The following is a 71,747-nucleotide window of genomic DNA, read 5'->3' on the forward strand; positions in this document are numbered from 1 at the left end:
AAAATAAAAATAGTCACCAGCCACATGAGAAGAGGCAGCAGGGCAGCACGGAGGAAAAGTGGTCCAGACTAAAGGGTAGTCAAGAGCAAAAGCCCAGCACCAGGGAGGAGCCTGGAGGCAGGGAGACCCCCCAGGCCTGGCAAGGTCAGGGTAAGAGCTGGATTTCACACTACCTGCTGGGAGGTGACGTGAACTGATAAAAATAGTCAAAGGTCCCTCTGGCCACTGTGTGGAAAATAGAACTAGGGATTGGAGCAGGGGAGGGAGTGGGGAGGAAAGAAGCCATCCAGGCTATCGCCCTGACCTCCACAAGAAATAATGACCACGGTGTGGGTAATGGTGATGGAAGGCAGCGGAAAGATGGAAAGACGGAGGTACAGTTTAGAGGGAGGTAGATTTTAGAGATAGGACTGACTTCCGTCATATTGTCGTTGTCAGACTTTAGGCAAGTGCGTGAAGGAGCATTCACACTGGGAGTCAGAGAGACAGGCGAGGAGTCCGGACAGGAGTCAGAGACTGGGGCCTGGGAGAGGTGTCCTGCTGTGCACAAATGATTTGAGTGAAGAGCTGAAAGCCTTCTAGAAGGATCGGTAGGGGTGGGGGTAAGAAGAGGCAGAGGTGTGCCAAATACTACAACCTGAACTTTGAAAGAAGCTGTGCTTCTTGCACGGTGTCATAACTCGTGAAGTGTCTGATGGGGCATTTCCTGATATGACACAGGACTGTTGCTCTCTCCAATTGTTTCAGTGTAAACACGAGGATGGGAGCCATACGCACACATTTCTAGACCAGCTCCAGAACTTGCCTGTATTTGTAACAATGATTCTGCGAAGGAAAGAATTCCAAGTTCCTAAGAAGTGACCTATAAATAAACCCTTGGAGCACAGCTTGTAGGGAAGTTACTCTGCCTTACCCCACTGAGGCAGGGGGGGCTAATTCCCTTTTCACACTTCACACTTGCCACAAATCTGCTTTTTCTTACAAATCAGTATTTCTGCTGCTTACTCATGTTCAGCTTGTGGCCAATTATGACACTCTAGGATTTATTTTCTTCTGTAGTGTTGCCCAGAAGGGTTTAAGCTGTTAGTGTTTGTGCCAATTCATAGTAGAATGGCCCAGAGGAGTCATAGCAGGAAACATTTTTAAGAGCCCTTTAAAGAGAGCCATACCTCCTTATAAGCAAAGGCTAAAGAAAGTAAATTATTTTAGAGTCAAGGGTGAAAACAATTCCGTTTTTAAAGACCTATAAATGTAACCCAAGATTTCCCAGACCTGCCAATCTGAGACACAAGAACAATAGGAATGCATATTTGGCTGGTTCTGAACCACATTTGCTCTAGGTCCCCCCTGAGACTCCCCACCCAGTATCTCTGGGTGTCTCCAGGAGGACGCTCAAAGTCTCCAGAAAGGACAGTGGTCAGGAGCTGAGACAGATGGCACTCCACTGATGACCAGGGGTATGAGCCTCAGTTTTCTCATCCGTAAAACGCAAAATGTAAAATATGAACGTAGGGATAAATCTCACCTCAAGGGGCTGTTCTAGGGACAAAACGATCTAATACCCACAAAGGATCAGAGCATGGTGTCCAGCATCTAGGAACCATTCAATAAGGAATACCTACCACTACTGCAGCCATCACATCACATGATCATCAATACCCACGCTACTCCCCCACAGCAGATCTCTCCCCCCTCCCCTGACCAAGGCATTCTTTCCAGGCCCAGCTCCAGATTACCATGCCTCAGAATCCAGTAGCAGCTCCCAAGAATCTCTGCAGTCTTCACACAAGTGGGCTCCTGGCCAGCCAGCCCCGCCAGACATGCCCAGGCTTGTCTCCCTCACTCTCAACCTCAGGCCAGACACACCAACTCAGAGGTCCAGGAACACATGGGCAGAGACACAGCACTAGCAGTCCTGCCACTCCCTGCCACTGGCTGCCCCCTCCCACAAGGCATGCTGCCTCCCAGGCCCCCAGGTCAGGAGACCACCAGCCCTGAAGAAACTGGCTCCTGTCAGGGATGGTAAATGGAGGCATGAGCCTTCCTGAGAGTCTCTGAAATTGTTACTAGGCCCTCAGAGGGGTCAAAGGTGAGAGCCAAAAATAAATCACCTACAATAAAACCCGGGAATTGGGAGAAAACAGCTGGGGGCACAAGGACACCTGGTGTGGAAGACAGAGGAGAGGTAGGGGTACACATCAGCTCCCCTCAACTCTTCCCCCGCGAAAGCCCAGTGCTGCCAACACGAAGCCAAAAAAGAAAAGCACTTGAGGCAGCATCCCCTCAAATGCCAACTCTGTCATTTGTAGAGTGACCTTTGACAAGTCTTTCACCTTCTGGGGAAGCACAATTTCCTCGTTTAAAGCCAGGAGAGCAGCCCACGCTGCACACTGCAAGGAGGCCACTGCCGTCACCTTCACCTTGACTCTGCTCAGTGGCACAGTCCTCTTCGTCTTCCCTGTGCACTTGCTGTGCGCGCTGGGGGCTGTCAGTCCTGGAGAGTGAAGGGGGGCAGAATACACTACCCCAAAATAGGCCACTTGGAGTAAGGATTTTCAGCTGATAGCAACTGAGCTCTCTGCACTCCTGCTATTTGCCCAGAATCAGTGCATACATTTACAAGAGATCCCTTATCAGCCCAGAGAAGGCACCAGAGGAAGCTGCACAAACTTCACCAACCAGCCCTTATCTTCTTCCATTAATTTCCCCGAGATATTTGCCTTCCCAAGTTCCCCACCCTTGGAAGGCTACAACCCTTTTCCTTTGTCTCATCACTTTTCTACAAGTGTATTGTTCTTTTGTTAAGATGCTCTAGAAGCCCAGGTTCTGTGCACCCCTTCGGGTTACTCATCACTGAGTGCTCCCATGTGCATGTGCAATGTGTGATAACCTTGCGTCTTTTCTTTTGTTAATCTGTCCTTCGTCAAGCTAATTTGCAGGGCCCCAGTCAATGCACCTATGGCGCGCAGAAGAAAAAGAATAATTCCGCCCCCCCTACAAAAGCAAAGCTGGTGGTGGCCGGAGAAGTGTCGCTCTTGAGGGAAGAAGAGGCTTCATCGCTCCCAGGGGTGTGCACTTGTAGTGCAGGCCAGGACCACAGGGGAAGCCCAGAGCATAGGTAGGCCCTTAACTCAGGAAGAGGAAGAGGGGACCTCCTGGAAGGGACACGTGACCTCCTTGAAGGACAAGCTGGGAGTGCAGGCGTAGAAGATAAAAGACCTTCCAGGAAGGGAACTGGAGGCGGGAAGGGAGCTATAAATGCAGGGTTTCTCTTGCGGGAAGGAGTTGTGAAGTGAGTGGAGAGGCGAGAAGCCAGAGGGCCTGGTGTGAGTGGGAAGGGAACTCTGGCTGGAGCCCACGGGACTAGGGAGTACCCTGTCCAGGCCAGGAACAACAAGCCCCATGTGCTTCAGGACACAGGTCACACTGATGTCCCTGCAGGGAATGGAACCAGGTGGCAGGGACTGGTTGGGAGACCACCGCGTAAGTCTGCAGAGAACAGGGGCCAGAGCAAGGTAGCTACGACAGAAAGAGATGAGAGGGGAAACGGAGAGAAGCCACCGGCTCAGGTCCCGCAGGGAGGTCAGGCTGCAGTGAGGAGCAATTTGACAGACCCGCGGGTCTCCTTATTCCCACCGCACCTGGTGGCTTCCACGCCTTGCTTCCTTGAACAAGACCAGCCTGTGACTAGCAAAACTCTGCAAACAACCCCGCGGTGGGTCAGTGGTGCCCTGACTGCAAGATAGAATCGTCTAGGGAGCTTTTAAAATGCCAGTGCCTGAGCCAGTCTCCAGACCCATGAAATCAGAATTTCTGGGGGTACTTCTGTTCTCCCAGAACAGTTTCTTGTCCCCCTTCACTGGACAGTTTCCTACCTACCTGTCAACTTAGCTGAAACCTGCTTCCTGTGCAAGGACGTTCAGACTCCCCCTGGCCCTATGCTGTTCTTGCCTGTGGATGCCTCTGTGCCCCCAACTCTCAGTCCCTCAGGGGTGAGACTTCGGCTTATGTATCCTTTATCTGACCCAGAGTAGACACTAGATACACACTTATTGGATGAAAAAAGGGAATGAGGGGCGCCTGGGTGGCGCAGTCGGTTAAGCATCTGACTTCAGCCAGGTCACGATCTCGCGGTCCGAGAGTTCAAGCCCCGCGTCAGGCTCTGGGCTGATGGCTCAGAGCCTGGAGCCTGTTTCCGATTCTGTGTCTCCCTCTCTCTCTGACCCTCCCCCGTTCATGCTCTGTCTCTCTCTGTCCCAAAAATAAATAAACGTTGAAAAAAAATTAAAAAAAAAAAAAAAGAAAAAAGGGAATGAGTGGATCTTTTTGATAAGCTGCCTCTTCCTAGACCTCTACCTCCTCATTAAGGATGGGGACTAACCCAAAACCAAGATCTGGGTTCAGTTTTTCAGGTGTTCAGGTAGAGTGTTTGAACAGAGGTCAAGAATTGGTGAAATGAGGGACCAGGAGTAGTGAACAGCCTGGATGACTGTCTCTTTCCCCTCTCATGCAGAAGTAAAGCCAGGAGAAGGAAGCTGTCTCTTTTCTCCAGGTCACGCAGGGCCATTGGCATACCCCTTGAGCCAAAATGCCACCCCTGCCCCACTGCCAGCCTTCATGTCCCTGTGGAAGGGTGGACAAGGTCTTCCTTGAGAAAACCAGAGGAGTAGGTCTTGCAAGACGAGCCTTCTAGGGAAATCCTTCATCTATAACTTCCCTGAAGGTCTGAGGGACCCACATCTGGGGGCAGGGACTGTATAGTTATCTTTGACCCTCAGCACCAGCTGGTAACTGGGCCCCACAGCTCCCAGGGCATCTAACATCCTGATGCCACTAGGAGATACAAAATGTAAAGACAATCCCAATCAATGAGCTCAGCACCTCAGGGGAGAATGAAGCAGACAGACATTCAAGATGAGGTTTTGGGGTTGATTCTCAGGGAGCCCCTGCTATTCCCTGTGGCCTCCTGGAAGTCGAGCCAACAACTGACCTCACCAGGTTCGAATTCAGATCTCCTTTCTGTCCCCTCCCCCACCGAAAACACCCCCGCTCTGTTACTTCCCCATTTCTATAAACAACCACACCATCCCCCCAGCCAGAGCTGCATTCCGCTCCGTGTATGATTGATTCCTCCAGGCCGCCCGCACACCTCTCCACCCGTGCCCTCCCCACTGCTCACAGGGTGGCCTCACAGCGTGGCCTCCCACCATGGCCCCACCACTGTCCCTTCCTGCTCAGCTCCCCTCCGACCACTGCCAGCATAGCCCTGACCATGTGATTCCCTTCATCAAAACTTTTACCGGAACCCACCCCCTAGAGAAAGAATCACAACCCCCATGGTGCCTTCAAGACTCCACAAAATGGCTCCAGCTTGCCTCCCGGGCTGGATCTCCTTCCAGTCGCCTGGTCACGTTCCGCAATCCGCACCAATCCCCACACGGGCCCTGTGCATCGGTGCCTGCTATTTTTTCCATTCAGAAGAAGCATCACCCTTCCAAATGTCAAAGTGCTGCTCAGTTTTCAAGGCCATTTCAAAGGCCCTCCACGAGGCCAACCCTGACCCTGCCTTGCACTGTACTCCCATCAGGTCTGGCCAGCAGCACAGCTCAGTGGAGAACCCCAGGCCTCTGTGGCCCAGTTTGAATGGTAGCTTTGCCCTCTACTAGCTGGCTGATGGTGGGACAGTCTCCCTGGGCCATGATTTCCTCGCCTTCCTGGTTGCCTGTGAGGACTAACTGGGCAGCACTTTACCAGTGCTCGATAAATCACAGTTGATACAAAGTTGCCTCTGTTCCTTCTTCAAGTGGCTCCACTGAGCCAGCCGAGAGCCCCCATGCAGACACACCTGAATGTGAACGGACATCTCCAGTCAAGCCCTGCTTGTTTCCAGCTGTCCATCAGCTGCATCTGGTGCCCTCTTTGCTGGGGGGTTGCTAAGCTACAGCCTGACCTTCTTCAAGGCACAGGAGCCCCTCTGGCCGTGAGCACATCCCCCATTGCCCACCCTGCTCCTCAAGGCTCCTCAATGAGCCCTTGAGAGCCCAGCAGCACCAGTGCCATGACGTGCACGTCCACGTGGGGGTACTCCCCACCACGAGAGCTGCAAAGTGCTTCCCAGAGCCTCCAACCAACCCATGATCTTCAAGTGACTTTAACAGAGGGGAAAATCCCATGTTGATTGGTGTTAAATGGACCAATCTGCACTAAATCAACCACATTGGCGGTATGCATTCTCCCGGCCCTCGGTCATGATTTCATTCGGTGCAGCTTTCCTGCTTCAAAGAAGGTTAACAGTGACTTAGTCCTACTTTCCAGATGGGACCAGAAGACAGACACCGACAAGGCCTGATGCAGAGAACAAGGCAGATTTCCAGGAGAGCAAGATGTGAACACACATCTCAGGGCCAGGGGCCAGGGAGGGGGGCAGCACTGCCGTGAAGAACCCCAGGAGAGCCAGCAAGCTGAGTTCTGAGAGAGGTCCAGGAATGGAGGCTGACAGAAGAAGTGCCAGGGGGAAGGATGCTTCCAACCCAAGGCCAATTTGTCCTGCCCCCAGCAGAGAACACAGACCACCTTCTGTGTCCTTCCTGACTTCCCAAATACAGGCCCCGAAAAGCACAAAGCACACTTACCACTATTTGTGTCTGCTTTACTCATGCCTGGTGGCCTGCATGGAGGAGAAGGGATATTCTGCCACCTGCCCGGGGCCAACTCCCTCCAAGCCACTATAAATTCCCATCTGTGAAATTCTTTAAAGTCCATTCCTGAATGGCCTCAGAAACGCACACTTTTACTCCCCAAGTGAACCACATCAAAGAGCATTCAACACAAGTTTTCTTCCCAGCCCTAGAGACCAACCATCACATTCCTTTCTGAAAGCCTTCTGCTGGTGGCAGTTCTGACGGGGACCCAGCCTTGGCAGCTGCTGGGCAGGGCTGGGCTGGACCCCGGGGCTACTCTGACCCGAGAGCCAGGCTGCTCTGTCAGCCGCCCCCCCTCACCTACAGCTGGCCAGGGAAGGGCCGCCAGCCCACACGCTCTCACTTCCTCTTTCCTAGAACAGAAATAGGGCAGCAACTTCACACATCTGACATGGAGAGATTTTTATACACCTTTTCCTACTCCTGGACTTCGTTCTTCTCTGTATACTTTATACCCTCTTCCGCACCACTCACATTTTTCTCTCCACACACACAGCTCACTCTCACCCTCTCTCTCTGTCTCTCACCTCTTCCCCTTTTAGCTTACCTACCAAGACCCTTGCACACTGCACCTGTTCTGAGCTTTCTTCCTTCCCTTGTGAGCCTGCCCCCTTTCACGCCCAGACCCCTCTGTCCCTTCTTCCTGAGTCCCAAGCCCAGAGTGCCCTCCACCTCATTCCCAGGCCCCATGTCCTCTACCTCCAGCTTCTCCTCAGTTTAGAAGAGAGCTGGCCAGAGAAATCTGTCTCCTCCGCCTTTGCCCCTCCTCCCCCAACCCTCCCCACCCCCCCCCCCCCCCCCCCCGGCACACAAAAGAGGACAGAGGCACCAGATGGCCTGGTGCTAGCTGAGGGGCTCAGGGAGGCTGCCACCCCACAGAGGCCCCTGCTGGGCCTTCGAGCTAGTCCAAGCTGCTGCCCGGCCCAGCCGCCCAGCTGGTAGAGGAGTGGGGCATTGGGCCAGCCTCCTCAGTACACGGCCAGCTCCCCCTGCCAACTCCCCCTGCCCAGTCTGCCCCTGGGCCAGTCCAAGGGGAGGGGGGCATGCGCACCAGCTGAAAAGCAGAAACTGTCACCGCGTGTCAGAGCTTCAAGCACCAGGGGCCGGGACCAGTGGCCTGTGGGGACACTGGCTTTCTCTGGAGGAAGAGTGCCTGGCAGTCTGCTCTTTCTAGGGGACAGGCTGTGCCAAGGAGGGGCCTCAGCAATGGGTGAGTGGGCCACAGAGAAACTAACTGTCCCTCAACTCCCCGCTCAAAAAAAGGTTTGATAATGTAGTGAATAGTGTTAATGGCTACCCTTTATTCAGTGGCTAGGTGAGCCAGGCACTATGCTGGGTCATTTACTGTACTATCCCTAATCCTTTAATAGTCCTGCAGGTAAGTATTGGGATCCCCATTTTACAGACAAGGAAACTGAGGCGCAGAGTTCAATGACTTGCATCACAGCCAGAAAGGCATTTAACACAGATTAAAGCTTCTAAGTCAGATTCCTTAAAGCTTGCTAAGGTCACGTTCCAAAGGTGGGTATCTACTCTCTCTTGTTGCTCCAAATGTCCCTTGAAGGGCTTTAGGGAAGCCACACGGTGCGAGGCAGAAGCTCCCAATGCTGGCTGGCCACTGCAAGAGACTGAGGGACTTTTTAAAATATCAAGATCCCCAAGCCCCTCCTCTGAAGGTTCTCACATATACCTACCCTCTCCAGGTGACACTTGTGTAAGAGCAGGGGCTGTGGCGTCCGTGAACTCAGGCTCCCATTACCAGTCACGTGACTTTGGGAAATGATGCTTTTATCTCTCAGAGCCTGAGTTTCCTAGTATTGAAAAAAAAAAAAATGGAGATAATAATGTTTATTTCACCGTGTTATGAGTAGCGTATGGTGCTTGGCAAGATGCCAGGCATACCGTAAGTGAACAGCTAATGTCAGCTCCCTTCCACTTCCCTATAGAAACCTGAGGTTCCAGAGTCCAGACTTCAGAAGGCTAAAGAGAAAGGGGCGTAGCCCACGAATACTGCTCCTGTTACACTGACCTTTGAAGATTCATGCCTGAGTAAAGGTCCATGCACCCTGACCCAGGGTCAGCCGGCTCCCACAGAGCTGCAGGACAGACTCGACCACAAGCCAACATGGGATAGGTGATTTCCAGGGGTGGGACATCGGCTCTCAGAACTTCCATGGAAAGTGCTCGAAACTGGCCTACTCCACCCATGAAAGATCAAAACCCAGCCTTGCTTAGACTTTCTAGAAACCTGTCAATCCATCAAACCTTTCCCTAGGCTACCTTCCTTCATGCACCAAGGGACATATGTCCAGAATCGCCTTTACCAGCTGCCCCTGGGGACAGTGACAGGCTTACCCCCAGGCCCAAGCCCTTCTGCCTTGTCCAGCTGCCATCAGCCCCTCAACCAGCCCAGGGTGCCTTCTAACCCCACCCAAAACCCACTCCTCCATTTTGGAAAGGAATGAGCCCCAAATGCACCCTTTACTGCCAACACAGAGTGAGCTTTGACTTACCTTAAGGGTGAGACAGCCCCCTGAACCTGGATGACAATCTTGCCTTTTCACCCTTGTAGTGGAGAAGATGTGGGTTCCAGGAAAGCCCTGACCATTGTCAGAACCTGGGTGGAGGCTCCATCACACAGGCACCCTGTCGGGCACACTCATCTTCTTCCTCTCCCCACCTGAGAAACGCCGACGCAGGTGCCATTGTCTTCATCTTACAGATGCGCCGACCGAGAAGTTAGGCGGCTCATACAAGCTCCCACAGTTGGTGGATGGTGGCCTGAGATTCAATTCTGAGTCCCAGATCAGAGCATTTTCTACTCTACCCTCGTCCACCTCCCTACACTCTATCTTGAATGTATTTCTTCCTCTCCCTCTTTCCTGCGCCCAATGGACTCACCTGGGTCACTATAATAGCCTCCCAGCGGGTTTCCTTGTTCCCATTCTTGGGGCCTAAAGTCTGTTTTCCCCAACAGCCAGGGTCCTTTTCAAGAAGTGATCGTGTTATTCCCGTACTGCGTGTAAACTAAAACCTAACTCCTTACTATGGCATATAAGGTGTCAGGTGATGTGGCCCTCTGCCTCCCTCTCCCTGCTCACCTGGCACCTCACTCCCCCTCAGTGACTGCATTCCAGCCTTGCTGGCCTCCTTTCCACTCCTAGAGGTTCTCCTGAGGTCTTTGCACATGTTTCTTCTCTCCAGTTTTCACTCTGCGTAGCATCCTGTTTTATTTGCCTCATAGCACTTACAACTATCTGAAACTGTATTATTTATCTGCTTCTCGGTGCTTTGTTTTGTCGTGTTTTGGGGTTTTTTTGGTTTGGCGGGGGGCGGGGAGGGGCGGGCTGTCTGCCTCCACTGCAATCCCTTCCCACAACGTGAGCTTCACAAGATAATTTAGTCATGTACCCGACTGCGTGCCTCATGCCTGGAATAGCACCTGGCCAAAAGTAGGTGCTCAATCATCACTGGTTAGGCAAATAGATGAATGCTAAGGAGACCTCAGAGATGTGGGGCTGACAGGGCAGCCGGGACAGTTGCCCCTGCAATAGAGAAATGGCCCTGCAGAATTCCAGGCAGCCAGGTGAGAACATACATCGAGTCTGAAACTTAAAGACATAAAGACATCACATAAAGCCAGCCAATTGTCTGGCCAAGGAAGCAGGACTATTTGGAAACTAGGACGTAAAGAAAGGAGAATAGAAATGCTAGTTTTGTGCTGGTTGCTGTGATTTTTTAAGGCCACTCAAGGGGGTTTCTGCAGTGGATCAACATAAGCAAACATGAAACTTCTAGAAAATAGAGGAACTTGGTGAAGGAGAGAACTAAATGTTGTGGGCTAAAATGAAGAGGCTCCCAGAGCTTGACCACACATGTGTGAGCTCACATGATCCTCAGAGAGGCTTCCTCCAGAAGAAAACAAAAGAAAAAGGAGGGGGAGCAGGAGGGGCAGGGGGAGGAGGGGGAGGGAGAGGAAGAAAGAGGGGGAGGAGGAAGAAAGAAAGGGGGAGGAGGAGTAGAGGAAGGGGGAGGATGAGAAGGGGAGGGGGATGAGAGAAAGATGAGGAGGAAGAGGGGAGGAGGAGGTGAAGGGGGAAGAGGAATGGAAAGAGGGGACAGAAAGGGGGAGGGGGGTTAGGAGGAAGAGGGGGAGGAGGAGGAGAGGGGGAAGAAGATGAGAAAGGGAGGGGGATGAGGAGAAAGACAAGGAGGAAGAGGGGAGGAGGGGGAGGAGGAGGCAGTGAAGGATTCAGAGAAGGGGGAGGAGGATGAAAAGGATGAGGAGGAGGAAGGGAGGAGGAGTAGAGGAGAAGGGGAGGAGAAGGGGAGGAGGAATGGGAAGAAGGAGGGGGAGGAAGGGGAAGAGGGGAGGAGGAGGAAGAAGAGGGGAGGAGGAAGAGGAGGAGGAAGAGGGGAGGAGGGAAAGAAAGAGGAGTAGCGGAAGGAGAAGGAGGAGGAACAGCAATCACAAACAAGGCAGCCTAGTGACCACAAAGCAGGAGTAGCCAGTTTCCAGATGACCTTCACAGCGAAGGTCATGTGGGGAAGTCACAGCACCCTGACTTGAGAGGGTGGCCAGTGCAGTCAGGGGAAGAGGCGGAAGGGGAAGAGCAAGGTAGCTCCACCGCGAAATGTTCCAGTCCCTCCCTGTCCAGCTCCCCAGAGAGCCCGAGCTCTTCCTGCTCTGAAACCTGGGCCTGGAGGCACAGCTCCCGCCACAGACCATGTCTCTGGGGCTCTTCGGTGCCTCGGGATGATGTGGCATATCTCTCCGAAGCATCACTTTTACTTGGTTACTTGGTGGGAGGCAATGTCTTGATTAAACATATAGGGACTTTTAATAGATGCAAGATGTATCTGGATTTTTAAGATGAAATGGGAGTATTTCAGAGATTTTGCACCTGCAGTTGTCTTTACCAACAGCCCAAGAGGCATTCACCGTCTCCCGTTGTTCACAGGTACCACTAGGATAGTGTAATGGGTATATGTGAGGGCTCTGGCACCTGACTCCCTGAATTTGAGTCCAGACTCTGCCTGTATGACCCTGAACAAGTTATTCAACTGCTGTGTGCCTCAGTTTCCCCATCTGTGATAACGAGCCAGTATTAATAGCACTTGCCTCATAGAACACATGCGTAAAGGACACATAATAAGCACTAGGAAAGTGTTGGCTATTTTATTGTTCCCAGTGGGAAAGCCAAGAAGTGCCATGACAGATGTCACAGCCCTCGACCATCAGATCCACGCCACCTTGAGCTACCTTCTCTCCCCAACGAGAGCACTGGTAACAGTGTCTGGCTCTCAGGCATGACTGATGAGGTACAGGCACCTGCAGCTTTCTCCCAGCCCCCTCCAGGGAGGTGGGAATGAAGGCTCTGTGGAGATCCCCCCTCAGGGCTCTGCCAACTCTACAGACATCCCTTACCTGGAAGGAGCTTCCTGGCTACTTACCATCACTATCTTCCCCTTTCTCACCAACTCCTGCATATCCTCAGGGCCAAGGCTGGGACTAAAGGAAAGCAAAGTAGATGTTCAGGGCACAAAATTTAAGGAGGCTCTCACTCTCAGAGTTGTGCAAGTGGTCAGGGCTCAGTTCAGACATCTCCTCCTCCAAGAAGCCCTCCCTGAAACTCATCCATCCAAGTCTCTTTTTTTTTCAAAAATTTTTTAATGTTTATTTATTTTTGAGAGAGAGAGAGAGAGAGAGAGCATGAGTGGGGTGGGGCAGAGAGAGAGGGAGACACAGAATCTGAAGCAGGCTCCAAGCTCTGAGCTGTCAGCACAGAGCCCAACGTGGGGCTCAAACTCACAAACTGTGAGATCATGACCTGAGCCGAAGCCAGACGCTTAACTGACTGAGCCACCCAGGCGCCCCATCATCCATCCAAGTCTTCTTGGACGTCCCTGATGGCTCTTACCTCCAGTCAAACTTCATTGTAACTGCCTGTTGACCTGTCTGGCTCCCCACTGGGCATAAACTCCAGAAAGTCCAGGGCACATCATCCATTTTCCTCCTGTAGAGCCTCATGCTTTGCTGAGAACAGGGAAGGAGCCCAAAAAATGGTGAATAAATGTTGAATGACTCATTCTACAGGAGACCCAGCAGCCTGTGCTAATCACCCAGGTGGGGTGATGAGATGGAAAAAGAAGTGAGGAGGGAAGGAAGGGCGAAGGGGAGAGGGGAGGGAGCACTTGGATGGCTTATGGTAGAAATGCCCTTGACCCGAGGGACACACACCCAAGAAAGAGCAAAGTGCTCCCTTTTCCTCCTTCCTGACAAAACATAGCACGGTATTCTAGAACCCACTCAATCATTCCTTCATCCGTGCAGCAATCAATCCCGTACAGAACACCCAAGCATTCCACCCAAGGTGAGAGACACAGGTGGATGGGCACGCCCTCCTCCAAGTCTCCCAGAAGGCCACCATGGGCCCAGCTGTTTGTGCTTCTCACCATGCTGATTACAGGGCCCCCAGGCATGGGCCCCATGTGGCTGATGCTGGCATACTGAGTCACAGTGATCTCACTGTAGGGCTTGTGCTTCAGGAGAGGCACAGTGAGGGGCAATGAAAACAGACAAAAAAGACCAGGAGGTTGAGTTAAGGCACTTTGGGCACCGCTGATCCTCACATCCCTGGTCCCCTATCCCCTGTTCCTTCCCTTGTAAAGTCCTGAGAGGCCCCAAAATGGCCCAAAGAGAATCCCCACACTGGAAAACCTGCCTCCAAAATGGAGGGGACAGAGGAGGCATCGAAATAGCAGAGAATTTGTCTGGGTTTGAACCACCAGTGTGGCAGGTAAGTGCTGAGTGACTATGGTTGTACTGTTTGGAATCTCTTGTGCCCCAGTCCTGGCATTGTTGATGACATGCTATGACACAGTCCACAGTGGGCTTCAACAAATGCTGACTCTCTTCCCTTGAATAATGAACTATATAATTTTTCCATCTAGCTTCGTAAAATTTCTTTTCGTAATTCGTATGTTGCAGTGTCTTGCCCACTTAAAAAAAAAACAAACGATTTTCTAAGGCTGTCCGTTTGTCAATAATTATCAGAATCATCAAGCACCGGATCATTCCACTTCTGCTCAGCACAGACCCAAGTTCCATTCTGGGGACAGGTGGCACAAGGGAGGGGTAACCACCCTTGTGTACCTGGGGTGTCCGGACATGCTAACAAAAAGAGGGGAGGCCTGGGTTAGGTTGAAAGACATAAATGCGAGCAGGAAGGTGAATGGAGATGGCTGAGGTGAAGGCCAGTCCACGAAAGACCAGCTTGAGTGAGATCTGTGGTGGGAAGCATGTGGCACCCTGGGGGCCAGCAGCAAGGGTGAAGAGTTAAGAGATGTGGCAACTACAATAATCAAGGCCCAGGGGCACCTGGGGGGCTCAGTTGGTTAAGCTTCCAACCTCAGCTCAGGTCATGATCTCGTGGTTTGTGAGTTCAAGTCCCACGTCAGGCTCTGTGCTGACAGCTCAGAGCCCGGAGCCTGCTTCGGATTCTGTGCCTCCCTCTCTCTCTGCCCCTCCCCTGCTCGCACTCTGTCTCTCAAAAAAGTTAATTAAAAAAAAAATAATCAAGGTCCAGTACAAAAGGGTCTCTTTTTTTTAAAGTTTATTTATGTATTTACTTTTGAGGGAGAGAGTGAGCGGGGGAGGGGCAGAGAGCGAGGGAGACAGAATCCCAAGCAGGCTCTATGCTGTCAGTGCAGAGCCCACCGCGGAGCCCGAACCCAAGAACCGTGAGATCATGACCTGAGCTGAAATTAAGAGTCTGATGCTCAATGCACTAAGCCACCCAGGTGCCCCCAAAGGACCTTTTATTCAAAATAATGGGTTTTTGTTTATCCTGGAGGTCAAAGAGAGGCACCCTCCAGCAAAAGGTCAGGTGGGAGATGGTGGAGAAGGCTCCAGGCGAGGCCACTGTGGTGACCAGGCTGATCAATTCTTAGAGCCTGCATTAGGACCATACCATGGTCAGGAATAGAAAAGAAGAAACGGGGGCGCCTGGGTGGCTCAGTCGGTTAAGCGTCCGACTTCAGCTCAGGTCACGATCTAGTAGTTCAGGAGTTCAAGCCCCGCTTCAGGCTCTGTGCTGACAGCTCAGAGCCTGGAGCCTGCTTTGGGTTCTGTGTCTCCCTCTCTCTCTGACCCTCCCCCGTTCATGCTCTGTCTCTGTCTCAAAAATAAATAAACATTAAAAAAATTTTTTTAAAAAAGAAAAGAGGAAATGGATTCAAGTGATATTTGGTTGGTAAGAACAACAAATATAGAAAGTATGGATGAGAGAAAGGGAGGCATCTAAGATAACTCCACATTTCAGGTGGCTAGACCAATGGCCATTTACTTACACAGGGAACCCAGAAGGAGTCAATTATAGTGAACTTGGCTTTATATAAAATGAACTTGAAAGGGGCACCTCGGTGGCTCAGTCAGTTAAGTGCCCAACTCTTGATCTCGGCTCAGGTCACAATCTCATGGTTTGTGAGTTCAAGCCCCTCGTCGGGCTCTGCACTGACAGCACAGAGCCTGATTGGGATTCTGTCTCTCCCTCTCTCTGCCCCTCCCCTGCTTGTTCTCTCTCTGTCTCACTCTCTCAAAATAAATAAATTTTCAAAATGATAATGAAAAAAAATAATAAAATAAAATAAAATAAAATAAAATAAAATAAAATAACATAACATAGTTTGAAATACTTAAAGGTAGCACTTGCAAGCAGCACAGGGTTCAGTGCTGAGGCCAGTGAGTAGATCCTATGTACTCCCTCTCCTTCAAGGCTCTGTTTCTCATCTGTCAAATGAGGCTGATGCCTACATCATAGAATTACTGAGCGAATATACACTAAATAAGATAGACTTGGGAAAGCACCCAGCCCCATAGCTGGCACATAGTGCCATGAATTCCACGAATATTTATTGAACCTGGAAGTGATCATGACCATCAATGTTTCTTTGTTGGAATACCATCACCATGAATGTGTGGGCAACTTGTTCTTTTCATCATGGTCTCTTCAGGGCACCTTAGGCTAGGGGGAAAGGACTGTGGTCAAGGTTGCCAGGTGACCAGCTACTGAACTGGGAGCTCTTCATGCCCACCTCCTCAGCTCCCACCCACACGAGGGATATGCCTTTCGTCTTCCCACTCCTCCCCAGCCTCGCTGCCCCAACGGGATTCCAGAGAAAAGGAGGTACTCTCCAGCCTGACTCAGGCAAACAGTGCTGGTTTCTGACACGCAGGCCCTGAGGCAAGTCTTGCTGTGGGAAGATAAACAGGTTTTTATTACCTCCACCTTAGGACAAAGCCTCAACCTCTGGCTGCTGTAAGAGGCTCATTCCCAGGAAGAAAAATGACCTCCAGCTGCAGTAGGTGCATGCGACACCTCCCTGGCTGGACTGTGAGCTCCTTGAAGGTAGGAACTGGGTCCCTCGGGTCCCCATTTCCTCCTAGCACCTAAGCATCATGTCCACCTGAGTTCATGGCCAAGGGAGGTTTCTTGATTTTCAATTCCTTTGTGTTTGGTTTCTGCTTCTGAGCCAGGGTCTTCCGCTTAAAGTGAGCAGACGTGCTCCTCAAAACTCAACAGAAAAATGTCATTCATGCAGAGTCAAGGTTAACAGGGTCCAGGGCCAACAGTTCCTGCTGTTTCCTCTTGCCCCAGCCTATGGTGCTGAGGGGCTCCGGAGTAGATTCCCAAGTCATGCCTGCGACAATGCATTAGGTCCTTCAGTAGATAAATTCAGTTCACCAGCCACCAAATGATACCACCTTGAGCAGGAAATTGAGGCAGCTCCAAGAACTTTCTGCTCCCCCCTGGTCTCAAACACGGGTCTTTGGAGCACTGGAGTAGAGCACAAGACATAGGGCCTGCTACCTGACACTCCCATGGGGACTTGGCACTAGAAACAAGCCAATGAACACAAACCCACCTTCCTCCCCTGTGTCTTCTCCTTGCTGGGTCACCCTTGTATCCTCTGTAGCCAGTATAAAGCAGACAACTATGGGCTGATTCCCCAACTACCTATGGCCATAACACATGCTGAGCCCCATAACAGCAGTTCTGGTGTTTCAGCAAAAGGGCTGCTCCAAGACTAGCCTCCCCTCCCCTGTGGTCCCCCAGGGCTGGCAGGGCAGCCTCATTCAGTGACCAGCCCCGTCTATCTTTGCATTTGGACCAGCCTCTGATCTACCACCCACCCGCCCCCCAGCTACCCCGCAGGTTGAGCAGTGATCCAAGGTCTCCACTTGGAGAACAGTCCATTTAGATTGCAGAGATTTTGGAGGCCTGGGGACATTTTCCTAAATGAAATCCACTCCCACCCCCCACCCCCCACTTCCAGCACAGACTCCTGGTTGCCTAGCAACTGGAGAATGAGCTCTGGGAAATCTGGAGCTGACTCCACAGCCCCCTGTGCCGTGATGAGCTCGGTGTGGCCCACCTAGGGGAGGGAATGTGCTGCAGCTGATAATTATCAGGGGTAACAACCATAATCCCAGACCTGCTATTATTACTGTGTTTACCAAGGAGCAATTGCTACAGAAGCTCACACCACTGGCCTTTCCCAGGCCCTCACCCTTCCCGCCCAGTGCTGACTAAGGGAGTAGAAATAGCCCCAGGCTGTTCCCAGGAGTAGAAGCCACAGCCTCAAAGTGCCCCAGGGTGTTCTGACACCGGTTCTACCACTTAAGCTGCTCCCCAAAGCTGTGAGTGGCCCCCAAAGAAGCCAGAGGAAGGATGTGAGCGAGGTTCTGGGCACACACCCTTGACCTGCGTGGGGGCAGGGAGCGTCCAGAGCTGAGAGAACCAGAGATGATGTTTGGGATCCAGGGAGGCTGGTCTTGTTAAGGGAATGCTGGGCTCTCTTTTTCCTTCCAGAAGCTGGTGGCCTGCTGTCTGCCCTCCTTTCTGAGTGGTCCACTCAAGGCCAGCTAAGGATGAGGAAGAGACGTGCAGTTGGGAATGTGAAGCCTGCCCTCCACCCCTTATTCCCTAACGCTTCTTGTCTCTTCTCCAGCTTTGTTACCTGTGGTGGGGAAGAGTAAGAGAGAATTCCGTCCAATGTCATGATCCCAACGAGGAAGCAGTACAGAGGTCTGTACAGCCAGCCCACTTGCTTCTCTCTTGGGCACCCCCCTATTTATGATCCACCAACCTAAGCTTCACTGCTGGGAAAAAAACACCCTGACCTGCAGCAAATTTTCTGAGAATGACGTGTCACCCTTCCAGAAGGACCTCCAAGTCTGCCTTCTGTGTGAGTGCACCCTCCATGCCCTTGGTCGTCCATCCTGGCTCTAGCAATCATATCCTGGTGGGTCCCACCCTTTTCCTTTGGTTTCTTTCCCCCATGAGGCAAAGACCTGAACATCCTAGAGCCTACCTGGGAAGGAAGACCATGAGGACCAACAAATCAAAGTCCTGGAATCTTAGACTGTTAAATTTTGGCATGGCATTAAATCTAACCTAATTTAATATTCCCATTTTATAGGTGAGGAAACTGAGGCCCAGAAAGGGAAAGTGGCTGTCCCATGATCACACTGCCGGTTAGTGGCAATATCGAAACTGGAGTCCAAACTTCCAGACTTCTATGCAATTGTTCTTTCCAACCTGCCCCTCAATTCTGTTTGCACTTGGGGTTCAGATCACAGAAACATAAATTTTAAACAAGCAAACAAAAATCTAGCATTGTAGGATTATATATACCAAACACTTTGAACTTAAAAAAATAAAAACATTGATCCGGGCCTTATCCTATCCTCAAAGCATTATTTTCAGGTAAATGAAGTTGATGGTGTTACTCTCATTGTATAGATTGGGAAATTGAGGCCAGAAAGAGTCGCCCTAAGTCACAACAAAGATGTGTTGTGGGAAGAAGTGCTCGTGTTTCCTGACTATCCAGTGCTCCTTCCATTGTACTCCATGGCTCCGTAAATTTAGCATTGTCACCCAAGTAACCAAACTAACCAAATGAAACTGTCATGGGGCCCCTTCCAGAGAAGACTGGCCACACAGCTGGAACAGCCATGGCATTTTAATGCTGAGCTAACATGGTTCCTCATGCAAGTCACTGGTTCCCTGAACCTCCTTCTTGAGGTGAAGCCATTTTTCCCTCTCTCCCTGTTTCTCCAAGCCCTCGGGAAAGAGCACTTCCACCTGATTCCCACTCCCCGTTGAGAAATGAGAACCGAGAACCGAACCGGCAGTGAGAAGTGCCCGTTCAGCACTGCTGGATGCCTCTGGTGCTGCTGTCAGTGGGTGGTGGCCTCCGGTGCCTTTTGCAAGCTGTGGGATGCTTACCAGGAAGCCCAGCTGGTTAGGGCAGTGACCTGCCCCTGCGTTGGCCTCCCTGCTCTGGACAAGAGTTTCTCTGCTCAGACTCTTGTAGACACTGTGATAAGGCAGTGGTTCTCAGACTTCAGAAAGCATCAAAATCACTCGGGGAGGCTGGATAAGCACAGAGTGCTGAGCCCCATCCTGAGAGTTTCTGATTCAGTAGGTCTGGGGTGAGCCTGTGAATCTGCATTTCAAGTTCCCAAGGGATTCTGCTGCTGCTGACGCAGAAGTCACACTTTGAGAACCACTGAGATAAAGGACATGACCCATACAATCTGCCGTCAACTACACGGGTCTGGAGTGTAGGGAAGATCGGAGAGCATGGAAAGAAGGGTCGGGACTGGGAAGGAGTCTGACTGAGGACCAGCCACCTGCATTGAAATTCAGCATGTGCAAGTGGTGTTCGCATGTGTGACTATTTAAATGCTCATCCCCAGATGAATGTAGCAATTTGGGATGGGAGCCTGAGATGAAAGGCCCTGGCAACTCAGATGATGATTCTCTCACTGCTTTCTCTCCCCCTTCTCTCCTGCACACTCAGCTGCTTAGCTCCAGAGAAGGTCCCCCGAGCTCTGACCCCCTGGTGCCTCACAGGCAGCATGGGGCAGGGGGGAAGGGTGCAAAGCCACAGGTGTCTAAGTGCACCTGTCTACACAGCATAGAGACCTCAGGGCGGGGTGCACTGAGGAGCTCAGAGAGTAATGACTGGTGATTTATGGGCCAGATGGGAACAGGACCCAGATGGATGGCTGAAGAGGGAGATGCCTGGTAGGAACAGAGAGAAGGCGGGGGCAGCCCAGCCCATCCACTGCTGTCATCTGCTGGTGACTGCCCCTCTCCCCTCCTGGGCTCCTTCAGAGGGCCCAGCCAAGGCCAGATGTCTGCCAGATTTCTAAAAGGGCAGGAATCTACCCCCTTGGGAGGTGGAAGGGGGCAGGGTGGCTCTGGGAGAAGGGGCCACCTCTGTGGTGGAGTTCAGACATTCATCCTGGCCCCAACCTCCTGTCTCCCCTGCTCCCTTGGGGTCAGGAAGCCTGGGAGAAGAGAGAAAGATAATCTCTCTGCAAATGGGTGAGCGTGGATTCTCAGAGCACAAGATGCCAAAGAGGGTGGGAAGCAGGGGCCTTACAGCTCAAAGTAGTGACTAAATGCCAAGAAAGCTGACCCAGCCCTCCTGAGTCATTTCCCAAAGAGCTTCCCAGTAGCCAATGGGCCTACTGTGCCCAGAGCCTGCTTTACCTATAGGCAGAGGAGGCATATGGTGTATAATCTAAGGGGGAGACAGGCAGATTACCTCCCCCAGGTCTCCCTCCAGGTCTCTGTCCCATCACCAACAGTAGGCCAGAAATTAGCGTTCATTGCTTTGGGACTTAAGTTATTTCAGAGGGGAAGAATGGGGGGGGTGGCGGCGGGAACATAAAAACCCAGATTCTTCTTTGAGGCAAAAGAATGCCATCTGGGAGAGAGTATGGGGTTGATAAGAAAGCAAGTGAGGGCAGAAAGAGAACTTGAGAAGTCCCTACCCTGCCCTGCCCCACCATGAGGAGGCCCTGCACATGTGGCCTAATACTTGTACCAGAGGAGCATCTCAGACATGCCGCCCCTGGCCCCGTGAGCAATATGTTTGGCCACCTCCCTGCCTCCACACCCTTGACTCTTTCCACCTCCCACCTGTCAGGCATGTTGCAAGACTTCCTTGACCAATGTTTACATAATGCTCCAAAGAATGACCCAGTTGCCAAACACCTGAGTCATCTGGCCTAGTCACCCTTTGCTTATCTGGTCTGGCCCTCCCACCAGAGTGGAGATCACACTCAGCAACATTTTTCACAGGGCCTCACCAACCAGGAGGCCAAGCAGGCTTCCTAGACCTGCCTTTGTACAAAGACAGGTGGTAGGAAGAGAAAGAAACCTTTAGTGAGTCCCTAATATACAAGCCACTGGAGCAGACACTCTTGCATATATTACGTTATCAAATGTCACAGAACTTGTGAGGCTCTGTGATACTCATTTTCCAGCTGAGGCAACAGAAGCAGAGAGGTTAAATGGTTTGACCCAAAGACAGAGCTAGTGAGCAGCAGAGCCAGGAGTGGAACCCAGTTGTCTTTACCTAGGTCTCCCCAAAAGCAGAGCCTGAGGGGCACCTGGCTGGCTGAGTCGGTAGAGCGTGAGACCCTTGATCTCAGAGTCATGAGTTCTAGTCTGACGTTGGTGATAGACTTTACTTTAAAAAAGTGGTTTTTGTTTTGTTTTGTTTTAATTACAAAAGGCAGAGCCTGAGACAAAGGCTTATATGCAAGTAGTGCATTTGGGTATGTGACCCAAGAAGGCAGAAACAGGGAAGGAGAGAGAGCCAATACAGGAGAAGCTGTTCCTAAGGGCTGGCTGGTTGCCAGTCCTATGGGGGCCATCTGAGAGTACTTGGAAACACATCTCAAAATCATTCAAGAGGAAAAGTGGGGGAGAGCATTTATCCATTGTCCACCATTCTCCATTGACCGAGAGTTGCCCCACAACATTAGCTCCTCTGTATCCTCTTTTTTAAGCAGGTTCCACACTCACAAACCTGAAATCAAGGGCCACACACTCTAGCATCCGTGCCAGCCAGGTGCCCCAGCTCCTCTGTATACTTGTACATACACAAGCCTGGGAGTCATGCACGGAACTAGTCCCAGCAGCAGAGAGGCTGGAAGTAGATTCTTCACAGTGCAGCCTTGAAGCGGTACCTAAGGGTGATGGTTCTGGAGACAAGCCCCACCACAGCCCCACATCATCCTACGTATGATGAGTAACTTACACAGGGTCACCAGGGCACCCAGGGGAAGAGCCAAAATGTGAATCACAGTGCGTGACTTCCAACTCTTCATTCAACAAATATTTATTACAGGCCCCCTATGTGCCAGACCCTGGGGTTCGGCAGGAACAAGAAAGGCAAGATCCTTGTGCTTATGGGGCATAAATTCTGAGGACACAGACGGTTAGCAACTAAACAAATAAACAAGTGCTGATTGTATATCAGGCACTGTGCTGAGCACTGGGAAATCCCAGAAGAAATTGGTTTCTTGTCAGGGAGTCAGAGGAGCAAAGTACCATCATCTAATTTGGTAGCCTCTATGATTAGGGTATGCATATTCTCATCTAGAACACAGAGAAAGGGCATCTTACTCCAGACAGGGGAGTGGCGGGGGGGAACATTAGGAAAGGTCCTCTGGAAAAGATGAGACACAAGTTCTTCTGAAGGCCTCTCTGGAGTGGGGGAAGGGATGGGTGCACTCCAGGGAGACAGAACAGCCCAGGTGAAGACAGAGAGGAATGAGAGTATGCCATGCTCTGGAAAACCACAAGTCACTGAGGGCGACTGGAGGGTGCCATGTACAGGATGGCATCAAATGGTGAATGAGTAAAGGTAGGCAGGAAACAGACCACAAAGACTTGAGTACCTACCACTGAAGTGTTTGGATTTAACTCTGAAAGTGAAGGCAAGCCTCTGTTGGTGCCCTAAGCCCAATTAGCTCTTGAAGGTCTCAGTCAAGACTAGAGGTAAAAACCAGTCAGCAAAGAGACAGGCCACAATGGCCTTGGAGGGCCCGAGAATGGCTGGATCTGAGCTGCCTGGGTTACATGGCAACAGCTTAGCTCTCCACACTTGATGAGGCACAGTGGGCTCACTCCCGATCATTCTGCCCAGTGCCCCAGCCTCAAAGTTCTTCTAAGGCTGCAGAGTCCACCTCTACCCCACCTCTTTCAGCTTCCAGCTCAGCCCCTCCCCTCCTCAGCCTTGCCTCTTGCAGGCAGAATTCCAAGGGCTGTTGCTCAGGGACACTGTGACATTGAGGACCGTGAGTTTAGATGAGGTGCCTCTGGCTCTCCTTTGGTTTGCGTGAAATACCTACCGGGGCTTTGCAGCTGAACCCCACCACTGAGAGCTAAAACCAGAAAAGCAGCCAGCATCTGGCTGCATCCCTCGCAGAGGCCCATCACATCCATCATCTGGGCAGGAGAAGAGCTTCCTGCAGCCCACAGTGGCATCCCGCAACTCCCCTGCAGAGCCCTTGTCAAACTGAGCCCCTGGCTTCCGTTCATTCTTCAAAGCAAAGAACCCTGTGATGATCCGAATGCAGACACGAGCGAAACTCCCAGCAGCAGCCTTCCTGTCCTCAAATTCAGGACAGAAAAAATGAAATCCCATTCCAGCATCCTCCCATCCAAGAGAGGCTCTGACAGGACCCAGGCTCAGCCTCGGACTCCTTCAGCAACGGGGGACGGCGTGAAGACAGCAAAACCAGCTCCTAACCCTAGCCCTGGTGTTTGGATTTTTCTCCTTTGACTTGACCCTCCCCCTGGCAAAATCCCCTGCTCCCTGATCCTGCTCCTTCAGGCCCTTGGTCTGCACTGGGTGGCCCTTTCCTGTGCCTGCGTCTATTCCTTACAGCAGATGGTGATCCACAGCTTCATCATCCGCACAGAGAGAGTATTTGTCCCACCCAAAGATGCAGGCTAAGAGGAGTCACGGTTAGGGGAGAGTGGGTGCCCCTCCTCTCTCTCTGCAAGTCAGGTCCTTCCACAGCTACAGGACATGACTCCCTCAAGGACATTCTGTCCACAAGATGCTGAACATGTCCACGGCTCAGAAGGGGGTGGAAGGAGGAGGCTCTCCAGGGCTCACACAAACCTAAGCCAACAAGGCAGAGCTTGCCATCCCCAAGGGTGCCAAGAACTCTAATGAAACGGACTCCTGAGTTGCTCTCTTGAACAGAGAAGCAAATTAGAATCCTTGCGACCCCTCCCTTCCTCCATTCACCATCCAGCAGTGTCGTGTGCACCCCACCCTGCTGCTGGAGGTCCTGAGAGTCTTACAGATGCAGAGACTCTGCGGCAGGGGGTGGGGGGTGGGGATGCTACTGAGCCCACCGCCCCCCCGCCCCCCTCCCCCCAGCCAGGGAAGGAGCTCCTAGGTCTTAGCAGAACTCCTCTTGCCAAAGATGGGAAAAGAAGAATGGGCCCCAGAGCTGATTCCAGGCCGCCCAAGGGCTGGGATATCATCTTTCACCACAGCCATGGCAAGCCCCCACCTGCTCCGTCCTCAGGCTCCTGATGGAAGCCAACAAAACAGATCTGTCTCTATAAGGCCTGGGCCCTCTAACTGACACGTCTCATCTTTTAAAAAGACCAAGAGAGATTAAACCTCCCAGTCTCTTCTTGGATCTCAGTGACAGATTTTTCTGATTCACCTCATTACCTCCTCCTACAGGGGCCCATTCATTTCCACCTCATTTTCCTCCCGGTTCTCATTCGTGTCCCCAGCCTAGCATATCCTGACAGGCGGGCTCAATCCTCACTCAGCTTTCACCCTCACAGACACTGCCCCACTCCCTCGGCACTTCTCTCTGGATTAATAAGGTTTCTCTTGTCTGCCCCTCTCCTTCAGATCAAGCCCTGGAAATCTTTCAATCCAGCATTTCAGCAAGAAACAAACCACAGGGCAACGGTGTAAGAGGATGCTGACCGCCAGGCTTTGACTGAGAACTAATGGGGGACAGGACCTCTCACTCTGGCCTGGACCTCTTCCAGCCTCGGTTTGCTTTGAGTGTTGGTGGCCTCTGCAAAGATTTTCAACCCCACCATTCACATCTCTGAATCTCCCACAGCATCAAGCAGAGCAGCAGGACGAAGTACACACTCGTAAATAATTGAAAAGAATCCCTATAAAGTTTGAACTCATTCATTGAACACTGCCTAGGATTATTAGTATATTCCAAAATTGCAAGCTCCTGGAGTTAGAAGGGACCATGGGAGTCATTAGTTCATCCCCCACCCCAGCACCCGCCCCCCCCCCCCAAGCAGGTGCTACAGGGTTTCTGACAGACGGACATCTAGCCTAGACTCTTTGATCATCTCCAGGACCATGACTGCCTAAGGAAGCCCAGCCTCGTCATAGTTGAGGTCTCTGGTTATGAGAAAATCCTTTCTACTATTTGCCAGAAATCTCCCCTCCCCACTGCTGCATCCCATACACCTCCACACAATGACCACAAAACTGTTAGTAGGGCTTATTTCCTGGGAGAGTATAAGTTCCCTGAGGCACTAACTCAGTACCCCCAGTGAAGTGCCCAGGGAAAATTGGCTTGCAGATTGGTTTGCTAATTGATGGTGGTAGCAAATTCCCTCTAGAACGCCAGATGAGTAAGACAGGAGGAAAGGAAGCCAAGCCCCACACCTCTGCCCACACTCGTCCCAACTCCATGTAGCTAGGTCTCTACTCCTTCGAATCTTCCTCCACCAATGAGATAGCAGCTTAAAACCAAAAGAAACATGAAAGGATCCTAGCTCTTGAGCCCCCCTTCCTGACCCTCACCGGGGGCCATCAGAGTGCTGTTGATAACACTTTCCTACTAGAAGGACACACTTAACAGACAGGGCAAGGATAAGCTCCCCAGAATGAGCAAATGAAAACCCACTCCCTCTGGCCCCTGCTCAGTGTTCAGGACTCTGTTAACTAATCCAGAAAATGGGAACACAAACAGCAGGTTAACTTTGGACTATGTTTCAGACAAGCTCTTCCAAAGCACAAATCCATTTTTTTTTTTTTCATTCTGACGCTTTCCCAGAACAAGATGGCACATGTACAGCCAGAAACCTGGTTGGCAGTTTTGTAGGCATTTGGATATTAAGTGAATGGGGATACAAAGACACACTATGCAAATAATAGTCACAGGACAAACCTCTTTCAGTCTATAACTAAGCACCTTGCCTGTGTTCCTGGGGCCTAAGATTTGGGCCAAGCTCAGAAAAAGAGTGGAGGAAATGGAGAGCAATACTGATGAGTATTTCTTTCCTAAGAGACAACTGAGTTTTAATGATAAAAAGGACCAAGTAGGGATAGTAATAATGGTTGAGATGAGGTAGTGTTAAGTGGCAGATCTTTACAAACTATAAAGCCCTATATAAATATGAAGTATTATAGACTATAAGAGCAAATTCACACCTACAAGTTCCTCCTGAAGTGTTAGATACATATTCCTTACCTGCGGCATAGTTTTACCCTGGGAAATACATTTTTTATGAAAATACATTAAAAAAAATAAAAGCTGACTTTGTTGGACAACAAGAAGACAAAAGAAAATGGATACATTAAAAATGTATCCGCAGCATATTGAACTCTGCCCACCTCTCTTAAATATGTCCACCAAATCCTCTGACCGTCCCCTCCAGGCTAAGGCAGGCAGTCCCAGCCGGTTTCTCAGAGATGGCAGCATAACCTTGGCTCTGGGATGGCCTTGGGCATGGCTTCACCGAGCTAAAAAGGAAAGAAGTTAAAACAATGCAAAGCCCTCCCACCGGATTCCATTTCTTCTGTTGGCCACTTCCTTCCTTCCCTCCTTTTTCCTTCCCTTCCTGCTGGAGCTACTCTGCCCCACCTTCCTTCCTGGGGAGGAGGACCTGCCCTTTCCTCTTCTAGGGCTGGTGCCAAAGGGATGAACAATGTAATGTCGAGGGGGGGCAGGGACAGGGGTGAAGAGAGTCCAGAGGTGGAAAGAGGCAGATGGTGTATGAACTAAAGAGTGACCAAGCAGAGGTGGACTGAGATGTTTACTCAAGTTGCATTTCAAGGGTCTCTGGCCAGTTCCCAGAAGTTTCCTTTACTTGAGCTTCCAAGCAAAGAGACTGCTAAGGGCAGTAGCAATAGAACTCCCACACTCCCAGCTACAGCCACACCCACAGGACCCAAATAATGTGATTTCAGGGTCACAGAAAAAAGGGTGGTGTCAGAGAAATACAAAGGGGACTCAACCTAGGTAGCCATTCCCAATCTCTCTTCTGCTGTGAGAAAAGTGGAAAAGAAACTGGGAAAGGGGCAGATGTCAAGAGGATTTCTGGAAGTCTTGAAGAGGCTGAGGACAGAAAGTAGGTTCTGATAGGAAGGGGAGTGGACAATAGAAAAGGTAATGCGAAGCTGAAAAATACGAGGGGGTTGGGGTCAGTCGCCCTTTTAACAAATGTATTAAGCTACCAAATTTGATGACATAGTGGAAGAGGGTCAAGGTCAAACAGAGTCGGTTGTTTAGGGCAAAGCTTTGGAGTGAGGGCCAAACTTAAGGTGGCGAGCACAAGAGAGAAGGCTTTCCAGAAGGCAGTTGTGAGGGATGGAAGGGTGAGAGATGAAGGCGAGAATGGAAAGAAATCAAAGTGTCCATCGAGTGAAGGGAGAGCCCGGCTTCGTCTAGCGAGGGCGGCGGCGGGGGCAGCACGTGCAGCCCGGAGCGCCTCAGGCAGCCAGGCTCCCAGCGGAGGAGGGTCCGGGAGGAGGCGCGACGCGCAGGGGGATGGGGGGTGGGGGCGGCGGCCCGGGCCCTCCGATTAGCCGGGCCTCTTGCCTGCGGGCCCCGCGCTACAGAAGGAGTGCATTGTTAGGTCCCAGGCCGCAGCAGATTGCCGCTGTCCTGCAATACCCTCGCACCCTGGCACCGCGCCACTGGCACCGCCCGGGGTTGGAAATAGCTGCGCCGTTCCCATGGCGACGAGGCAGCGACTCCGCCCCCGCCCGTTCGTCCTCCCGGGGCCCTGCCCGCCCCGCCCGCTGCGCAGCCCCGCTGGCCCCTGCGGCGGCGGCCTCCCCTTCACCTGAGCGCCCCCCCCCCCGGTAACCCAGGCAACGGTGGCCGCGGCGCGCGGGAGGCCCCTCCAAACGCGGCCCGGCCCCGCCTCCGCCCCTACCGCCCGCGGCGCCCCGCGCTCCGCCCCCGCCCCGGCCGGCTCTCGCGAGGGAGGGGCCCGGCCGCAGGCGCCGCGGGAACCGATGCAGGAAGCCTCTCCTCCTTTCGGGCGGCCCGGCCCGGAAAGGCGGGAGCAGGGGAGGAAGCTCCGCGGCGGCGGCGGCTGCGGGAGCGCCCGTGCGGGCCGTACAGTCTCCCCCGGAGCCTCCCTCGGCCCCGCCTGACCTCCCGGCCCCTCGAAATTCTCCCCAGATCTCCCCGCCGGTCTTCCTGGGACGGAAGGAGACCTTGGCTGAGGTTCCTCGGCCTGCTCGGCCAGATTAAAGAGGGGGCCGGAAAATAAGGCCCTCTCGTGCCCGAGGGCCGGGGTCGGAGAAACCGGGAAGTGTGGGTCAAGAGGGCTCTCGGCTGGAGGGGAAGGGCCGAAATGGGAATCGCTGTCGGGGGCCGGGGTCGTGCTTTCCAGACAGCCCCCACCCCAAATGTACTGCACCCCGTGGCGGCGGCGGGGGGGGGGGGGCGCGGGAAACTGCCAGTTGCTCAGTGCTAGAATTACCGCTCCCCCCACCCCAAGGTTTCGACCGTGCAGGACCCTCGCGCATTTTGTTTGTCGGTGTGGTGAGAAGGAAGTGTTGCAGATCCCGAAAGAGTGTCTTCAGCTTCCATGGTGACTGGGTCAGAATCGAGACTTTCTGACCGATCAAACTGCGGCGGGAGGAAAGGGGCAGACCAGAGAAAGTTCCATTTATCCCGTCTTCCTTAAGGGGCAGAGTCTACCCCTGGCTTCCTTGGAATGTGAGCTCCTGCGGGTAGAGCCCCTGGCACATAGAAGGTTCTGAACTAAATTAAGGTTAGTGAATGGATCCGGTTAAAACCAGATCGTGCCTCCCCTCATTCAGTTGCTCTAGGTAGGCAGGGCATCTCAAGGAAATACACCAAGAAAGTATTCAGGGTTCCTTAAAATTTGGTCTCAAATCAAACAAACATAATAAAATAACTTTGCATTTGTAAAGTCCTTTCCTCTAGGAACGTCACCTTATTCCATATATTCTACTCCAAACTCCATAAAATTTAGAGCCAGAAGGAAAGATTCATAAGGAGCAAATAAATCTAGAGTCTGGACTATCTATGGTCCTAGCAGAGGAGCTAAAGAGGTAGACTGTGGTCCTTAGAGCCCTGTGTTTTCTTTGAAGTGGTATGGCGATTACATTGCATGGTGGAGTTTGGGAGTGAACAACAGAGGACCTAGGCATGAGAATTGCTGCACCCGTTAGGCCTAAGTTTCCTCATCGGTGAAATGGTTGTTGTGAAGATGGGTTGAGTTAATGTATGAGATATTCTTCATAAGCTATAGGATATGCCAAACAAGTGCTTTAGTTATTGGGACATCTACAAATCGGTATACAAGCCACGGTTCATGCAAAGTGCTTTCCCAAGCTTGCAAGATCTTTACCTTGCAAGTGTAGCTTGCAAAGTGCTTTCCCAAGCTTTAGCTGGTTATTTCTGCAAATAATTCTAATAAGATACAGACTACCCCTTTCCAGTCTCCTTTGAATGGGACAATTCAGTCCAAGAGAAATTCAGTTGTTTTTGCAGGACCACTCCTATACCCTTGACTTAATTTGGCAAACACCAGAGGACTTCCTTTTTACTTCTTAGCCTAAAAGACAGCTCCAGGTACTATATACTCCAAGCGTAGGCACCAAAACCCAAGCCCAGAAGAGCAGCACCAACAAGAGACAAGGGATTATAAAAGAGTAAATGTTGATACCGGACCAAAAAGACAATCTATTGTCCATAGAGCAAAACAATAAACAGGGTGCCTGGACTCAGGAGGGTGCCAGTTGGGAGACATGGGGGGCAGGGCTGAAGGGTTCTATATGCTATTGAATCTCCTTTAATGTCACTATGGACTGAATTGTGTCCCCACTAGCATTTCCCCTTGTATATGTTGAAGCCCTAACTCGCAGTGTGACTATATCTGGAGATACGGTCTTTAGGAGGTAATTCAAGTTAAGTGGGTTCGTAAGAACTGTAGTCCTATACGAAGAGGAAAAGAGAGGGGCACCCCGGGGGGCTCAGTCAGTTGAGCGTCCTACTTCTACTCAGCTCGTGATCTCGCGGTTTGGGAGTTTGGGAGTTCGAGCCCCACATGGGGCTTGCTGCTGTCAGCAAAGAGCCCACTCCAGATTCACTATCCCAATCTCTCTCTGCCCATCCCTACTTGTGCTCTCACTCTCTCTCAAAAATAAATAAGCATAAAAAAAAAAAGAGAGAGAGAGGAAAAGAGAGATCTTCAACCACCACTACCATGCAAGGACACAATGAGAAAGCTGCCATTTGCGAGCCAGGAAGAGAGCCGTCACTGGAACCAACGGTGCCGGCACCCTGGTCTCAGACTTCCATTCCCCGAAACTGTGAGCAAATACATTTCTTTTGTTGAAGCCACCCAGCCTGTGGTATTTTGTTATGGCAGTCTGAGCAGACTAAGACAGATATGTGTTCGCTTGGAGCTGAGCACCCCTCCTACCACCCCGACCACCTGGCGTTTTGTTCAGCACTTCCACGGTTGTCTCCTTTTTAATCCGTAACCGTGTGAGTTGGAATTGGCAGGATTTATTTTCAAGTGAGGAGCTGAAACTCAGAATGATTAAATGACTCGCTGCAAGTCATACAGAATGTGAATGGCCAAACCAGGACTTGAGTCTCCCCAGACAGCATCTAGTCAACTAATGCTAAGTACTTACCGCATGCTAGGTTCTGATCTAGATCATGGAGATGGAAAGATGAAGGTTGTTTTTGCAGTGGAGAGGGCACATGTGAACAAATAATTACAGCAAGGAGAAGGGTCTGCAAGGATTAATTGCCACCACAGGTATATGGGGAAAGTGGTCCAGGCAGAGGACTCTTGGCTAAACACCTTCTGTTGGGGAAGCCACAAGTATTGCTGACAGCAGGGTATGGTGGAGGGAAGGAAGGGGCAGAGATGCCCCAGATGCCACTGGAGATACTGTTCCTCCTACCTAAGGACTCTGGTTATCTCCCCAGGGCCTTGGCCAAAGGGGAGAACAAACTGGAACAGAGATCAAGGTGAAGAGTCCTTAAGGACCTAATAACCCTAAGGAGAAGCAACAGTAAACTAGGTTAGGTTTATATTGCCATTCTATAGTAAATTATCTTTGTTTGTGTGTTTGTTTGACCTGAGGTCTCGCAAGGGTTAGTTTATTGTAGCCTTAACCATTTGTAAATAAGTGATAATGTGCTTTTTTTTTTTTAATTTTTTTTAATGTTTATTTATTTTTGAGACAGAGAGAGACAGAGCATGAACAGGGGAGGGGCAGAGAGAGAGGGAGGCACAGAATCTGAAACAGGCTCCAGGCTCTGAGCTGTCAGCACAGAGCCTGACGCGGGGCTCGAAGTCACGGACCGTGAGATCATGACCTGAGCCGAAGTCAGATGCTTAACCGACCAAGCCACCCAGGCGCCCCAATAATGTGCTTTAATTAGGAGAAGATATGAATTGCATACCTATGGCTTTTACTAGCAAGGTGTCCACGAATTCACAGGTCCCCAGAGGCACAAAATCTTAACTTCGGTTGATTTATAATCATCCCTTGCAGTGGAAATGCAGATGAGGACCCTAGTGAATGAAGGGACTAACAGCCCTCTGTCCCCTTCCGGGAATATTAGTTTAAATTCTTGCCAGTTATAGTCAGATACAAGGATTCTCTTCTCTTCTGCTGTTTTCTTCCTGAGCACAAGTTGCATATTTCTGTTTGTCACGTCTTTAGTCCACTCAGACTTGGGGGATTTTTTAAATCATAGCACTCAAATGCCCTCCCTGGGGGAGGGACTGTCGGTTGGGGAAGAAACGAGCCCAGCAGAACTACTTGCACTTCAAGCCCCTCTCCCAGAAAGCAGGTAACCAGGCCTGCCCCCCTCCCTGGGGTACAGGTTCTGAGCACCAGGCCAACAGCCAATTTAAGGGCTGGTTCTGGGATTTCAATACCTCTGTCTGCCTGGGACCAAATGAAGACTATCACCTCTACCTCACTGGAGACCTCATTAGAACTTGAACTCTGGTCTTTGTTCCTTCCCAGTGGGTTCAATGTGGTGGAGAAGGTGAGGGTAAAGGGGGGTCGGGAAGCCCACAGCTCCCAGAGCAGGGGGAGTCCGACAGCCTCTGAGAAGTGGGAGTGAGTAAACAACCAATTACCTATAGGACAGCCAGTAACCAGAGAAGTGGCTGAAATGATGTGATTCTACTCACTGCCTGTGAGGATGGCTGCCTTCGTTCAAGCCCTGCTCCCACCCAGCTTCTCAAGACTAATTTCACCGCCCTCTGCCTACTTTCCAAGTGAGATTCCGCCCTCACTGGAAGCGAGATTCCAGGGCTGAGAGGCAGATGGCTCTATTCTGGCTACATTCTTCCCAGCTTGGCCATTGTCAACATCACTGCATTTCATCTATGTTGTGAGAAGGGGAAAGAATCAGATGGCATTTCTACCCTCCCCACTCCAACACCCCTTAAAGCCTTTGAATCCTTTGGGGGAAGAGAATTTAGGAAGAAAGAGGTGATTCAGAATTTGCTTCTTAGAAACTGGAGTGGGAACCCAGCTGGGCTGCAGGAAGTGTGGGGTCAGAGCAAAAGAAGCCTCACATTCCTTTCTCTCTTTTGGCTGTGAGCTCCCTCCTACCTGCTGCCTCTAGGCTAGTCCCCACCAACCCCTCTTTCTTTTTTTTTTTTTTTTAACATTCTCTGGTTCAACTGATATCAGTGCAAATCCTCACCGAAAGGCCTCTACATATATAAGATTAAGGTCTAGCACTTATCTGCAAAGAACTTACAATCTGGGGAGGTAAGGAATTTCATGCAACTAAAAAACATGTACATAAATAGCAATATGAGGCAATGTACAATAGATATACATTTGGAGAATTGCCACTGTGGCTATTAGCCCCAGGGATTTCTCACCTGGATGACTGAGGAGCCCTCTTTGTGGCCCCTGCCTCGGCCCGCCTCATCCTTCCTCTTCTTCCACTCCCAGTCCTGGCTCCACACTATAGCCAATGATGGATCTACATGTAAATCTGAGTGGGTCCCACCCCTGGTGGGACTCTCTTGACTCTCCCACATCTTTCCAGATGAAACCAAACCCCTCCTGTGGCATGCCTAGCCTTTTGTAATCTAACCTCTCCTAATCCTTGGCACCACATCCCACTCTATACCCATGTTCCAACCAGAATAAAGCATTTGCAATATCCAGATTCTACCAGCTCTTTGGCCTCAGGGCCTTTGCACATGCAGCTCCATCTGCCTGAACTGTTTTTTTCTCTTACTTTCCATTTGGCTAACTCCCAGTTTGTCTTTTGGGACTCGGCACAGAAATAACTTCCTCTTCCCAGGACTCCTTCCTTGACACTGTCTGGGTTAAGCATCCCTCATCAATATTCCTGCATCACCATAGTATTAAGCCAAATTGTAATGAGTCTTCCATTGCTCTTTCCCCTAGACATCAAATTCCTTAACTCAACTTTGTACCCAGTGCCAGGTGCAGAGCAGACAATAACTGATGGCTGAATGAGAAGCTGAATGGCAGACAGAGGAGTTCATAGAGAATGTGGAAAGTCATTAGAGGCTTTTGATTCAGAGACTGAGAACATCGCCAAAACCATATTGTAAGATGAGTAGTCTCTTAGTTACCAGGTTGGTGGGTGGGGGGAGGTTGTTGAAGGATAGGGGAGAATAGACCGAAGTAATAAGGGCTTGATGTAAAGAATAAAGAAGGTGACAGTGAGGAGCAGGAATGGAAATGAGCTTTACAGGAAGTAATGCTAGAAGCATTAGCAAGTGTTTAAATGTGTCCGCAAAAGAGGGAGATGAGTCTAAGGTCTGCAGCCCTGGTGTCCGAGGGAACTTGAGAAGCACAGAGAAGTCAGGAGAAGGCTCTGGATGCAGGTAGCAGTGGGGAAAGGGCCACCAGGGAATCTGTGAGAGAAGATGATCCGTTTGTTTTTAGAAATAGCTTCAGGGGCACCTGGGTGGCTCAGCCGGTTGAGCGTCTGACTTTGGCTCGGGTCATGATCTCAAGGCTGGTGAGTTCGAGCCCCGAGTGGGGCTCTGTGCTGACAGCTCGGAGCCTGGAGCCTGAAGCTTCGGCTTCTGTGTCTCCCTCTCTCTCTGCCCCTAACCCACTCGCATTCTGTCTCTGTCTCTCTCAAAAATAAATAAACATTAAAAAAAGAAAGAAAGAAAGAAAGAAAGAAATAGCTTCAGCTAATTAGGACAGAAAGCAACCGGACTGAAGGAATTTTGAGCTCTGGGTTTTATTTTATCTCTGGGTAGTCTACGCAGACAAAGACTAACAAGTTAGGGCCTCATCTTAACCTTTCAGAAAATTGGGGTGAAGGTCCAACCATGATGTTGCTTTGTGACTATTTTCGCTTTAGCATAAAACGATGCCACTACCAAGTAGAGCTATTAATTCTTTTGCATTCTTCCCCACCCCCGTTCCAGAAGACTTTGCTGGGGGATAATGCTGTTTCTCCATCTGGACAGGGCTATGTTTTACCAAACACACTGCACTTCTCAGTCCATTACCTTCTCCTCCTTCTCACATTCTTCCTGTTTTCTGACTCTGCGTTTATTTTAGTCTTGTGTTTCTTTTGAAATCACCACAGACATCTGTCTCTCTTGCCTTCCCCATGCGTCCACCCCTCTCCTCTCCCACTCCTATTCTCATCATTGCCCTGAAGAGACCCAAAACTGCTCGGCTTCCCTCCTTCTTCTCTCAGTATCCGGAGCCTCTTTGTTGGGCAAGTCTCAACCCGTTCTCAGCCTCAGACTAATCCTCCATAACACTGAAAATGACAGATGAGGTCAGACTTTGCTTGGGAGGGAAGGAAGAGAAAATTTCTTACCCAGGAAAACCACACTCATTCATAACTGGCTTTCCAAATGAGAACAGACTAGAAGGGTGTGTGTGTGTGTGTGTGTGTGTGTGTGTGTGTGTGTGTTTCTGCTGACAAGAACCCCAGATTCTGCTTTCCTCCTAGCACATGCCTGCATGTTCTGATGTTTTGGACTCCTGATATGTAAAGGGGATGAAGCATCAGAACGTAGATCTTTAGATGAGTAGCTGGCGGCACTAGGGTTTGGGAGAGTGATCCTTTACCCTCCAGGATCCTCTCTCAGTTTGTCACCTTGCCAACTGGTATGCAGGAGTTTAAGCTGTAAGTCTTTGCGGGCTGGGAATGAGGAAGACAATGCAGGCTGCTGATACTAACAAGGTCCCTGGAGTGATTTATTAGTGTCTCCAGTCTCCTTTTATTTGACAGGAGAAGAAAAAGAAAGTGTTTCTTCCTTCTGATAAGAGATGCATACTTAGCAGTTTATATATTCAAACCCCATTCACCTCAGTTCAGTTGTCCCTGGTTGGTTCTGTCTTAAGAAATGTACAGGCCCTTTCAATTGACCTAACAGCCTCTCTAGCTATCCTTCTCGTTCTCTTTTGCCTTTTATGCCAGATTTCTTGGAGGAAGCTGGAGCCTCCACATCCTTCCCTCCACACTTTATAATTGGATTTTTTCCTCCTGTCTTCTACCAGGAACTTTCTCAAAATTCGCCAGTAACTATCCTCAGTTTGGTGACCTTTTTCTTTGTTCTTGCTCTCCTTGACTCTTCTGTTGCCCATCTTCCTTGGCTCTACTCCCACCTTTGCCACACACTGTCCCTGCTACCAATGTCCTCTTCCTACTCCAGCCCTTACCTCCAGGCTTCCCCTTTATTACATCCTTAGCTACTGCCCTTCTCTCTTGCTTGGAGAGTTTCTTTATGCTCTCAGGTTTAAGGACCATCTCTAAACTTTGCTATGCCCTGGAGAGCAGCATATGAAAAGCAACACACACACACACACACACACACACACACACACACACACACATGCCTGCAGGCAGTACCCTAAGGCATCATGAAGGAAGGAATAGCGTGGGGGAGCTAGGCCTTGAGTGATCTCAAGCTGAGAAGTTTACACTTGACCCTGAGATCAGTGGAAATACCTGCTTTTTAAACTTTAATGTGCAAATCACCTCAGAACCTTGTTAAAATGCAGATTTAGTAGTCTGGGGTAGGGCCTGAGATCCACATTTCTGGTAAACTCCCAGATGATACCCATGTTGCTGGTCCATGGACCATACTTTGAGAAGCAAGGGGCTAGATTACACTTCATACTGTCAGGTTTTGGGGGGTGGGGGTGATGGCAGGGGAGGGCGGTGTCTGTGTTGTTTTTGTAACTCATCTGGAATGAAATCCAACTTGAGAACCAGGACGCTATTGTTTGCATCTCTGTGTTCCCCATTGATGATTTCCTTCTGGGTGTTCCTGTAAATACTTAATTGATAGGACCTAGGGCTGAGTTGTTATCTTCTAGCTATGCTTTACAAACACTGATTTATCTTTAAATAACAATTGTGAGGCAAGTGGATTTTTTTTTTTTTTGGACTATAAATAGAAAACAAGAAAAGTGAATGATTCTCCCAGTAGTAAGCCACATTTCAGATTCTGGTCCCTAAGTTCCTGGCTCAGAGGGGTCCCAAGGACTGGTGCAGGGTGAATTCTAACACTGCCTCTGCTTGGGTCCTCACTTGACTGTTCGAGAGGACCTACTCACTTTCTGGACCTCATCTACTCTTTCCTGACTGATAAGTAGGAGACTCTCCCCTCTGTGTCTCCTTGTCTCATAGGCAAGTTCAGGAGCCTTAAGAGCTGCAAGCTCCATGTTAGGAGGCCAGATGCCTGATGCTGAGGTGACTTAAAGTTTGGGAAGTTGACAGCTGGGCCAGCTCACATGCCAAAATCACCCCCACACCACATCTTTACAACTGCTCTTAGCAGTGCAGGGAAGGATTGCCTTTTAAAAAGATATTTTAAAGAGGAAGTGGGGTGGTGGGGGAGAAAACCACAGAAATCATAGAGTAATAACAACCTCAACATAGTATCCCGTGAACCTTAAGTTCAGCTTCTGAAACTGAATTTTTGCTTTCAGGGATTTCTCCCATAGCCATAAAAAGAAAAGCAACTCCAGTCTCTAAAGTAGGTCACACAGAGAGAACAAGATGATAAATGCAGATGCCAAGGCACTTTCACCCTTTTCCAAACCAAAAATAGAACTTGGAGATTGTCTGAAGAAAATGGGTGCAGCTTGAGAAAAGCTGGGGAGAAAAAAGTGGGTGGGGTACTCCTGCCCTGGATTCACTTGACCCACAGCAGACCTTCTGAGCAGGAGAACTTGACTCCATGGCAATTCCTCCCAATGACGGCCCCCCACCTCCACCCACGCAGCATCTCTTCACACCGTCTAGCTCACTCCTACTGGTCACCTCAGTTGCAGGATTCCAGCGGGTTTTGACTATTCCTCTACTCCCATTTCCAGTAACTCACTGTAAAAAGTTTATATTAATCAGTCAAAGCCTAAAGGGACGTGGGGAGAGACAAGGCAAAGAGGCACTTTTGGATTTCTTCATCAGAGCAGCTCTGTGATTCATTATCTGTTCTAAAACGCGGCACTTGCAGTTCCAGGAAAGGGGGAGCGGAAATGCTGTGTAGCCCAAGTTTGGGCTCCCCTGTCTTTGCCTCTCCTTCCCTCCATCTGGCCAAAAGCCAGGCTGTTTTTCGGCAGCTGCTCCGGTTTCTAGATGGATACTCCCATACCCACCCCCTGCTATTATGATGGAATTGGGGGTCTGGCGAGGCACCAGGATTGAACGACCCACTACTACAGCTGTGGCTTGATCTCCAGGGCGTAGAGTCTCCAGATTCTGCAGGGTTCAAGGTCAAGAAATCCAACTCTGCTCCATCTAGCAGGAGGTAGCACTCCCAATCACAGCTCTTCCCTGAGCACTGAGACTCTTCCCCACAGGTAAACAATGAATGTGAGCATCCTCAGGAGAGGGTAGAGGGACGGAAGACTAGCACCCAGACAGACAGATAGGAAAGACATAACTACAGCACTGAAGGAGGTATCTAGGCCACAAAGGGCAGGGTGACGCTGTGACTGGCTAGAAAGAAACAGCCACGCAGATGTGGATCAGCCTGAAGAAAAACTCGAATGGGATCCAGGAAAGGGATCAAGTATGAGGAGTAGCCAAAGAAAATTCTGCCCCTCAGAGAAAACCTCAGTGCTTTGAGCAGGGAGAACAGAGTAGTTTTCTTTTACCTCAGAGAAAGCAAGCTTCCAGCAGCTGTCCTGCCCCAAGACTTGAGACATTGAATAGATAGAACAAGCAGGTGGGAACACATGGTGTTTGGCACACACCTGAGTTCTAGAAAAACTGAAAGGAGCCTTGCCTTGGCATCTAGTGCAATGATGAGCTGGGGCAGCCTGGCAGGGGCCCAGGTCATAGGGAGAAAGCAGAGGGCGACCAGGTCTGCCTTGGTGCTAAATGGGTAGAAAGGGGGTAGCTGAGTCTTACCTTCATTGTGTAAGTTAGCAATGTGGCTTATCACATAGGCACGGGGGCCTCTTGTGACCAGGTCCCAGGAAACTTTATTATATAAAAAAGATTTATCAAGAAATGTCACAGGCCTACTGTATGCTAGACCCTTAAGAGATTTACCTGTGGAAGATGCTTGGTGGTAGTGACGGGCATCAGCCCTTCTTCCTGCAACTTTCAAAAGCTCATAGCTGACAATGTCTCACCTGCCCGTAAGTGGGCAGTATCCAGTGGCGGGGGGGGGGGGGGGGTACTGCGGATCAGGAGAGTAGGGGAGAGGGAGAGGCACATGTAGGAATGCAGTCCCAGGAGGCTTCTCCCTCCCTGCTTGTGAGATTCCAAAGGTCTGAGATAAACCCCAGGATATAGTCCAGCAAAGATGCTTTGGGCTATGTTCTCTGAGAGAGAGCTAGAGAAGGGTTTTATTTTTAAAACCCTCATTCCTGCCGGGGGAAGGGGTGGTGGCAGGCATGGGGAAAAACGGTGTTTGGATCAGGAAGGAGGCATTCTACTAGATGTGTGTATCCTTTTACACTTTCTGCTCTCACACACTCTCTTCTCTATTATACCCTCAAGATCTGTTACTGAAAAACTCCAAGGACATGAGCTAAGATTACCATGATTCCTAACATCAGTTCTACTTCTACTAGATTTTTCCTCCCAAGGCTTTCCACTGAGTAGAATTTTAAATGTGAATAATGGTTCAAAGGCTGAGAAACAAACTGCTCATTACTGGAAAGAGTGCCAGGAATCCTGGGAAGCAGACCTCACTGCCACCGCAGTTCGGCACCTAATAGTAATGGCTTCTTTCATAGTCACGGGAGGGTTGGATCGCTGTTTCTTTTCATTCTCCTCTTCTTTCAGTAACTGCTGGGATTAAAGCGAGCTTAGAAGAATAAAAAATTCACAAACAGGACAAGAATATTTAGGGCAAGAGATCAGAATTTCTTTGGTTATTCAGTGAACTGAACTAACTCTACTTAAAAAAAAAAAGCACAAGGAAATAAATGTCCATCCAACTCTGTATCGCAGTAGGTATTAGCCTTTTGACTCCACCTCACAGGCTCTAAGGGGAGTTACCTGCCTAGCAAGTTGAGGTAAGAGATTCAGACTAATTCAGTGATAAAAAAGAGCAGTTTTGTCATCATTAATTCCATTCCCAATATTTACTATGTCTGTAGTCTGAGAAGATTTTTACCAATGTTGCAAAATAGTCCATTCCCTCCCACTTCTCATCCCCAAATCCAGTGATAAATGATAGGGATGGAAAGGTTATTATTACTCTACCAGGTGCCTTAGGGAAAATCTAGTCACTGTGCAGTTCAAGCTTTCCATCTTAAGTTCCTTTCCCCAAATACAATCAACAGTTTCTGAGAGGGAAGACAGGTTTAAAGTAACCTGGTTAAGAAGTGTTGTACTAAAACTTATCACCTTTATTCACTATTAATGTGATCTTGAAGTACTCATCAAAAAGCACTTTTTAAACAACTAGTTTTCATGGGACAGTAAAAAAAAAAAAAAAAAAAAAATTTCCCCCTAGACCACAGCTAAGGTTTCTTTAATCAAAAGAAGAGGTCCCTCCCAGAGTGGTCAACAAGTGGTTAGGTATTAAAAACTATTGGCTTCATTTGTAGTCACAGTGAATCTGATTTAGTTGTGTGTGATAACCTTATCCTGCCACTGGGAAGGCTCTTTTCCAAGACCTATCAATTAACATGGCTTAAGAAACATTCTATGCCCAAGCAATTCAGCTAAAAATAACTCTGTGGGCTATTTTTTTTCTTTACTCACAGAAAGCGTTTGTATGTCAACAAGATCTTTGCTCCTTGAGTGTTTTCACTCCTGCTTACTCTTCCCTGAAAATAGAGTTGCTTGATACAATCAGAAAAGTCACAGAGTTGGTGTGAGACATACAGAACAGCAAAACCATGCTGATGCAACTAAGCTTTGTAACTGCCAAGTGTCCAGAGAATAAACAAACCCAGCATTCAGATAGGCTAAGTTTAAAATAGATTCCCCCTTACTTGCCTTTCTTACAAATATACACAATTCTTTGACAGTAATATATCTGATTTACACACAAAATTCACTTCTAAGTTAACAATAACTAAAAAACTGAGTGCTATGCATGCTCACTTTTCTAAGAACTTTTGAGGCATTAGCTCATTAACTTTCACAACGTTACGAGATTGATACAATTATCTCAATTTCACATTTGGAAAAACTGAGGCAGAAAGAGATGAAGTCATCTGTCTAGAGTTCCTCACCTAATTAAATGGCAGACCCAAGATACAAAATCAGAAGTCTCACTCAAGAGCCCAAGCTTTAACCATTACACTATACGGCTTCTGCAACAATTCTGCAAAACCAATCATGATCTTTCCAGATTTCCTACAAAGCTAGATCTCCCATCAAATATATCCACTTACGTTCTCTAAATTAAGTAGAAACATGGTCCCATGTTTTCTCTTAAATGTGAAAACAATCAACAGGAACTTCAGTCTTACCCAAAACATACCAACTCTGTTAAACACATCAAATGTTACCCCCTTTCAAAAATAAAGATGCACTGAGATAGCTGTTCAAGCATAACTACTTTCTAGCAACAGGAAATGTTTGCAAAAGTAAGGCCCTGGACCTTTTATTCAGTTTAAGCAGTTAGCACTCAATGGATCTCTTGTGGCTAGAACTGAACTTAAATAGCTAATCTCTGAAAGAAAAACATGTCAATTTTAATAAGACCCTGATTAGACAAGGTTTAATTCTATGAATATATTGTTATGGTGATGGAGCATAAGGCCAAAAGTTCCTTATGCTTAATGAATCACTAATAGAGTTGCAAAAAATCAAAGCACTGGCCTACTGAGCTATGACAGAAGTTCACATAATCAAGACTTTAGGAATACCAAAGCACCATTCATTTGCTCCCTCTGTTCAAAGGCCGTAACCTTTACTTAAAAGCTTTGTCTAATCTTTCCTCAATTTGTTCCATCTCTTAAATACTCATTTATAAGCTGTTATAGACCAATAACAGCTTTTAAAGTACTAGCAACAATATTTTAAAATAGCATTCTAATTGATTTGCTTCTGAACTAGATTAGTGAATCCCTTTCACATATCGAATACTTGCCCGACAAAAAGCTCTCTTAAAATGCAGTAATTATTGTAAAACCAACTGATGACATAGCTGTCATCACCTAAGTGTTTACCATGACCCAAACACTGAGCAAATTAGGAAGTTTTGCTAAGCTGAATTTGCCTAGCCCTCCTTCCTAGTTTGACACAAGCAATTTCCTTTCACTTTCTACAGATAAGACAATAAGAGAAAAAAAAAACACTGAAAACTCCATCCACTGGAATACAGAGGAGGATCAACCAACTGGGCGGGTCAGTCTCATTAGCTGCCCTCATGGGTCTGTTTTTTTCAATAACAAAGCTGAAAGATGACCCATATTATATAGTTTAACAGGATACTAAAAAGAAGTTTTTGTGAAAACATATTTGCATACGGGAAGGGCTTCAAAAGTTGGCACTAAAGTTAATTAATATTAGACACCATCAGATTGAGCTCCAGAAAATCAAACTGGGCTAAACGGACTTCAGAAAAGGCAGTTGTAGTGACAGGTTAAGAAATTGGCTGACCAATGGTATCAGTACCTAATAGCAGTCCTCCGTTGATCTAGGGGAGACACCTTCAACATCTCTCTCCATACTTAGTGAAGTCAGAAAACAATGTCCCCAGTCTGTGCATGACTGATATTAAGAACCACTTTTCCAGCCAGGACCATAGTCACCCTTCTCCCTCTTCCCTCCCAACCCAGACAGATGATTACAGACAAGGAGGCAATTAAGTTGCTTCAAAATATTTAATACGTGTTAGACACGTAAAGTTACATTTTTATACCAAAATCAATACAACGAAGGAGAAAATACTGTACAAAAACCTTGTCGGCTCCCCCAACCTTTATACAACAAAGACTGGAGTCACCGTATCTACAAAACCATAAGGTCTTTCCACTTAGGGCTTCTGTCTGTAAACTCTGTTTCATTAAACACTTTTTAAAAGCACTTGTAGTAGTTCCGATCTAGAGCTTTTAAAAATATATCTATTCTCTATAAACTCCATATTTCCAAGCTTGAACTCTTCTGTGAAGTTCATCAAGCTTTTTTCTTTTTTTTCCCCCCTGTGGGGAAGACAAGAGCCGCTCAGATTCCCTTTTCCCAGAGTAATCACAGGGTACAGAAGTTTCTTCAGAGAGAGAGAAAAGTGGGGAGAGCGAAATGATACAGGTCTCTGCTCCAGACTAAATCCCTCTAGTCTTAGGAAATCCTGTGAGGAAATGCCACTCCCGGCCCTGGTGCGGGGCTAGCTTTCATGTGAGGGGTGTGTGTAAAGTCCCTTCCTCCCCCGAGCACGAAAGGGGAACTCCCCAGGCCCGGCCCTCTCCGCCGCTTCCTTCTCGGGGCTGCCGGCAAAGGAAAGTCCCCGTCTGCCCCCGATCTCCTCAGCCCTGGGAAAGGGGTGGTGCATTCCAGAAGGACAAAATGGTCTGAATTCAACAAGACAGACGTACGTACACAGAACACTACACAAAAGTTAACGATCGTCCTCTTCCGACAAGCCTCCAGGGGGGAGGCCGCCGAGCCCGAGGGCAGTCGGTGCTGCCCGGCGGCAACCACGGTCCCCGCAACGCGTCCAGCGCCCTGCGGTCTCTGGGCCGTCCTCGCAGCCCCACGTCGGGGCCAACCGCCGCTCAACCTCCTTCCAAACGGGACCCGGGGGCTCAGAAGGCCACGATGGCTGTGCTCCAAGGGTTAATGTCTCTCAGCACCGGCTTATCGCAGCAGATCTGCCCGGGCTCGGCGGCTTCCGGACCGCTCTCCTCTCCCTCGGCTTCCTCCCGGCCGCCCCCGGGGCTTTTCCGCAAGAGTCCCGAGAAGCTGGAACCGAAGATGCTAATGAGGTTAGCCACGTTCCCGGTCTCCATCTCCTCCTCCTCCTCCGCCCCGCCCGGCTGCTCCTCCGAGTTCCGGCGGGGCTTCTTGAGCGGGCTGGAGCCGGGCGCCGGACCGCCCGCGGGGCCGCCACCCACGCCCGCCGCGCCGCGCTTCCGGGGGCCGACGGCGGGCGGTGCCGGGGGCTCGTCCTCGGCCGGCCGCGGCGCGCAGCGGCAGTCAACTCGGGGGCAAGCGCCCAGCGCCCCCGGCCTGTCCTCCCCTCCTGGGGGGCAGCCGCAGTGGCGGCGCGCCCCACGGGGCCCCTCAGCTCCCGCGAAGACCCCGGCTCCTCCCTCCGCCGCCTCGCGCGGTCCCTCCACGCGGCGCCAGGCGGCTTCCGCCTCCTCCACCTCTCCGACCCGAAAAGCGTCCCCGGCGCCCGTCACCGGGGCCGCGGGCTCCGCGGCGCCCACCCGCGGCGCGGCCGGGTCGGCCGGGCGCTCCGGCTGCGGCTCGGTCTCCGGCCAGGCGGCACAAGCGGCCGGCGGTGGCGGCTCCCCCCAGCCCGCGGGCGGCCCGGCCGCCGGCTCCCCGGGCTGCTGCGGCGGCGCCGCCGGGCTCCCCGCGGGACCGGCCAAGTAGAGGCCAGGGCACGGGTCACTCAGGTAGACCTGGCGGGCGCTGCGCAGTACCAGCGAGACCAGCAGGTTCTTGTGCAGTTTGATGCCGCCGCGCTGGACCCGCGAGTTGTAGATCTTGCCCAGGGAGATGCTGACGATACGATGAGCCTCCAGCTTGAACTCCATCCTGCCTCCTTTTCGCAGGGCTGCCTCGGAGGTGACGGGAGAGAGCCCGGCTCACGTTCGTAAACAGGGAGGGGACGAGAGGCGTCGACAAGTCCGGTCCGGGGGTGGACCTTCGACACCTGAAGACTCTGAAAAGAAACGACTCCCGTGACGCCTCACTGACTCCCGCTCCTACTCACGACAGACAACAGCCCGCTCCCAGGTCCGGTCGCTAACTGAGGGCGGCCCGCACTCCCGGCGCCTTATATAGACCCCTCGCCCGCCAATCGCGAAGGGCCGCCAACCGTTCCGGGGCTGGGCGGCGCGCCCTCGTGCGCCGCGCGCGACCAATTGGAGGCCGAGGAGGGGCGCCAGGGCCATTCGAACGTTAGTCCCGCGGAGCAGTCTCTTAAAGGGGGCGACGACGTGCGGCGGTGGCCGGACGGGATGGGTCGGGGCTTGTTCTCCGCCTGCGGGTCACTGAGCGGAGGCTTAGCCACAGTGTGGTTTGTAGTTAAAGATTCTGGCTTGTGCGCTGGCTTGCCAGAACCAGAGGGAACTAAACCACTGGAACTTTCATCTGAGTATCTCCCCCCCCCCCCGCCCCCGTAACAAATAGTATTACCACAAGGTATTTAGCAGATACTGATTTTGGATGAGTGCCTTGCCGCCCTGGAGTCACAAACACTCTTAGCATCTGTTAAATCTAAGAAAGAAAAAGAGAGTTCTAAAAGTTACTAAGTTTTTAGCTGCTTATCAAGGAATTGTGACTAGATACCAAGTTATTGGTTCTCTACTAAAGCGGTCATCTATCACTTTGTTCTCTATGAAACAAACACACTTGTCACAGGTTACAGTGAAAGGTGGTACAGGTTCTCCACAGTGATTTTTCAACACAAGAACTGACTAGTCCACCTTGGAAGAATCTAGCAAGTTCTAAAAATACAAATAGAGAAGTCTTGTGTTCCCATCATGATGTCATAATTTTATTTTGTGTCAAGGTAAAAATATAGGGGAAGAGTGTTCCAGACTTTTCTGGTAAGTCAACAACTTAGTCCATCTACCAATCCTTAGTATGTGGCCTTAGGGCAGAATCACCACAGGATTGTCCAGGACTGGAGTTCAGTTCCTGGATTCCTGGAGAGTCAGTTTGATTTAGTCGGTCTAAGCTCCACAGACCTGCCTGATGATTCTGGTAAAGAACCTCGGGAGCTTTAGTTTCTCCACCTCTGAGAGGGAGAAATCACATACACATCTGTTCTATTATGCAGAAGATAACTAAAATATTCACCCATAAAAAAGAATGAAATCTTGCCATTTGCAACTACATGCATGAAGCTAGAGAGTATAATGCTAAGTAAGTCAGTCAGAGAAAGACAAATACCATATGATTTCATTAATAAGTGGAATTTAAGAAATAAATAAGCAAAGGAAAAAGAAACCAAGAAACAGACTGTCTTTATTCTATAATTATTTTCTTAAAAATTTTTTTTAAATATTTATTATTTTGAAAGAGATAGAGCATAAGCGAGGGAAGGACAGAGAGAGAGAGGGAGATGCAGAATACAAAGCAGGCTCCAGGCTCTGAGCTGTTGGGACAGAGTCTGACACAGGGCTCGAACTCATGAACCTCAAGAGCATAACCTGAGCCAAAGTCGGATGCTTAACTGATGGAGCCACCCAGGTGCCCCTATAATTTTTTTTAACGTTTGTTTATTTTTGAGAAAGAGACAGACGGACCGTGAGTGGGGGAAGGGCAGATAGAGGGAGACAGAGAATATGAAGCAGGCTCCAGGCTCTGAGCTATCAGCACAGAGCCCAAATCGGGGCTGCTCCAACTCATGAACTGTGAGATCATGACCTGAGCCGAAGTCGGACGCCCAACCAACTAAGCCACCCAGGTGCCCCAAGAAATAGACCCTTAACTATACAGAACAAACCGATGGTTACCAGAGGAGAGGTGGGGTGGGGGTGGGGAGAGATGGGTGAAATAGGTGATGAGGATTAAGGAGTGCACGTGTGCGATGAGCACTGGGTGATATAGGGAATTGTTGAATCACTGTATTACACACTGAAACTAATATAACACTGTTATGGTAACTCTACTGGAATTAAAATAAAATGTAAAAAAAATGGCAACTCTCAGCCACAATCTGAATCCTAAAACTGAGCACAGCTTTCTTGGAATCCACCTGGAATAGTTGGCCTGATCCTGCCCCAGGGTTTGGCCAAGTGGGATATTTAATTAGGAGAAATAGTAAAAGGTAGGATTGATAATGGTCAATTCACAATCAAGAGTCTTCCAAAGGATGTGATGGCTCAGTAACATTACCTATGCCACAACTTATTAATGGTAACTGAGGAACCAGTCCATGAGACCCAGAGCTCCTCCCCTCTAGGAATTCTCAGCTTGCATAAAGGAGATAAAATAGTAACATGAATAATTACAAAAGCATGTCATATATTTTGAGTAAGAATGTGAAATTTTTTTCTTCTATTTTCCTTTGAGAGCTATTAGTCACTTTTTAAAAAATGTTTATTTATTTATTTAAAAAAATTTTTTTAACGTTTATTCATTTTTGAGAGAGAGAGACAGAGCAGGGAAGGGACAGAGAGAGGGAGACACAGAATCTGAAACAGGCTCCAGGCTCTGGGCTGTCAGCACAGAGCCCGTCGCGGGGCTCGAACTCACAAACTGCGAGATCCTGACCTGAGCCGAAGTCGGACGCTCAACCAACTGAGCCACCCAGGCGCCCCAAAAAATGTTTAATTTTTGAGAGAGAGAGAGGGACAGAGAGAGGGAGACACAGAATCCAAGGCAGGTTCCGGGCTCTGAGCTATCAGCACAGAGCCTGATGCGCACTTAACTCAGGAACCACAAGATCATGACCTGAGCCGGAGGTGGAAGCTTAACGAACTGAACCACCCAGGGGCTTAGGGAGATATGAGTCACTTTAAAACGCTTGAGTGCAGGCTTTGAAGGGAAGCTTCCTGAGTTGGAATCCCAGCTCCACTTTTCACTTGCTGTGTGACCTTTGGAAAATTATTTTGCCTCTCTGTGCTTTGGTCTTTCCCATCTTTTGATTTTTTTTCTTTTAATGTTTATTTTTGAGAGAGACAGAGAGAGACAAAGCGTGAGTGGGGGAGGGGCAGAGAGAGAGGGAGACTGATAATCCCAAACAGGCTCCAGAGCCTGATGTGGGGCTCAAACCCACAAACCATGAGATCATGACCTGAGCCGAAGTCAAACATTTAACCGCCTGAGCCACCCAGGTGCCCCTGGTCTTTTCCATCTTAAACTAGAGATAATAATAGTTTCCACCTCTTAGAGTTTTTGTGAGGACAAAACAAGGTAACACACGTGAAGCTCTTAGAATAGCCTGGCATATAAGAAATTATGAACATATGTTAGAAAATACCACCCCCCCCCCCCCCATGAGACCTTAGAATGGGCAAAGAGGCCAGGGAGGGAAGAAAGAGACAAGAGAAAGAAGTTGTACTTGAAGAGGGTGTTGAAAAAGCCTGAGGTAGGATCCACAAGTTGTAAGCAGCAGAGAAATAGTCTGGTATAGGGAACATATCATTTTGTAGGTGTGTCAGACGCCTATAGTAAGCGGCAACAACTAGGAACAGAGGCTAGAACTTCAGGACAGTGGGTCATGAACGCCTCAATGAAGAGATGGGGCCACAGGGAGCTTACCTAAGGTAGTTGAGTAAGAAAACCACAGATAGATTCTAGAACAGTCAGGGCTTTTAATTACAACTGAGCTATAAAGAGGATCACTTAATTATAAAGCTCTTGTGAGAGTTTAGGCAAGGGTCCTGAACGCCTGAACTAGGTGGAGGTAGGAAGAATGAAAAACACAAAAACACAAGATTGGAACTGTAGTCAAGATTTGGGATGCCACCCCCACACACCCACCCAAGTCACTGATAGAGAAAGCATTAGGTGAAGCCCTCCTGATCCACATGAGCTGGGAGTTTCGCCATCTGCCACTGCACTTCTTTTCCTTCAGCGTTGCTCTCATCACTTGCTCCTGTCATGCTCAGGGCCCCTGTCAAATTGTGCTGTCATCGGAGGCAGGAGCCCATCTCATGTGTGTAGCCAGAAGATAGTGAGAAAATTTAACAAATGGACGACACGGGCACTAACCACCAGAACAGAATCCTGGAGGCCTTTACAGTGCCGGGGGTTATGGGGGGGCTCCTGCAGGAGGCGCTGAGTGGCTAGGAAGGGGTGTACTCAGGAGCCTGGGGCAGAGATTCTGCCAACTGGCATGGAACCATTTCAATATTTTAACAACTGGGGTGGCCACACCTGTGTATACTGAGTGATTGATTATGCACTTAATGATCGAACTTCTAATAATGATGTTGTCTACCAGGCACTGTGCTAGTCACTTTAGAGACATTATTTATGATCTTTATAAAGTTCAGAAAGTAGATCTCATTATCTCTCTTTACAGATAAGGGAACCAGGACTCTGAAAGATCTCGTCGTCACACAGCCATAGGTGGAGAACCTATATAACTCTACATAACTCTAAACCTAGAGTGCAGGGCTCTGGGACTAGGTGACCTCATTCTACCTATTACTTGCTGTGTGGCCTTTGGAAAGTTATTTCACAGCTAAGTAAAATGAGAAAATCATGCCCTAGTTTTGTAACATGTGCAAGTTATTCAACCTTTCTGTGCCTCAGTCCCCTATTATGTAAAATGGAAATAATAACAATACCTAAGGTGCTTACTATAGCCCCCAGCACCATACAGGCACTAAGTCAGTCTACTTAACGGTTATTGTTAGTACTGTACAAGTGCCTAGTTCAGTACCCAGCACATAGTTAGCACTTGTTGAATTTTAAACACTTTTTCTACAACACCGCATAATAGGTGCTTAGTAAATATCTACTGACTTGAAACAGCATGACCACTACTATCATCAGGACTTCCTCTAATCCTGAGACAACAAAATGGAACATTGAGAACTCATGTCTGGAGGGCATGGGCTCTTATGTTCTGCAAGCTTTATCTCCACCTATCGAGAGATATAGAATATTTCCTAAGCTTTAGAAAGCAGGTGATTCACAGTTGGTGGATTAGAGCCTCTGCACTGACAGTGCAGAGCCTGTTTGGGATTCTCCCCTTCTCTCCCACTTGTGCTATCTCTGTCTCTCTCAAAATAAATAAATAAACTTCAAAATAAAGTTTGAGAGAGAGAGAGAGACAGCACGAGTGGGGGAGAAGCAGAGAGAGAGAGAGAGAGAGAGAGAGAGAGAGAGAGAGAGAGAGAGAGACAGGATCCAAGGCAGGCTCCAGGCAGAGCCCAACGTGGGGCTCGAACCACAAACCTTGAGATCATGAACTGAGCTGAAGTCAGATGCTTAACTGACTGAACCACCCAGGCACCCCAATAAATGAACTTAAAAAAAATTTGCCATTATCAATCTTTGAGACTTTCTAAGTTAAGGCAGGATGAGAAACACTAGGGGTAGGACAAGGACAAGGACAAGGACAAGGAAGAAACTGCTCCGGAGGAAGTGGCCAGGACATGTTCATCAAGTCTGGTCCATCCCTCCACCCCCAAACTCTCCTCTGGACACACAGGAGCAGGTTAGCACACTGAGAGGTGGCCACACCTGTTCCCACTCAGGCACTCTGACTAGAGGATTCCTCTAAGCATGGGGCTTGTGTGCCCACTGCTGTTGACTTTATTTCGTGTTGTTCTTTATTTCTTGCATGACAAATGGAAGGCTGAGTATTATTATTAGGTGATTACAGACCTTATATTGCCTTAAGTCTAGTCTGTATAAGAACAATGCAAACCGACCATGGATTATGCACTCAGTAGCTCTGTGAGAAGGCACCAGGAGTAGGAAGGAGTGGGTGAAGTAAGTTATCTGCACCAAACCTACCTTGCAATGTTAGGACACTTGGAAATTTTCAGGTGGTCAAAGGTGCTTATGTAAGTGAATAATCATTTGTATGAAATCCTGAGTGCTTTAGGGGAAAAGTGCTACAAAAATACGTTATTAGCACTTTATGTAGACAATCCTGCTCTTGATCTTGTGAGAACAAAGCCATTTTTAAGTTTTTTTTTTTTTAACGTTTATTTATTTTTGAGACAGGGAGAAACAGCACGAACGGGGAAGGGTCAGAGAGAGAGGGAGACACAGAACCTGAAACAGGCTCCAGGCTCTGAGCTGTCAGCACAGAGCCCGACGCAGGGCTCGAACTCACAGACCGCGAGATCAGGACCTGAGCCGAAGTCGGCCGCTTAACCGACTGAGCCACCCAGGCGCCCCAACAAAGTCATTTTTTAATGCAACTTTTTCTCTCTCACTGTTGTAGCATATTTTACATCTTTTTTTTTTTTCTTTTGGCTGCTTGGCTACTAGAGAATTTCTTTTCAAATAATATTTGACTAGGAGTGGGCACCAAACATTGCCTTTTTTCCTTTCTCCTCATTTCTTTTCCCCTAAACCAGCCCTCCTTCTTGTCCTAAATTTTATATTGGGTTCAGAGAAACTTAGGTTGTTTTTATAACCTTTTTTGCCACATCTTGCTTCCTTTGGTACTCCTAAAGAACAAATTCCTCAATAAATAGAGTACTGAAACTCATGAAAATGAGCCTACAGCCCTCTCAAGCCACAGAATGAGAAACTACCACCATATAAAACCCTAGGCCTGCACTATTCAGTACAGTAGCCACGAAGCCAATAGGTCTAGGATGATTGAGGAACAGAATTTTAAATTTTGTTTACCTCAGATCTAAAAACTGAAACAGGATAAAATCCTTTTCCTGCAACCCAGCTTTATTATGTAATATTTGTCAGAAGCAGACTTCCCATGAAAGTTTGAAAATTTAGCATCTAAATTAATGCTGCAACTGTAAAATACATAGCAGATTTAAAGATTTAGTATCAAAAAGAGAACATAAAAGGTCTCATTCATATTTTTAGAATGGCTACATGTTGAAAAGATAACATTTTGGATATATTGGTTTAAATAAGATATATCATTAAACTTAATGTAACCGATTTCTTTTTACATATGTGGCTCAAATTATATTTCTATTGGACAACAGTGCCCTAATGGTAATAAAGAGATAAGGTGGTGTGGACATATAAATATGCATGAGCATACTGTGAGCAATTAACAAATGTCCTTGATTGGAGAAGAGAGAAAGGAGAAGAAAGATAAAGTAAAAAGGAAGTAAGCCATAAAACACTTAGTTGTAGAGTTGAGAAGAAAATCTAAGAAAAATGTATAACACAGAGTCAATTGGCCAAATTTCTTTCTAGAACGGAGAAGTAGCCACAAAGGTAGAGAAGCACAATTCTACTATTCTGATTATGAGAACGCAGACATTATCTCAGCATTGTTTTAAAATTCAAAATACACACATGCAAACAAATTTCAGAAACTCACTTGGATAGCATCAATCTCGGGAGCCATTAGAGTGCATTTATTCTTTTCAAATTCTGATGTCCACCTGGAAGCTGCAGGGACCATTTGTTTTCAATATGCCATTTTCCCGCACAAAAACCTTCAATGGTTCCCCATGACCTTTATGGCAAAAATCCAACCCTCTGGCCTGGTCTCCGGAGTACTACACAATACATTGTCAAAGACAAACAGCCTGGAATGGTGAATAGAGCCCGGCTCCTCACCAGCTGTGCGTGGTCTTTATCTTATAAAATTGGGGAGTTGAACTAAATCAGTGGCCCTCAAACTATGGCCACACATTAGAATCACCTGGGGAGACTTTAAATATGGAGCTGCCCAGGCCTGACCCCAGATGATTTAAATCAGAAACTCTGGGGTGAGACCCAGGCACTGGAATTGTTTTTAAACTCCATAGGTGATTACAATGTGCAGTCACGTTTGAGAACTAGTGGACTAGCTGATTGTTTTAGGATCATTTCAGGTCTAGAATTCTGTGATTCTATTAATCCAGGCAAACCTTTTCAACCTTTCTAGTACCCTGAGCAACATTAACACCCCATTTCTTTCCCAGCTAGACAGATCTAATCAAAAGCATATGTCTAGGGGCACTTGGGTGGCTCAGTCGCTTAAGCGTCCAACTCTTGATTTCAGCTCAGGTCATGACTTCAGGGTCCGTGGGATCAAGGCCTGTGTCGGGCTCCCTGATGAGCGTGGAGCCTGTTTAAGATTCTCTCCCTCCCTCCTGTCCCTCCCCCGCTCTTCATGCTCTCTCTCTTTCAAAAAAAGTGTACATCTGTCTTCTACTTCCTCAACAGAATGGGCTCTCCCTCTCCTGCCCAAATTCTGCACAACCACTTCCTCCAGGAAGTCTTCCATGCCCACTGGTGTTTACAGTTTGCTCACCTGGGCACACACTCTCATAGTCATTTGCTACTTAAAACCACAATACCGCTTATTATCTATGGTAACTTTTGTATTTTTGTTTTGCATTTTATTTACTTGCATAGTAATTATTTAACTTTTATGTAGTTCTATTTCTTATTTCCCAATAATATTCAAGTACTGGGAGATGCTACATTATACTTTCTTTGCATCATGCCTCCTCTACACCAAGAAGCCTGAATATTGTTATGTACATATCAAGGGATCAATAACTGGTTGATAAACAAATTAGTAATGGGTTCCCCAAATCTGAGGTTAAACTACTCAAAAGCAGCCAGCCGTTGGGGGGGGAAGAGAACTGCACATATATTGGTCTAATGGCATATTAACCAAACTATCACATCAAATACATTCTATTTTATCCTAGCTTATTATTATTCATGACCCTAAGCTCCACCATTTCCCTAGAAAAGCTATTTTTCACATAAAATAAGTTGATTTTTGATAGCTTGCTTTTTACTGCCATGCTATTTACAAATGTGTGATTCTGTTACTGAAAAAATAATTGCTTGCCTACTCTGTTCTGATTAAACATTTATTATGGATTCACGATGTACTGAAAACTCCACTGGGTATCAGCACCTGCTTTAGGGGTAACCTATACATCTCCAGCCAATAAGAAAGTCTTGCCTCTTCTCCCCACTCCCATTCTAATTGCTGTAGCTAATAGAGCAAATTCTAATTCGTCAGTCAAGTCCATTTTGGATCAACACAGCTGATCTAAATTCTAATATGAATGCTCATTCAGTTTGAAAACCCCAAATCACTAACCCGTCTCATGTTCATTTTGACTAAGCAAATTCTGAGTAAGTATTTATACAGACACATCCTGCAATGTAAAAAAGAAGTTTCAGATCTGCTGTCTAACCAGGAGCTGGTGTGTGGATTAGCAGATTTATGTTTATAAAGCAGTCTGAGCTCTTTTGAGGAAAATGATTTTAAAATAGGCAGCACGCTCATATCCTTCCCTGCATCATAATCACTTACAAAGTTCTCTGAGTCCAACTTCTTTCTTAATAAACGATAATTCCTTATGGCATTCCCTGAAAATACCAAAAAGATCATTGCGGCGGGGTGGGGGATAAAAGGTGTCCTTTAAAAGTCCAGTAGGACTAGGATCCTTCCATGTGAGAATTGGTCGAAGAAAAACTAGTTACAAAATACCTCGTGGCATTGCCCTTTTAAGAAGCGTAAGCATTTGGTTCCCAGTCTTTTTATCCGTGTTTCCTCGCAGGCTGACGTAATGCTTAGGAAGTTTCAGAGTCACGTGGGGGCCCCTGAGGTCAGAGTCCCGAGGAGCCTTTCCCCAGTCTGGGTCTTTTTCTGTTTGATTTTGAATTTGTTCGCGCCGTGATGGAATGAGTGCGTGTGACCGTGGGTGTTACGATTAGTGTCCCTGGGTAGGATTGTTTTCCAGTGTGTCAGTGGGAGCTGGCGGGGGAGGGGATCTGCTAAGTCACTTCGGCCGCAGTGGTTTGTAGCAAGGCTGCGCTCAGGTCGGTCCGAATGAATGGCAGAACCCCTCAAGTCATTTCGGTCACGGTGGGAATTTTTGTTTGTTTGGGTTTGGGGTTTGTTTGTTTGTTTGTTTTGAGGCTTACAAATGATTTTTAAACTACTTTGATTGGTTCTCGAGCCATTGTTATGGTTATTGGTTTCCAACTGGGTAGATGAATTAGATTTATTTTTTAAAAATTCGTTTTTGTGCCTGTGCTTGAGAGGAAGAGGAGTTCTTTATCCTCTAGCAGATGAGAGAGTAAAATAGAATGAAGGGAAAGGGTATGACTTTTCTCTCTCTCTTTTTTTTCCGGGAGATCTAACTAGACTAGAGGGTTTGACAAACAATTAACAATCCTCCCCACTCAGCTGCTGTTTCCCAAAATAGCATCTCCTTAGCTGCCAGGGTGGATGGAGGCCTTAAGGGGAGGAAGACACAAAGGTGCCCTCTTTTTTAAAGCCTGCATCTCTGTGAGATCTTGAAGGCACAGGGGGAAACCCAGGGGATTAAATTAGCAGGCAGCCTAGGCTCCACCTGGAAGGGAGATAGATAATAGGCTTTTAAGACAGGAAACAGCTTGTGCTCCAAAATAATAATTTTCAAAAGCAAGACATGATGGATGCTGGGAAGATTATCGCCCCCCCCCCAACTTCATAATTTCACAATTTACCCCAATTCCATAATTAAAGGAAAATCGCCCTTTAAGATGCAGTTTGGTGAATGAGTCAGGTCTTCTGGTATTCCTGCAATTCTGCCCCACCTCGCCCCCATATTTGGAAGGACTGTTTCAGCCAGCCTGTCTCTAAAGCCCGACTCCCTGTTGCAGAAATTGCTCAACCCCAGGTCTGGGGAGATCTGATTAGGGTTGTGTTGCTTTTTCCTCCCTTTTCATTCTTTCTTCCTTCTCTGTCTTGTCCTCTTCCAGTCTTGTTTCTTTTCCCCCTTTTCTGTCCTCTGAGCCTGCCATGTTTTACCTCTTCCTCTTCCTTTTCTCTGAAAGACTGCGTCTCACACTCCCACATGTTAATTTGTTCTGCCAGCCCAGGCTCTCTGGGGCCCTGAAATGTCTCCTGTCACGCGTGGGGATGTGGATGGGAAGGGAAAGCGAACGATGCACTAAACAAAGGGAACAGACCAGCAACACGCCTTCAAGAAGGTCAGGAGCTTGAAGATAAAAGAGGAAGGCGGAGAAATATACCCCCAAAGAATTGTACATATCAAATTGGATTCTCGATTTTGCAGTTTTAAAATTTCCTTGAAAATATACCCAAAGGGAATTAAAGCAGCTATCAAAAACAGAAACCTGTTCATGAATTAACTCACAATCAACCTCAGCTGCTAGTAACTATGGGCTTGGTTCCTTTTGCACTGTATATATGCTTCCACTTTAACAGTGACGTTCTGGTTCACGGTCTGATCATAGGACCATGTCCCTCTGAACTGGCCCTTCCCTGAGGGCATCAGGCAGGTCTCCTGTGTGGATCTTCAGTGGGTAGCATAGCACTTGGTCTAGAGGAGGCAGTCCCATGTTGGAAGGACTCTTACAGTGTTGGGGTGAGTGGATGGGTGGATGGATGGATGGATGGATGGGAGAATAGATAGTAGAGCAAGACCCCTGGAATACTCCTAACTTTTCTCTTTTTCTCCTGATATTCCAGAAAGGGGAATATACAGTCGGCAGACTTTCTTCTGACAGGCAAAATAGAGAAGTAACGTGATTGACTTTGATGTTCCAACAAGACTTCTCCTCAAATAGCCTTTTCAGCACTGAACGCTATACGTGGCATGAACAGGGAACAGGGTTACATGTTTGTTGAATTAATGTTTAGGAGAGGAGAAATATAGCTATTCTTCCTTGAGGAAGAGGTTTCCAGGAAAGAGAGTGGAGGAGCAGTATATAGTGATTCAAATATAAAGCATTTTATTTAGTTATTTATTTTTAAGTAGGCTCCATGCCTAGTGCGGGGCCCAACACGGGGCTTGAAACCTGAGATCAAGAGTCATACGCTCAACTGACTGAGCCACCTTGGTGCCCCTCAAATATGGAGCATTTTAGGCATATCTTCCCAACCCGAGTTCTGTGAAATATGTTAAAGAAGAAACAACCTCATGATGAGAAGGGGTATTTTGGAGACTACAGAAGGGCTTCTACAGTAAAGAGAGAGGAATGGGAGTATATACGTGGTATGATATTTCCAAAGGGCCAACCTTCAAAGGTATTTGTGGCTGACTCAAATGTTAAACATTTGGATCCAGAGATGCTTACATTCTTTTTACTTTGGCAAGGACTCTGCATGATAGAAGGATATCAGTTCGGAGCAAGGTCAATGCCAAAGCAGCTTGGAGAGCATGACTTCTGCTCTGTCCCAAAATGGGGTGTGGGAAGGGCCAGGGTGATACTAAGCAAGTGCATGATGATGCAGGTATATAATAACAAGATGTCTCACTCAGGTTTGTCACTTAGCTAGCTTTAAGGCCTTTCATTTATCCAAATCCTCTCCCTCTCCCCAAGCCCTCCAGATGCCTCCCCCCACCCACCAAAAAAAAAAAAAAAAAAAAAAGCATAGGAGAGCTGATTTACAGAGGCCAGGAGCTTTACCAAATTCTGAACACAGAATATGCCTGGGAGATATTAAAAAGGGTAGTTAATTGGTTGGCTCCTGAATGTGTTAATCCTGAGCAAAGCTGTGTTACTACCTCATTAGCACACTAATTCTACTGACTATTCTCTGTAGTCCTGTATCACTTAATATCCTGGGCATTTCTGGAGGTTGTTTTACAAAATCAAGTTGTATTGACTAGAATTGCAAACTAAGACTCTTGGCTCAAAAGCTCTTATTCAGGAACATTTCAGAGTAAGAAAAGATAAGGTTGTAATTATGTGCCTGAAATACTGAGCCTGGTTCTTTCTTCTCTGCTCAGAAAACCTGTGGTTGGTCTGGGCATCGTCATGGTTCCTTGCTGTTCGTGTAAAGCAAGCACATAGTGAGAGGTGAGCAGCTGGGCTGGAAGTGGTCTCTGGGCCCAGTGAAGGATTCGATGCTCCCATCTCCACACACCCATATCCACTCTCCAAAGGACACTACCTTTACCCCTGCCACTAGCCAGTCAGGTGACCCTGTGTAAGACGTGGCATTTCAGAGCCCTCGGGATCTTAATCTAGGAAATGATGAGGCTCCTCTAAGGGTCCTTCCAGTTCCAACACTCTAGAAAAAGAAGACTGAAAAAGACTTTGAGGAACCAAATTTGTTTGCCAAATTGTGGGGGCAGTGGGAGAATATTTAAAGGAAAAAGGAGTTGAGATGTTTCCTAAATGTTTCTGGGTTTATTAAAATCCCTGCACTTCAGGTACCAAACCAACAAAATATAACAGGGCAGAAGAGCCATCACAATATTCTATTTTTTAAAAAATGTTTATTTATTGGGGCACCTGGGTGGCTTAGCCAGTTAAGCATCTGACTTTGGCTCATCTTGTGATTCATGGGTTTGAGCCCTGCCTCGGGCACTGTGATGAGAACCTGTAGCCTGCTTTGGATTCTGTGTCTCCCTCTCTCTCTGCCCCTCTCTTGCTCTCTCTCAAGAGAGCATGAGGACAGGGGCAGAGAGGAGAGAGAGAGAATCCCAAGCAGGCTCCGTGCTCAGCATGGAGCCCAACTTGGGGCTTGAACCCATGAACTGTAGGATCATGACCTGAGCTGAAATTGAGTCAGATGCTCAACCGACTGAGCCACCCAGGAGCCCTGAAATAATTATTAGCATTTTTTAGAAAATAAAATTATTCAGCCTCCGTCGGTGAACATTCCCTGGTTGTCTACTATATGGTAGGCACTGTAGCAGGCCCTGGGGACACCAGGATGAGTATGTCCCATCCAGCGGTGACTTTATGCAGCTCACCTCCTTATAGGGGAGACAGGCAGGTAAGAATAGAAAGTCATCTATAACAGAAATAGTCATCATGATAAAGAGTCATCATCATCAATAATAGAATGCCACTGAGAATTAGTCTTACAATACGACTATGTGCAAGGACAAGGGTGAGGTCAAAGAGGGCACAGGTAACTCTCCTGCAATGAAAGTCATGGAGGTAAGGGGAGAGCTGGGCGCCAAGGCTCATGGTGTCAGAGAAAGAGGCTTGAGCCACCTTTTCTTCTAGTTGCAAAAGTGAATAATGTACAGAAAAATGGAGGTGGGTGGGGGAGCTCTAGCCACCATCCACTCCTTAATGATTGCCCCAAGCATGCCAGGGCACCACATTTGTCTGTGTTGTTCACCGAGGTATCTCTAGCATGTAGGACAGTAGCTGGCATGTAGTGTGCTCACAAAATAGTTGCTGAATGAATAAAAAGAATAGGGGCACCTGGTTGGCTCAGTCAGTAGAGCACACAACTCTTTTTTTTTTTTAAGAGAGAGAGAGAAAGGGCACAAATGGGCAAGGCGCAGAGAGAGAGAGAGAGACCTGGCTCACCTGAAGCAGGACTCAAGTTCACGAACCATGAGATCATGACCTGAGCCAAAGTCAGATGCTTAACCGACTGAGCCTCCCAGGCACCCGAGCACATAACTCTTGATCCCAGAGTCATGAGTTCAAGCCCCATGTTGGGTATAGAGTTTACTCACTGCTAATAAAAAAAGAATACATTCAAACACATCCTCTGTTCTCTTTATCCTTAAGTACCTTTTTGACCAGTTCAGAACACTATATGGTGCCATCACAGAAGCCAAGGAAGGAGCTTTCAACAAAGAAAGTATATTCGGAGATGTTTAATTCATGTTATATGACGTGCAGAAAGGACAAGTGAAATCATACCAAGAAAGAGATTGGACAGTTGAGAGTTTCCAGTGAATTCCCCAGCAACAACATGACTTGAGGGGTAGTGACATATTCAAGTCCTTCTGCAGACCAGAAAGAGTGATAAGACAGTGAGGAGTGGAGACAGCTAGCAGATAGCTTGCTCTCAAGATTGTGAAGATGAGGGAAGGTCTTAAGTAGAAAGAGACATCCTGGAGCTTGGGAGGGTTTCTGAATCCAGGAGAGAGTCACAGGGAATAAGAGGAAAAGGACCCAACCAACGTTGAATTCCCATATTATGTATGGGGCTTTATAGGTGAGGAAACTGGGGTTTGGAGTTGGGTGGGGGTTTTTTGTTTTTTGTTTTGGTGAGGTGGAGAGAGGCAGAAGGAGAGAGAGAATCCCAAGCAGGCTTCACACCTAAAGCAGAGCTCTATATGGGGCTCAATCTCAGGACCATGAGATCACGATCTTGAGCTGACATGAAGAGTTGGATACTCAACTGACTAAGCCACCCAGGCACCCCTGGAGTTGGTTTCTAAGACAATTTTTTAGTGTTTATTTTTGAGAGAGAAAGAGAGAGAGGGCGAGAGCGCATGCACATGAGCAGCGGAGGGGCAGAGAGAGAGGGAGTCAGAATCTGAAGCAGGATCTAGGCTCCGAGCTGTCAGTGTAGAGCCCGATGTGGGGCTCGAACTCACGAGCCATGAGATCATGACCTGAGCCAAAGGTGGATGCTTAATTGACTGAGCCACCCAGGTGCCCCTGGAGTTGGTTTTTTAAAACTTGCTTATGACATGCTACAACATGGATAAACCTTGAGGACATCATGCTAAGTGAAGTAAGCCTGTCACAAAGACAAATATCGTGTGATTCTACCTACATGAAGTACCTAAAGTGTCAAACTCATAGGCACAGAAAACAGGTGGTGATGGCCAGAGGCTGGGGAGGGGTGAGTAGGGTGGTGGTGTTTAGTGGGTATAGAGCTTCAGTTTCACAAGATGAAAAGAGGTCTGGAGGTTGGTTGCACAACAATGGGAATTACTTAACCCTACTGAACTGGATATTTAAAAATGGTTAAGATGGTGAACTTTATATTACGTGCATTTTACCACAATTGTTTTAAGAAAGTGCTTAGGATTGCATGACTAGTAAATGGAGGAGGTGGTATTCAAGACCTTGTCTGGCTGGCTATGTCTCTGTTCTTTTCTATATGCATCTGCACCAGTCTATGAAGCTAAAGCTATAGTAGGGAGAGGGAAATTGGAGGAGAACGTCTTGGGAGATCAGTAAAGGAAGGGATCTGGAGCGTTGGTGGGGAGCCAGCCCAGGACAAAGTAGGATACTTTGAATACATTCTCCCTCTGTGGAGACTGTAGGGAAGAGGGTAAAGGGGAGAAGACTTGCGGGGCCATTTGTGGCTGGAGGGCTAAGGAGCTTCTAAGAACGAACCTTGGCTTTCTCTGTGAATTTGGAGGCAAATGGGGTGAGATCACTCAGGGAGCCTGAGGGAGTGAAGAGAGTCTGGAATAGCTGTTATAGACAAAACTAACCGGAGTTACATTTACAAATATATGCCAAGCAAGTTGAGATCCTGGCCATCGTGCCTAACCAAATATGTGGATGAAGTCCGTGAGGAACTGCCCCTAAGGAAATAAACAGTTAACAGAAGTTCATTCATTAGGTCGTCCAGCATAGTCACAATGAGAAGCATTAGTCATACCCCTTTGGTCACTAAGAGCCCCAGAAAATCAGCTATTTACCTGTAGATTCAGGCACAGCTCTGCCCATCTAGAAAACAGATACTGCAAGGAAGCCAACTTGAGAACTGAACAGTCAAAATGGTTGAAGGGTAGTCAGTCTTAAGTGGTAGTCCTCTTGAATGTGCCAAAAGAGACCTCAAGTTCAAATCATCTTGAGCTGTTCACCACCCAGTGATGAGAGTTTTCAGTCATATAGGTAGGTAGATGATGCTCACCTTAGGTAGGGGCATCTTCAAATTATGAAAGACAGCAGCAAGGTCCAGACGCCAAATACTTGCATTGAAATGCCCCCCATACTCCCCAACAGATTACTTTTAATGCTATGAGATTACCAGTAATGCATTTTCTGATTATTCCGCTGTTAATGGGGGTCCCTTACCTATCTTAATATATAATCTACTGATTGCAAACTAAGTGGGATTTTTCTAAAAAAGAGTATCTGGGTAGTTATTATAATAATAGGCACAGATCACTTTAACAAGCTAAAACTGTCAGCCCCATTATTTGGCCAGTCTCTACATGGAACTAGCTTCATGTAAGCCAGATAATTACAAGTATCATAACTGAAATGAGTTGCTGCATTGTCCTTCAATTAAAAAAACATTGTATAATGAAATAATTGTCAATTCATAGGAAAGTACGGAGATGGTACAGAGATCCCATGTACCCTCACTAAGTTTTATCCATGGTTATACCTTGCGCAATTATGGTACAATATCAAAACCAAGAAGTTGCTACCAATACAATATACGTGCATTGTTCTATGCCATTTTATCCACGTGTGGATCCATGCCCCAAGCACTGCAATCAAGATACAGGGCTACCATCCCAACAAAGATCTCTGTCATGCTACCCCTTTACTGTCACAGCTTCCCCTCTCCCTACAACCATCCCTAACCCTGGAAACCGCCAATCCATTGTCCATCTCTATAATTTTATGATTTTGAGAATGTTATAGAAATTACACGGTATGAATGATACAGTATGTGGCCTTTTGAGATTGGCTTTTTCTTTTTTTTTATTTTTTTTTTTTTAAATTTTTTTTTTCAACGTTTATTTATTTTTGGGACAGAGAGAGACAGAGCATGAACGGGGGAGGGGAAGAGAGAGAGGGAGACACAGAATCGGAAACAGGCTCCAGGCTCTGAGCCATCAGCCCAGAGCCCGACGCGGGGCTCAAACTCACGGACCGCGAGATCGTGACCTGGCTGAAGTCGGACGCTTAACCGACTGCGCCACCCAGGCACCCCTGAGATTGGCTTTTTCCACTCAGCATAATGCCCTTGCAACTCATCCAAGCATGTATAAATAGTTTATTCCTTTTTATTGCTGACTGGTATTCCATAATATGAATACACCATTGTTTCACCATCATACATGGAGGACATTTGGGTTGTTTCCAGTTTCAGTCTATTATAAATAAAGCTGCTGTGAACAATTGTGTGCAGATTTTTGTGTGGACATAAGTTATCATCCTTCTGGAGTAAGTTGCCATGAGTGCAATGCGGGGTAAGTATGTTTTTAGTTTTTAAAGAAATAGCCAAACTATTTTCCAGAGTGCTTGTACCATACTATGTTCCCACCAACCACAGGTGAGTGATCCAGTTTCTCCACATCCTTTCCAGCATTTGGTATTGTCCCAACTTTTTATTTTCTCTGTTCTTGTCAGTGTGTAGTGATCTCTCACTGTGGTTTTAATTTGCATCTCCCTAATGACTAATGATGTTGAACATATTTATGTAAAGAAATGATGTTTATAATTGGCTTAGGAGTTTCTATGGGCAAATCATTTTACACTCTCCAAGCCTCAATATTCTCATCTGTAAAATGAGACAATGTTTTTAAGTTTATTTATTTTGGGGGGAGTGGGTAGTATGAGTGAGGGAAGGAGCAGAGAAAGAGGGAGAAAGAGAATTCCAAGCAGGTACAGTGCTGACAGCGCAGAGCCCCACGTGGGTCTCTATCTCCCTAGGAGATCCTGACAGGAGCTGAAATCAAGAGTCAGATGCTTGACTGGCTGAGCCACCTGGCACCCCTAAAACAAGAGAATTTAACTATAAAACCCTCTGGCTCTAAAATTCTAAGTCCCACTAAATTTACCCTGGGTGGGTTTGTTTGCAAGACAAAGAGCTTTTAATTTTCCCTTTGTGCATCAGCTACTCCCATCTGCCATGAATTGACAAGTAATGACTTATCTATGGGCTTCATTCAGCATTTAAGTCCCATTATCAAAAGCTAAGCAAAAAGATTCACACTTTCACAAATTTAAAGGGACTTTATTTTCTGATTCATTCATTGTAAAGTTGTTTTTATTTTGTTCCCAAGGTTCATTATAGAACAAGGTTTTGAATAGATGATACATTGCAATTCTCCTCAAGCATTGCTTGAGCGCCTGGTGTGTGCAGAAAGGGTGGTGTCTGGGAAGGAGCATAAGCTGTATACGGAGGAGGACTTGGTTTTGAATCATGCCTCTGCCCCTTGGTAACTGTGACCTTGTCAGGAAACATAACAAGTTGCCATGAACAATAGAGATATCTGTAAAGTGTCCAGTTCATAGTTAGCACTCAGTAAATGGTAGCTCTGAGGATGTGGGGCAGGAAGAGAAGTCCCAGCATGTACCCTGCCCTGTGCACGGACGCCTTCACCAACACCCACACACACATCTCGCTCAATTCCTCCAGTAACACTGGGAGACAGGTATTTAATAGCCCTGGTTTGTTTTTTCTTTCTTTCTTTTTTTTTTTGTAAAAGTGCGGCTCAGAGATGTTCGACAACTTAAAATCATCCTGATACTAAGTGACGGAGATGGAATTCAAACAGTGTGCTGTTGTCCTTTTCTTCCTCCGAATGAGCAAACTGGGTTCTTAAGGGGTTAAGCCAGAATCTTGCCAGAGGGTCTAGCTGGAGTGATGACTGTGCAGAAACAGATAAATACCAACCCAGGGTAGCAAGTGTCCGTTGAGTGGCAGAACCAAAAAGCATTTAGGAGTTGAGAGAGGGAGTTATTCTGAGGATTGGCCAGTTGGGGAATGGGGTAAGGCAAAAAGAAACTAGTGGATTACAACTTTCTCTGTGTCACCAGACATCTCTGAATTCCTAGATGTCACCCTCACAACTGCCTGTTGGTCCTGGAAGCCCAGCCCAGCTGCTTCTGGGAGGGAGAGAGAACTTGGCTCCTCCAATCCTTCCCTCTCTCCCTCGTCCCCTTCATTAATGGAATATTGATATGTAGGCCCTCCTTTTTCTCTCTGAAGTTTTATCCAACCCGTGTTTTTCAGCATTACCACAGAGGTCACTGTGAGAGTTGTATTTCTTCTATTAACATAAAACCCAGGGTCTGTCTTTTAGACATACATTCTAGATTACCTTCTCTAAAATCATTTTCCATGATGTGAGCTCGATTTGCTTAGAAGCATGTGTCTCAGCCATTTCCACCCTTGCTCATTTTCAAAATGTCATTGAGCTTTATTGCCTATATACCCTGGCTCATAGTAGGCATTACAGAAATTCATTTAGTCAGTGTGCATGCGTATCGAGTACCTACTATGTGCCAGGCACTAGAGAATCAGGCCTCATACAACATCTATTCCATGAAAAGCTGATCAATGTATGAAGGACAAAAGAATTTAATTTGAATGTCAATTTCCATGGCAGATTATTAATAATTGGACTAAATACAATTGGTGGCTTTTTTTTAATGTTTATTTTTGAGAGACAAAGACAGAGTGTGAGTGGGGGAGGGGCAGAGAGCAAGGGAGACACAGAATCTGAAGCAGGCTCTGGGCTGTCAGCACATGAGCCTGATGTGGGGCTTGAACTTACAAATGGTGAGATCATGAGCTGACCAAAGTCAGATGCTTAACCAACTGAGCCACCCGGGGAGCCCCTAGAATTGGTGGTTTTAATGAAAATATAGTGTGTGTGTTGCCACACAGATAAACTGCTAATTCCTTTTGGCAGGGGACAATCCTTGACAATTTCATCACGGGGGCTACAAACAAGTCATCCTGCAGAATGATCTCAAGTCTGTGAAGCTGGGCAAGCTTACAAATCTTTGAAATTTGATCTCAAGTTAAGGCGCTACATTGGGTTAGAGTAGCTTGCTTTCGTCTTCCCCCCCTCCTTGATCCTCAGGGATCAATGACTAATTCTGTCTTCTAAAAGTAAGGTAAAGGGTAGCCCAAATATTCAGCCTCTGGGGGTTACATCTGGTTTGGCAACTTCCTGTTGTGTGTAACGCACAGACCACGTATTTGTAGCCGTTTTGTGAGTAACATGCAGAGTATGTACTTTTAGATCTTTTAAAGTGAATCAAGGGGTTGTATTTTAGCAACAGACAGGATTCCAAATGTTTCAGCCCTTCAAATTTCCCCAGAATTGTCACCACCTAAAGTTCATGTCTTCTCAGTGCGTTCCCAGAATTCCCTATTTATGCCACTGTCCTGTCACTCAGAAAAAAAAAAATAGAGCTTTAACTCCGTTCAGATAACAGATTCACCTTAGAATCCTTACTGATACCTCAAAAGGGGAAAGAAAAAAAAAAAAAAGCAAAGACTGCTTTAGCTTGGGGTTGAATGTCTCATTTCTCCCTTGGTTTCACTTCCTTTCCATTCGGGTGGCTTCCCATTTCGTCTGTAGCCTCCTGTTCCTTGAATGTATTTTCCATTTCAGAAACTGTTTTCTCAGAAGCTGTTTTTCTCCTTGGTTGTTCCCACTCTCTGGCCCCTGTTTTGCTCCTTCAGAGGTCTGGCTGCCGCCACAGTACTTGCCTGAGACCCAGGTCTGGGCTTGCCAGGGCTCCAGGCCAACTCAGCTCTCCAGCTGCCCCTCCGCCTTTCAGCTCCAACTGTCCAGCTCCAACCGACTCAGAACCTTCTGGTCTCAAACATTCTCTCACACCCCACCCCCACCAAGGACAAATGCAGAAGTTCCTACTGGGTTCAGCCAACTCTGAAGGGAGGAAAGGGGAGAGGACAAATTATACATGATCGGTTCTGCTCAGAACAAGCAGTTTCACACACTTCCCAGGTCATTGATAAGAATTGATGAAATTTGTATTTCAAGAACTTTTGTTAAGTAAATACCCATGTAACAATGCAAAGGAAAATTCAGATTATATAACAACTCTACTGGCCTTAAGAATAAAAAGATACATGTTGGGTTTCAGATATTTGGGCCCACAAGGTGGCTGGGAACTCATTTCTCGGCACCTCTTGTCAGAGCTTTCAAGAAAAACCGTGCCTCCTGTAAGAAACTCTGAATTCTGTTCTTGTCTCTGATACGTGTGACAAAAGTATAGTTAGAATGTTTGGGGTCCCTCATCTCACAGACAAGGCAATAACAAGATGAAGTATTAAATAATGCTGCTGAAACCTTTGAAGAACTCAGATGAGCATTTGCAGTGTTCATTCTGGGCCCCTGGAATGTCACACCATCTAGGGTGGGATATGTCCCCTCTCTGACTTCAGTTGTAAGATGACACTGTTCTTTTGCACCAGTCCATGAGGACTAGCTAATTAAAATACTGTACTGGTTCATTCAAGAAGTATTTACTGAGTCGCTAATACATACAAGGCATCGTGCAAACAGACTGTGTGATATGACATAAAATTTTAAAAATAGATTGCCATAAATAAACTCCAAGATAGGATTATGTAAAACCTTTCAGTTAATTTTAGCCATTTGAAAATACAAACAGGGCTTCTAGTTCTACTGTTTTGAATGAATTGACCTATTTTTTCCCACCATCTCTCTCCCCTTCCAAATCAATTCATTCATCTTAGTCCATAGCCAATTTCCATCTATTTTCTAATGGTATGACTCGAGCTGCCATGTAAGGTTGAGCCCTGTGCAAGAATACCCCGAGTGAGAGGGAAAATCGGGTAGAAATCCACTCTATGTTCTGCAGGGCTAAGCCATGACCTGGCCTGGGGCTGTGTCCACCAGAGAAAAAGAACAACTTTCTAATTTTCACAAATGTCCCATATGGGTTAGCTGTGGCTCTCTTTGTGTTCTTAGTTGGTTCATGAGCCAGAAATGGGCAGAGTTTACTGAGTTTACAGAGTTTATCACACGAGATTTACAACAAAAATACATTTGATGACATAGCTGGTTTTTATCTTGCTATGTGATAAGTCACCCCTGTAAGTGCCTGTATTTGGTGGTTTTTTTGCTCAGCCATGCCAACTGTGGGGAAGCAAGAAGGAAACTTGTTAGAGAAAGAGGCCACAGTGAAAGCTTTGATGAGTTCCCCTGGAGCCAGCCACAGTTTGGGCGGTGGGGCATGGGGGCTGGGGAGAGGGTTCCTCCTCAAGCATGGGGTTCCCATGCTCTTATGTTTCAGAAATCTTATGTCCAGGGGAGTCCAGGGTCCTGCGTTCTGAACTCATATTTAACTTACTGAAAGACATAAGCATCCCCCACCCCCCACCCCCCCCCCCACCCCCCCCCCCACCCCCGCTGGTAGAACATGACCTTCTTACTGAGAATCAAAGATGGCAGGCATCAGAACATCAGAAGCCTCTGGCTCAAGAGAAGCTGTTGAACAAGTAGATCAATGAGCAACTCATTTTACCATCAAGAGGCCACTTGTCCTAGAGGGGTTGCATGGTGAGCCTTAAAAATGGAAGAAAAGCAAGTGGTATGATTTAAAGAAAGCATCGCTATTCTCCAGATTTCCCCAGAACCATCCAAATGTTCACCAGATTCATTTAACTCTTCTCATTCAAAGTTAAGAAAAGGTACACTACTAGTCAGTCTCACGGTAGGGTGAACCCATTTAATTATTTTGATTTCCTAACTTGCAAGCTGATTCTCTGGAGCAAAAGGAACTTTGCTGGATCCTGCAGAGCCTTGATAGGGATGTGCTGTAGGTTGAAAATTTATGTTTAAGTCCAAACACTCAGTACCTAAACATACGACCTTATTTGGAAATAGAGTTGTTTCAGATGTATATTACTTAAGATGAGGCCATACTGGAGTGGACTCCTAATCCAATATGACGGGTGTCCTTTTTAAAAAGGGAAATCCAGACACAGATATGCACAGAAAGAACACCTTGTGAAGACTGAAATTATACAGCCACAGGCTAAGGAATTACTAGAAGCAAGGAGAGAAGCCTGGAACGGCTGTATCTCTGGTGTCTTCAGAGGAAGCATGACCTTGCCAACACCTTGGTTTGCGACTCTGCCTTCCAGAATTGTGAGACAATAAATTTCTGTTGTTTTAGAAGCCACCCAGTCTTCCTTACATTGTCATGGCAACCCTAAGAAGCCAATACAGGGTGGAATGGGGAGAGGATGGTGGGACATGGCAGTTGTGACAGATTGTATCATTCCCAAGGTGACCACAAGCATCTCCTGTCCACATGTTCTTCTTAGTGTGTCTTTGACAATCTTTCCGTTGAGTATTGGGGTCTATGTCCCCTCCCCTTGAAACTGAGCAGAATTCTGAGACTTTGCCTGGAGTATGGCAAAAGTGACACTCTGTGACTTCCAGGGTGAGGTCATAGAAATACTAGGCACTTCTGCCCCGATCTTCTGGGATACTCACTGAGGGAATCTAGAGGCCATGACACAGTCTCACCACCCTGAGGCCACGGTGCCAATGTAATCTACACAAAGAGACCACATGGAGAGTCCCTGAGTCTACTTGGAACAAGAGGTGCCTGTCCCCCACCCAGCTCCTCCAGTCCTGCACTGTTTCAGTTCCAGCCAGTATCTGACCACAGCCCCGAGCCATAAGGGCCTAGCCAAGCCCTGCCTAAAATCCTGACTCACAGAGGCTACAGAAGATAATAAAATGATTGTTGCTGCTTTAAGCCGCTCGTATTGGGATTTGTTACCAGAAGACAGAAGGACACTGGAGAAAGGGAGGCAGTATAAAAGGAAGATGCAGAGATGTCCTAGAGACACAAAAGTCTAAAAGATGGCAAAATGTCCGAAGAAAGAGAAGTGATGGGGGTGTCTGCGTGGCTCAGTCGATTAAGCGTCCGACTTCAGCTCAGTCATGATTTCCTAGTTCGTGGGTTCGAGCCCCACGTCCGGTTCTGTGCTGGCAGTTCAGGGCCTGGAGCCTGCTTTGGATTCTGTGTCTCCCTCTCTCTCTGCCCCTCCCCACTCGCACTCTGTTTGTCTCTCTGTCTCAAAAAAAATGGATCAACATTAAAAGAAAAATTTTTTTAAAAAGAGAGAGAGGTAGTGAAGGAGCTTCAGACAGGCTCGTGAGGGTCTCTTCCTCAGTCAAGTGGAAAACACCTGGTCTGGGAGACCTGCACTCCCTTCTAGCACCGCTCGCTGCCTGCGTCTTCCAGGCACGTGCCCTCTCCTCTCCAGAGAAAGATCTGTGAACTGACAGACTGTGTGTGAAAGGAGGAGCAAAAGAGCAAGAATGTGTCCCTTGCATCAATTCTGGGGCCACCAAGCACGCTTTTGACCCTGACTCACTGTTCTCACGTAGGCTCTGCTGCCAGAAAATTTGCTGACCAGCTGAGACAAATATCTGACCCACTTGGCAATTGTGTTCCTCACAGTAAACTAATCCACTGGCCCTCCAAGGTATGCACTCATCTGATCAGCACGTGGAGACACCTGACCTTCATACGTGAAAGACAAAGACCCCCGATATGGGTGATCAGAATAAGCTGTGACCACTCTGAGGGATCCTGCCAGAAAATGATCTCTGGCCTCCCTGGTCAATGACTATTCTTCGTGGTCACAGCTGCAAAACAATCTCTGGCTAAAAATGAGAGAGAAGAGGAAAGACCAAGCAGTTCCTCGGAATTAAGGGAAAACTCAGAAGAGCTCAAAAATAGTGTGAGCAAGAAGAGAAAGGCAGAGGACAGAGGCCAGCCCTCTGTTGGGACAGCTCAGGACCCCTGTGGCAGGGCAGTCTGGCCCAGAAAAACCTTGTCTCACCTTCACACTGCTCTCCAAACTGCTTGCCTTTCCTCCCAGTTACACTGCCATGGAAACGAACTACATCTTGGTCTGTATGCACTTAAAAAGAAAACATAAATTAAGTGTAGTTGAAGGAGGAGAAGGAGAAGACGGAGAAGAAGGACAAAAAGGAGGAGGAGGAGGAGGAGGAGGGAGAGAAGGAAGGACAGGAGGAGGAGACGGAGGAGGGAGGAAGGATGAGGAAAAGGAGGGGGAGGACTAAGTTTAAAGATTTCTCCTCCAGTGTTCTTAACCCAAATATTAAGTGAAAACCCAAAGTCAAAGTGTGATTCTAGTGACAGCACGGCTTGTTTTTGATATTTAGATTATGTTGTCAAATATTTCATAGATTCCATTTGTTGAGCATCTGTCTTTAGCAAACATGAGTTAAAATTATTAAGAAATAATGAAATCTTGAACCCCTAGTAAAACAAAGATTGTAAAATTTTAGGTCTTATTTAAAAGCACGCCTTTATGTTACATGCATATAATAACTCTTAAATTACAAAATCCCCAAAGGAGAAACAGAAATGCAGCAAGTATATTACAGAAGGTCTTAGCACCACATCCTTGACCTTGTCTCTGCCTTCTCCTCTTCATCCACTGGGACGTTTTAGTTTTGTGTTAACTGTGACACGAAGAGGTTTTGGTCATTCACACCTCTGATGAGAGCACCAGGCAGTTGGAGGGATGAGACATTTACATAGATATATCACCTGTATCACTGTAAGTGGTCCATCCAGAAATGTATTAAGTCTTAACTATTTTAATTGTGAGAAACTATTCCAAAAATAAAGCTGCTCTCTTCCCAGTGTAACACTGATGAGAAGACAACATAGGAACTGCCTATGGCGACCCTAAAATCAAAATAAGCAGACATCAAGGCACCTGGGTGGCTCAGTCGGTTAAGCATCTGACTTTGGCTCAGGTGGTGATCTCATGGTTCGTGGGTTCGAGCCCCATGTCGGGCTCTGAGCTGTCAGCAGATTCTGCTTCAGATTCTGTGTCTCCCTCTCTCTCTGTCCCTCCCCTGCTCATGCTCTGTCTCTCTCTGTCTCTCAAAAGTAAATAAATGTTAATATATATAATATATATAATATCCAAAATAATATATATTATAATATATATTATATATAGGGCATATATTATAATATATATTATATATTATATATAATACATATATATATATTTTTTGGATATATATATATCCAAAATAAGCAGACACAGTTGTGCTCTTTTGCGAGTCAGCTGGCACCAGGAAAGAGACACTTGCCGTAGGAGCTTTATCCACGGAAGTGGGTAGACGAGTGTAATTGACGTCGATCCTAGGATCAGCAATTCAACAGGACCAGAGGTAAATGGTGGTGAGGATTTTAGGGGAGCGAGGAGGATCTTGGGGATGTTCGTTCTCACTGTGGGGCTTTTATTTATTCCCAGTGCATATATATGGAGAATGAGCATATGCATAAAGGTGAGTCAGGCCCATCTACCAGAAGCCAATAGAGGACGAATTGAACCCTCTTCTGAGACAGAGATACACTATCATTTTTTTTCACCAAAGGTTGCAATCGGGTCTAGGTCACTGTAGTTCCACTGAAGTGATAGAATGTCTGATCATTAGTGTTCTGATTTTCCTACAAAAATCGGAAAGAATGAGATGACTTCCACAGATCGGGCCAGGCATACTTCCAAGATTCCAAGCTACCTGGAAGATTTGCCATAAGAACAAGGCACTTTCACTTTCTCTCAGGCCAGGAAATGTGTAAAATGATCCAGCCACTCACAGGTCATTGTAGAAACTCACTGACTAATCTCCTGGGCTGGTCCAATCCTGTCTGTAGGGTCACAGCATAGGCATCTGTGATGTTCCAATCTCTTACATAATGAACATTCTCATGAAAGAAGAGAAAGACCATGTTATGGTGTAGTGAGCTGCCCTGCACTGGTGGTTTTCCAGTGGGGGCTGGATGCTCAAGTCAGAGGCACAGTAGAAGACATCTCCTTCCCTGGATCAGAAGGTTCCCTCCAGCTCTGAGATTCTCTAATTTCACAAAAATTTCATGACTGCCTATATTTCTGCCATAAATACTCAAACCTATGATATCCATGCGTGTATTGTGGATGTGGTCAAGATTTTTTTGTGCACTGGACTTGAGTCCATAGGGGATGGGGGACCATGCTTCCTAGAGGAAAAACTGGAAAAGAGCTATCTCCAATCATAGATCTGGTGTAAGAAGGTTGATGGACTCCATTTTGCTTTGAAAGGAAAAGTCTTTAGTCAGATATATGCAATTTTCCTTGTAGCTCAAAAACAAATTACACAATGCTCAGCAAAATCTGACAAGCCAGCATGGACGTTTTTAGCCTGTTTTGTCAAGATTCTCTTAGTACTTGACAGATTTTAACTCGAATTCAC

The 71,747-nt window shown here is 47.7% G+C and overlaps 1 protein-coding gene across 1 annotated transcript; it reads right to left on the bottom strand.

Moving 5' to 3' along the window:
• Positions 1-42,087: 42,087 nt before the first annotated feature.
• Positions 42,088-44,194, bottom strand: IER5 (immediate early response 5). The gene has a single exon (XM_047841560.1). The coding sequence runs from the start codon at positions 43,977-43,979 to the stop codon at positions 43,020-43,022; it is 960 nt and encodes a 319-aa protein (XP_047697516.1). The 5' UTR covers positions 43,980-44,194; the 3' UTR covers positions 42,088-43,019.
• Positions 44,195-71,747: the final 27,553 nt, after the last annotated feature.

Source organism: Prionailurus viverrinus, chromosome F1, assembly GCF_022837055.1.
Source record: "Prionailurus viverrinus isolate Anna chromosome F1, UM_Priviv_1.0, whole genome shotgun sequence".
NCBI lineage: Eukaryota > Metazoa > Chordata > Mammalia > Carnivora > Felidae > Prionailurus > Prionailurus viverrinus.

Excerpts from the sequence above, each read along its gene's own strand:
- IER5 (XM_047841560.1), bottom strand. The coding sequence starts at position 43,979 with ATGGAGTTCAAGCTGGAGGCTCATCGTATCGTCAGCATCTCCCTGGGC.